The 55,813-nt window shown below is 51.8% G+C and overlaps 7 protein-coding genes across 7 annotated transcripts; all 7 read right to left on the minus strand.

The window, feature by feature from the left end:
• Nucleotides 1-242: 242 nt before the first annotated feature.
• On the minus strand, nucleotides 243-6,565 carry LOC120310171 (ankyrin repeat domain-containing protein 50-like). Its single transcript, XM_039348301.1, has 3 exons — nucleotides 5,944-6,565; nucleotides 4,804-5,048; nucleotides 243-4,422 (listed from the first exon to the last, which is right to left on the minus strand). The coding sequence occupies exons 1-3, from the start codon at nucleotides 6,333-6,335 to the stop codon at nucleotides 1,439-1,441; spliced, it is 3,621 nt and encodes a 1,206-aa protein (XP_039204235.1). The 5' UTR covers nucleotides 6,336-6,565; the 3' UTR covers nucleotides 243-1,438.
• Nucleotides 6,566-8,690: 2,125 nt separating this feature from the next.
• LOC120309957 (cystatin-A-like) lies at nucleotides 8,691-10,249 on the minus strand. Its single transcript, XM_039347727.1, has 3 exons — nucleotides 10,024-10,249; nucleotides 9,678-9,779; nucleotides 8,691-8,893 (listed from the first exon to the last, which is right to left on the minus strand). Exons 1-3 carry the CDS (start codon nucleotides 10,087-10,089, stop codon nucleotides 8,759-8,761), a joined length of 303 nt encoding a protein of 100 aa, XP_039203661.1. The 5' UTR covers nucleotides 10,090-10,249; the 3' UTR covers nucleotides 8,691-8,758.
• A 14,351-nt stretch (nucleotides 10,250-24,600) lies between these two features.
• On the minus strand, nucleotides 24,601-25,569 carry LOC120309974 (olfactory receptor 52E4-like). Its single transcript, XM_039347766.1, has one exon. It carries the CDS (start codon nucleotides 25,567-25,569, stop codon nucleotides 24,601-24,603), a length of 969 nt encoding a protein of 322 aa, XP_039203700.1.
• A 3,742-nt stretch (nucleotides 25,570-29,311) lies between these two features.
• On the minus strand, nucleotides 29,312-30,274 carry LOC120309978 (olfactory receptor 52E4-like). Its single transcript, XM_039347782.1, has one exon. It carries the CDS (start codon nucleotides 30,272-30,274, stop codon nucleotides 29,312-29,314), a length of 963 nt encoding a protein of 320 aa, XP_039203716.1.
• Nucleotides 30,275-34,778: 4,504 nt separating this feature from the next.
• On the minus strand, nucleotides 34,779-35,732 carry LOC120309981 (putative olfactory receptor 52P1). Its single transcript, XM_039347797.1, has one exon. The coding sequence runs from the start codon at nucleotides 35,730-35,732 to the stop codon at nucleotides 34,779-34,781; it is 954 nt and encodes a 317-aa protein (XP_039203731.1).
• A 5,225-nt stretch (nucleotides 35,733-40,957) lies between these two features.
• Nucleotides 40,958-42,344, minus strand: LOC120309987 (olfactory receptor 52E4-like). Its single transcript, XM_039347810.1, has one exon. It carries the CDS (start codon nucleotides 41,903-41,905, stop codon nucleotides 40,958-40,960), a length of 948 nt encoding a protein of 315 aa, XP_039203744.1. The 5' UTR covers nucleotides 41,906-42,344.
• Nucleotides 42,345-49,009: 6,665 nt separating this feature from the next.
• Nucleotides 49,010-50,079, minus strand: LOC120309964 (olfactory receptor 52R1-like). The gene has a single exon (XM_039347738.1). It carries the CDS (start codon nucleotides 49,976-49,978, stop codon nucleotides 49,010-49,012), a length of 969 nt encoding a protein of 322 aa, XP_039203672.1. The 5' UTR covers nucleotides 49,979-50,079.
• Between the last annotated feature and the right edge of the window lie 5,734 nt (nucleotides 50,080-55,813).

Genomic DNA, 55,813 nt, shown 5'->3' on the forward strand with positions numbered 1-55,813 from the left:
CCCACCCTCCCCACTTTGTGGTCCTTCCTCCTCTCCTTCCCCAAGGACCCCCAACAAACCAGGCGACAGGAACACCAGCGCTGGCTAAATCTTGATCGAGGTCTGCTCCTCCACATAATAACAATAACAACTTTATTGTCACTTTGAATGTTCACCAATCGGCATACACCAAAATGAAATTTCATTGCATACATCTCTGGTGAAATGGCCGCCTTCCCCGCCCCTCCCCCTCCCCAGCCAGGTCGAGGGTCTCATCTGGAGCTGCAGGTGGGTTGGCTGAGAGCGCCCAAGGACAGAGGCCCACCTGGCAGGTGCCCGATCCCATGCCAGCAGGGAGGGCTGCAGCACCTGGGAGGCGAAAGAGGCCTCCCTGGAGGCAAAGGGTGAATAGTGCCCAGCCCAAGGAACAGGCAGACAGGACCACCCCAGCACAGCAGAGGCTGTGGGGATATCCTGGTTCTCTGCTGCTCCTACAGAACTGGGCCTGAGCAGATGGACCTGGGCAGGATCAGGCAGCCAGCAGTTTCTTCCTCTTGGGGCACCCCAGAGTTTCCACGCAAATGGCTGACTGAGATCTGGTGGGAGCCGCTTCCCCACATCTCGAGATTGCTTGGGCAGAGAGCACCAGAGGAAGGAGCCTCACCCCCCCTCTTTTTGGATCACCCCCCCCCCAAGTAATCATGCTTAAGGGCCTCATGGTGGTCAGAGAGCCCAGGGCAGGAGCCCTTCATTGCAGCATCCCTGGCAGACGGCTGCCTCCACTGCCGGAGGGCTGCCCTCAAAGAGCCAGAGGTTGAGGTTGTGGGGTAAGACCCCTCCCTTCTGGAGCTGAGCACCCCCCCACACATGGCACAGCAGACATTCAAAAGCACCCAGATGCTCCCTTCCGGCCTCGGCCACCAGGCCAGAGTCAGCAATTGAACTCACACGAGACCACAGATTAGTCGTGTAAAAGGCCTGGGTGATGTGTGTGATCCTGCACATTGTGTGAACAAGGCCATCATCTTAACCCACAAGGATGGTTCTTTTGTGCATAGCAGGTTGTGTGCATGCAGGCACTGTACGGTGTGCTAGCTTTATGCTCGGCCTAGGTGCAGAAAGCCAGACAGACCCTGGTTGCCTTTTACTGGCACAGCTGAGGGTCACCAGCCCCCTTTCCTGGGAGAGGCTCTCAGCTGCTGAGAGGAACACAATCCCCACATAGCACAGAGCATGTGATGCCTGACACCACTGTGGCACTTCTGCCCCCCCTTCTTGGATGGACCCCCCTTTCCAAAGCTGGATGGGTCTTGGGGTGGGCACCGGAGGTCCTAAAGAGGACCCTCCTCAGCATTCCTAGCCAGGAGTGCCAAAGCACTGCGCCGAGGACCGCACCTCTCACTGACCAGCCACACCGGCCTGGCACTGGTGCCTGTGGAGACTCGCCCCCTTCCCCACATCAAAGGGGAGTTTCCTGCTTATAGTGATAGCCGCAAGTCGGGCCCTCAAACTGCAGCTTGATGGCTGCCTTACGGTGCAGGTGGGGGGCCAGCGTGTCAATGGAGATCTGGGCCCCCCTGGAGTCTTTGCTATACTTGTCCAGAGCTGGAGAGGGCGGTAGCGCCAAAGGCCCTGGCCGGGGCCGATGGGGTGGGGAGTATCGCTGCATCTGCTGTGCCCCAGAGAGTGGGTCCAGGGGAATTATTTGGAGGGCAGCATGGGAGTGAAAAGTGGACGTTGTGGCTGAAGAGCCAGGGGAGGCCTGCGACTCACCAGTGGAACCCAGCCAGGCCGCAGGAGACTCGCCTCGCATGCCTTGGGGGACGGGGCTGCTGGCCGAGCTGCTGGAAGAGCCTAGCTGGGGGGAGTCTGGTCCCGGCCAGGCCCCATAACCTTCCATCAGCTTTAGCACGGCCTGGTGGCCCCGCTTGGCTGCCAGCCACCTGGGGGTGCGGCCTGACTTGTCCTGGACATCGGGGCTGGCCCCGTGCTCCAGCAAAACCTCCACCACATCAGCCCACCCTTCCTGCGTGGCCACCCCCAGAGCAGTGGCCCCTTGGCTGCAACTATGGTTGGGCTGTGCCCCCCTCCCTAGCAACAAGTGTGCAATGCTCCCGTGGCCCTGCCAGGCAGCCAGATGCAAGGCCGAGCGGCATTCCTTGTCGAGGGCATCCACGTCTGCCCCGTAGTTCAGCAGCAGCTGGGTGGCCTCCCCCTGCCCCTGCCAGCAGGTGACGTGCAATGCTGTGCGGCCCTGGGCATCCCGCCCCTCCAGCCTGGCCCCGTGTTCCAGTAACAATTCGGCCATCTCCACACAGCCCTCCAGCATCAGAAGGTACAGCATGGGACGACCCTCGGAGTCAGACAAGTTCACCTCTGCCCCCTTGCGCAGAAGCAGCTCGGCAGTGCTGTGGTGTCCGGCCAGCATAGCCAGAGACAAGGCCGAGAGCCCATCGTAGCCCTGGTGGTCGATGGGGGAGTAGTACTCGAGCAGGAGCTGCACAGCATCCGTGTGTCCTTCCTGGGCTGCCACCATCAGTGGGACGCGGCCGTCCTGGTTCGGCTTGCCTACGTGGGCTCCAGCCTCCAAAAGAGCTGCACATATCCTGTGATGGCCCTGCCAGGCCGCCAAGTGCAATGGGGTCCAGCCCAGCCCATCTTGGTGGTTTTCATCCAAGCCCCGCTTTAGCAGAGCCTGGACAACGGCTTCGCTGCCCTGTCCAGCTGCAACACCCAGAGCAGTCCGGCCTTCACTGTCTAGGACATCTATGGCTGCCCCCCAAAGTAGCAAAGTCTCTACCACTGCCCGATGGCCCATGGAGGAAGCAGCCAAGAGTGGAGTGCAGCCTCTGGAATCGGCCTGGTCCACTTCGGCCCCTGCTTCCAGCAAGAGCTCCACGACATCCACGTGGCCTTCATAGGCAGCTACCAGCAAGGGAGTCACGTTGTCCCAGTCGGCATGTCCCGGAGAAGCACCATGATCTAAGAGAAGCTCTACGACCTTGGCACAGCCACGGCTCACTGGAATGCACAAAGCGGCCACCGAGAGGGCAGTCCGCCCATCCATGTCGGCGTGGTCAACACGAGCCCCATGGTTCAGCAGCAGAGCCACAATCACTCCGTGACCCATGTAGGCAGCAGCAATGAGTGGCGTCCGCCCCTCAGAATCAGCCCGGTTGACATCTGCTCCGTGCTCCAACAGAGTGGCCACAATGTCCTCATGGCCACCCCAGGCAGCAGCCCTCAGTGCTGTTCTCCCCTCGGTATCAGCGCAATCCACAGTGGCCCCAGCTTGCAGCAGAACACCAATGGCTTCGCTGTGACCGCCCCAGGCAGCCGCACGTAGAGCTGTCCAACCTTTGTGATCCGCACAATCGACCTTTGTGCCGTGGGCCAGCAGGCAAAGCAGGGCCTTTGTGTGTCCTTGGCGAGCAGCCAAGTTCATGGGGGTCTGTCCAAGGTGATCTGGGGTCTCTGGCTGTGCACCATGTGTCAAGAGCAGCTCCACCACTTCATGGTTGCCGCTGTGGGCGGCACTAGCAAGCCAAGTGCGCCCGTCCACGTCCCGCTGGTTAACACTGGTGCCGTTTTCTAGTAGCAATCGCACAGAATCCTCCCGTTCCAAGGCTTGGTGCAGGGATGGGGCCTGCCCTCGCTCCCCCAGGCGAGCGCCCGCCAGCACCAGCAGCTCCAGCACCGCTGGCTCCAAGGGCACCAGCAGCTCTGGCCCCAAGCAGCACTCCACAGGCACCCGGCACCACACTAGCCACATCGCCAGCTGCCAGGCCTCAAGGCACAGCTTGGCAGCCAGCAAGTGCTGGGCCAGTTCGATCACCTCCTCCGGGCTTAATTCCAGTGCCCGGCAGGAGGCACTCACGGCAAGCAGGGCATGCCCTCGGGCCGGGCAGCAGTGGTACTTCCACGTACAAAGCTTGATGTCACAAAGCCACTCGGCAAAGCTGACGTGGAAGAACATGCAGGTGCCCCCAGGGCCCTCTTGAAGGAGCCCTGCCAAGGTTGCCAGATGGACCTGAAAGCTCTCCCAGGACAGTGGACGGCACGTCCAGAGGGCAGCGTGAAGCTCACGAGGCGTCAGCAGGCGAGGGGCTGCCAGCAAGGCCTCCAGCAGAGGGCGGATCAGGGCAAACCGTTTGTGTGGGAAGAGGCGCTGGCAGAGCCACAGGTACAGTCCAGAGAGCGTCCCTGGGATGTGACGGACCTCTTGCGGAGTGACCAACTCTTCCGCCACTCTGTCTAATACCTGTTCCAAGTACAGCAGGCAGCCGTTGCTCTTCAGGTGCAGCTGGGTCAGGGCTGCGGTCGTATCCTGGCTGAAGCGCCGCCGGAGCGCCTCCTCCCGGTCCAGCCGGGCGAGGATGTAGTGTTGCACATCGCAGATGATGGGTTCCCTCTGAAGGTCATCGAGGCACAGTTGTCGGAATCCTGCAGCGGAAGAGGCCGGATGAGACAATGGCCTGCCCCGCCCTGGCTCCCTCTCAAGGGGGCTGAGGGCCAAGGGCCCCCGCAAGCAAAGAGCAGCCAGCATCCACGGGCCAGCTCTCCCACCCATTTGGCCCCTATACTCAAGGGAGAGGCTGCCCCCATGTCGCCAGTAGCTGGTTTGCAAAAGGCACCGGGGTTAGTTTGACAGGTGTCACATCTGGGCAGAGAGGTCTCTTCTGCTTGCTCTTCAGTCCCCCCCCCCCAAGGACTGAAGAGTCAAGGACCCCTCCATGGAAAGCTCTACCCATAAGGGGGCCCAGGACAGCTGCAGCATCTCTGTGGCACGAGCCGCCCCCTCCCCCACCCCAAGGGCCTGCTCACCAGGGAAGAGGCGCAGGACCCCCTGGCTCTGGGAGCGGGCACTGCAGACCAGGAGCAGCCAGGGGGGCAGCAGCCGCAGGTGGCTCCCCAGGAGTCGGGCAATGGACTTGCTGGGCCCTGGAATGGGGCCTCTTTCTTCCTCCTCCTCCTCCTGGCGATCTCTCTTTCCTGCATCCAAGGCATCCACCACGATCAGCAGAGGCTTTTGGGGGGGTGGCAGGTCCAGCAGGGGCAGCAGCACTGCTCTGGGGGGAGGGAAGAGGGAGAGCTGAGGGGGGGCAAGGGAGCCCCCTGCAGCTGGAGCCTATAGGCCTAGGCCAGGCACTGCTTGCGCCCAGCCCCAGGACCTCTTATGGGTGCAGTTTAGTTTATATTTAGTTTATAAATTGAAAACAATCTTTGATGAAAGGAAACAGCGTTTGGTCAGAGTCCAGAATGATAGGAAGCTTAAAACCAGAGGGCCGCAGGGACTGAGTCTGCCTCTTCCAGTGCCCCCCCCCCCGGCTTTGGCCACTGGCCCAGGTCCCCTTTGGCCACATGTGGACCGAGCGCATGGCAGAGGCAGGGAAAGCGCATCCAGCCTAGGAATGCGGGTGGAAACGACACAGGAAATGCGCCTGCATCCTCTCTGCTCCTCCAGGAAACCCAGCACCAGCGTTGGCCAGGCTGGCAATGCAACCCCCCCCCCCCCCCGAAGCTTTAAGAGCCAAGTTGCCCTGCAACTTGGTGGTGCTTCTGTTCCTGGGCATGAGAAGAGCCCGGGCTGACCTTCTTGGGTCAGGACAAACCCCATTCCCTGACGCTGTCCCCCCCCCCCCAGCTAGCTATCCCCACGACTTCCAGACTGCACCTGGGGCAACGGAGGAAGCGGCTGGGATCCCAGGCAGCCGAACAATCTGGATGGCCGGATGTGCTCTACAAAGCCCCCCATGAGATCAAAGCGGGGGGGAGGGGCACCCTGCCTCGGTCCCAATGTGCCTGGAAGGCCAGCCGGAGCCTGGCGGGGAAGGAGGGGCTGCGCCCGGGCCTCGCTTCCTCGGGCATCTCCTCTCTCCGGAAGGGCAGCCCGCCAAGCGCGGCTCCCGGCCAGCCCAGGGCCTCCGAGACCGTCCTGGGGCAGGGGAGCCGGGGGCCGCTTACCTGCGGAAGACCTCGTCCGGATCCTTGCACGCGGCGGCTTCCAGCGGCCGGGGGGCGCCGCCCCGACGAAGGCGCTCGCGGTAGCCGGGCAGCAGCGGGCAGCGCTCGAGCTGCCGCACCAGCCGCAGCAGGAACCCGCGCGGGGTGCAGGTGGCGGCGGCGTCGTGCGCTTGGCAGAAGTGCCACGCCAGGGCAGAGTCGCCCAGCGCCACCCGCAGGCCCGGCCCGGAGGTGGGCCACAGCGCCTCGGTGCACAGAGCCGTCTTGCCGCTGCCGGCGCCGCCCGTGACCAGCACCCCGCCGCCCCCCTCCAGGCTCAGCGCCAGCCGGCCCAGCGCCCACTCGCGCCCGTGGAAGGGCTTGCCCCGCAGGCGGCTCCCGGCGGGCTCCATGCGGGGCGAGCCTCACCGCCCGGGTTCCCCCTGCGCCGATCCGCGGCCCCCGGGCGCACGTGCCTCCGCCGACCCGGCGCGGCTCAGGGAGGCGGCCGGGTGGGGCCCGCGCAATCGGCGCGCCTGGCAGCGGATGCTGATTCACCCGCCCAGCCCCCGAGCCGGGCCGGCCTCCCGGCGGGCCAGTAACCCCCTCCTGCCCGAGGCCGCGCGATCCTCGCCCTGCAGGAGGCCCGGGGGCGGCGGCCCCCCCTCCCCGGCAGCGACCGGGAGCCCGGCTTGCTCTCGGGCGGCGGCGGCGGCGGCGGCGGACCCCGCATGGAGCCCTGCAGGGCCGGGCGAGTCAGCCGGGCGCTGCTGGCCTCTCACGAGTCCCGGGCGCCCCGCCCCGCCCCGCCCCTCGCCGGCCGCGTCTCCCCCCGGCCGGCTCCACGTGGCGGCGCCCGGGAAGCCGGCGGGCGAGCCAGAGGAGCGCGGGCATCCGCCGCGGCTGCTCGGGGAACGCGGCGGAGGAGCCCCGCGGCCGGCCAGGTGCGGGCCCCGCTCTGAGCGTCGCCGGCTGGGCGAGGGGCGGCGCGCGCGTCGGGGAGACCGGCATCCGGAGTCGGCGCGGGGGAGGGCGAGTCCCGGCGCTGAGGCGGCCTGCGGGAGAGCGGCTCACCTGCGCGGCGGCTCGGCGTCCCCGGCTCAGGCCGGCCGGAGATTGGGGCGCCACACGAGCCCCGTCCGCGGCTTCCCCCGTGGCGTCGCTCCGGACTGCCGGTCGGCGAAGGAGGAGCGCCGGTTCTTGCGAGTCCGACCGGAGGGTCCGCGAGGGAATTGGGAGCCGAGCGGGCGGCTGGCGAGGACTGACCGCGGCAGGACTTCACCTCCCTACTCCGGGAGTCTCCCGGGCTCCTGGGCATTCGCTAGGAAAGAAGCCCGCGTGCTCCTGGGTGCGGGTGTGTTTGTGGGCACGCATTGCCTCTTCGCTCCCTTGTGGGTCAGTAGAACAGTGTTTCTCAACCTTGACCATTTTAAGGCATGTGGACTTCAACTCCCAGAATTCCACAGCCAGCATTGCTGGCTGTGGAATTCTGGGAGTTGAAGTCCACATGCCTTAAAATGGTCAAGGTTGAGAAACACTGCAGTAGAGCAAGCCTAAAGAAGCGGAGCCCCTATGTTGAATCTCTCCCATGTGGAACAGAGCTGTCTATCCCCCCCCCATATCTATCTCCCCCTCTTTTATAGGAACTGGGGGAGGGTTGGGTCCCATTCTTGAGTTAGTACCTTATGAAACGGGGCTGGAGAACTACGGCCTCTTTATGACCTGCGGACTTCAACTCCCAGAATTCCTGAGCCATCAGGGGGGAACTATATGGCCCCTTCATGACTCGTGGACTTCAACTCCCAGAATTCCTGGGCAGCCATGCTAGCTCAGGAATTCTGGGAGTTGAAGTCCCCACGTCACTAAGGAGCCATAGTTCCCCACCCCTATTATAAAGGGTTATTGAACCCTCTCGTAGCATTTTTTACTTCTTAATCAGCCGCTTGTCGCTTTCATACATGTATTCATTGTTCCTGAACTTGCAAACCACAATTTCCCTCTTTCCTGTATCTAAGTTCCATTTTCTGCCTGCGTCCGCCTTGTCCTGTGACAGAATGAGGTGAACATGTCGCAAGCCAAATTCAGCTTTGGAAACCTGGATAGAGCAGGCTTAACTCTTCGGGGTGGCCCGGCCTCGGCCCTCGGGCTCCGTGGGGGCTTCCCTGTGCAGAGAAGGGGCTGTCTGCCCTCTTCCGCCCATGAGGCTGGGCTCCCCGTGCGTCTCCGGAGCTCCCGCTTCAGAGAAGGGCCGGGAGGAGGAGGGTCCTCAGTGGTCTCTGGGTCACTGACCTGCCCCTCCCCAGCCTTCCCCCCCCCCAGTGTTTTTGCAGTGGTTGGAGAGAGTTTCTAAGAACAGGCAGTCCTCGACTTACGACCACAACTGAGTCCTAAATGAATTTTGCCCCTTTTTACGACCTTTCCTGCCACGGACATTAAGTGAATCACTGCAGTTGTTAAGTTAGCAACACGGTTGTTAAGTGAATCTGGCTTCCCCCATTGGCTTTGCTTGTCAGAAGGTCTCAAAAGGGGATCACGTGATACCCCCTCCCCGGGACGCTGCGACCGTCATAAATATGAGTCAGTTGTTAAGCATCCAAATTTTGTTCCTGTGACCCTGGGGAGGCTGCAACGGCAGTGAGTGTGAGAACCGGTCACGAGTCACTTTTTTCAGCGCTGTTCTGACTTCAAATGATCACTAATGATCTGCTGTAACTTGAGGGCTAGCTGTAAATACCGGCCAGCTGAGTTTGTATCAAAATCCACGGACATTTTAGGAGAGACGTGTTTATTATGCTCGGAAGCCTACACGGCTGGGAGAAGAGACGGACGGCTGCGTCTAGAAGTAGGCGATGGGGTCATCCTTGGTCTTGTCCACCTGGAAGCCGGAGAGCTCAACCTGTCCGCCATAGACTGGCAGAGCCTCGAAGATCCTCAGGTGGATGTAGTCTTTCTCTTCGTCGCCGCATTGCATCTGTGAGGGGGGAACAGCGGGACCTGGGCGTCAGGCATCGGGGTCCAGCAGCCACATCCCCAACGGGGCGTCTACGGCTACGTCTTGTGAGGGTTCACAAACGAATTCTGGCTCCTACTGAGCAGCCAGAGGTCAGGGCATCTCCTGCTGCCAGATGCCCCCTAAGGGGAAAGACCCCTCCCATCCTTTCTAATGCTGGCTGAAGATCTCACTGAAAAGGCCTTTCCTAGCCCAGCTGGTAGAGTTGGGTCAGGGGGCTGGCACTTGCCCATTTGGCTAAAACCCAAACCCTCCTCCTCCTCCTCCTCCTCCTCCTTGCACCTCTGCAGGTGTTCCTTCCAAGCCAGAGGCTTTTGCAAATGGCGGGAGGGGCTGCTGGGAGGAGAGGATGGCCGCCTTGGAGGAAGGTCGACCCCCCCCCCCAGGGTCTGGGAGGCCCTTCAGGAGAGGCCGGAAGAGCCCAAGGCTGCGACCATCTGAGTGGTTGAGGTGGCACTGAACCCCCAAGTGACCCAGTGGGGCGGGGTGGCCGAATGGGTCCTGCCTCAGAATTTAGGGAAGAGAAGCAGAAATTAAAGCTAAGCAGGGAAGGCAGGGGCCACGTCAACCACTGGTGCGGTGAAGCATCTCTTGACCGCAGCCGTTGTGAAGGAGGGAGAGAGAATCAGATGCCAAAAAACCTCCTGGATGGTCCTTAAGAGGCTGGATTCCCCCCCCCTGCTTGGGACCGGTGTGTATGTGTGTGTGTGTGTGTGTGTGTGTATCCAGGGGTTCAGCCACTGACCTTGACAAAGTAGTTCATCCCAGCCACCACCTGCTGACGGTACAAAATGGCCTTGTATTTGGCAAACGTCTGGTTCGTCGCCTCCTCCAGCTTGGATTTCACCTGGGGGCAGAAGCGACACGGCCAGGGCAATGAGGCTGCAAGAGGGCACCTCTGGGAGATGCCAGGGGGGCCCTCGCCACCTCACGGCTCCTGCTGGCCTGGGCAGACGACGGGGGCTTGAGGGGCGCATGCTTTGGGGGCTCCCTGGACAGGCCTGGGGGAGCTCAGGAAAGGGGCATCTCTTGGCAAAGCAGGGAAGGGAGCTGGGTGGGGGTCTTTCGGAGGGGTGGGGGGGATGACCTACCTGGTCAGCAAAGCCTTGAATTTCAGGGGTGGCTGGTTTCGGAGGCGAAAGTCCCCCAGGATTCATGGTGCTCAAGTTCTGGGGAGAAGCAGCTGGCAGACGGGGTGGGTGTCCGACTGAGGAGTCTCTGGGAGCAGCTCAGATCTTGGTCTTTTATGGCCAGTCCAGGGAGCTGCCTCTTGTGATTGTTGTGCTGCCGCTGTCACGTGAGGCCATCCATGCATCTGGCCAGGGCAGATTTATCCGGGGCCCTGCCCTCCCGGTGACGGAAGGAGGAGAACCAGCCCGAGCCTGTCGGGGCCCTTTCGCAAGAGGGACAGGGTGGGGCCGGGCGCCGGCATGTGAGTCAGGGCCTGCCCGGAGCCAGAGCAGTGGCTGAGAGGAAAGCAGCCAATCTCTGGTGGGGTTGGGCTCCTGGGACCCCACCTGGCTTCTGCTCCACCTGCCGTGGGAGGGGGGGGACCCAGGCCAAACCCTCCCTCCCTCCCTCTAACCTGGCTCATTCTCAAGCTTCTCCTGCATCACTCCCCCTCCCCCCCCACCCCCCATTGCAGCTGGCAAAGGCCTTGGCTGGCCCCAGCTTTACCCAGGCATCCTGCTCCTTCTCCTGCTGGGAGGCCTTGAAGAAGTCAGGGTTGACCTCTTTGTAGGCTGGGATCTGGGAGCCCACTCCCTGCTGCAAACACCCAACTTCCTCCCCTGACCACCTCAGCTAGGCCTCTGGAGGAATCCCCCACCCAGTTCCTCCCTGGTGATGGCTGCCAAAAGGACGGACCCAAACGGTGGCCACCAAACTCCCAAGGGGCCTATGTGGCTCTCTTGTATGCCAGGTGGGCTTCCTGAGCCCCGGGGCTCCCTGAGATGGGTGGTTTCCTTGCAGACCTTTCATGACCCAACTAGGGAACACCATCAGTGCTGGAAGGGAGGGGGGCTTGCAGAGTGGAGGAGAAGGATAAAGTGGGGAGGAGGAGGAGGAGAAGGAGGAGGAGGAGGTGGTCCTTGGTGCTCTCTGAGCTTTGTTGTTTTCTTGCAGACATTTCGTGAACCATCTAGGGCAGTGTTTCTCAACCTTGGCAATTTGAAGAGGTATGGACTTCAACTCCCAGAATTCCCCAGCCAGCACAGCTGGCTGGGGAATTCTGGGAGTTTAAGTCCATACCTCTTCAAGTTGCCAAGGTTGAGAAACACTGATCTAGGGAACACCATCAGCGCTAGAAGGGAGTGGGGTTTGCTGTCATTTGATACACAGGTGGCTTGCCCTATCAGCGTTGCTGGGAATAGTCTCGGTGGTTCCTTGAATAGGCTGCTGTTTATTGTTTGCTTGTTTGTCTGAGTTGGCAGTTCCTTGATTGGGGTATTGTTTGCTTATTGATTGTTGGTCTAATATTAATCTTGGTATTAAAAAGACTTGGTGGTCTTTTGTTTCCTTTTTTGGCTTTTTTGTCTCTTTTGAATGGCGTGTAGATGTCGTATATCTCCATGTGCCTGTTGATGGTTGATTTGTTTGAGTGCCGGGCTTGGAGGAATTCTCTAGCCTTTCTGGACTTGGTTTGGCCTAGGATGCTCTGAATTTCCCAGCTGAAGCTGTGATGAAGTCTCCCCGTGAGACCAGAAGACCTCCTTGCCAGCAATCAACCCCATCCGTCTTAGGCACTGGGTGAATGTCCACACTGCCAGCAGGCCAGTGTCAGAGGAGGAGGAGGAGGAAAGAGGCTGGGTCCGTGCTGGGGCATTGAGTTTTTCCATGGAAGGCTGATGACTCAGCAGGCAGGAGGCTGTGATCAGCCAAGCAAGGAGGGGAAATGCTGGAAGGGACCTGGGTGGTAGCACGTACTGTATGTACCCTTATGCTACACGATGCCAGTTTCCTGGATGTTCCAGTGACCGTAACTGAGATAAGGAAGGAGAGCAGAAGCTGAATAAAGGGCAAGCTGAAAATGAGGAAAAGAGAGTTGAGAGGGACAAAATTAAGGAACTTCTTTCTTTTGTGTTTCTGTTTTTGGGTTTGGGGTTTTGTAAATAATACTTTCACTTCTATAAGTCACTAGATCACATTGCTTTATTGACAAAAGTGCATATGTCTGCAGAATAGGTTCCCTCCTGTATTGCGCTGGCCGTGGGTCTGGATCTGCTCCTTTCCTGTCCTGCAAGTGCCTGGCCTGGCCCTCAGAGAACAGGCTGTCTCTGTGTGTGTGTGTGTGTGTGTGTGTGTGTCTGAGGTCCTCTAGCCCTGAGCTGCCAGGAAGGCTGATTCATGTGGCTTCTGCAATGACAGGCGTCTGGGACTTCATGGCTCCAGCCAAACCTTATTGCATTCTTTGACAAAGTGACTAAATTAGTGGATCAGCAAATTAGGCACAGCAAACTTACACTTCAGTGAAGCATTTGACAAAGTAGACCACAACCTACTTCTTGGTAACATAAAAAAATATGGGATAGACAGCATCACCACCGGATGGATTCCTAACTGGCTGACCCACCACACTCAGTGTGTAGTCCTCAATGGAGCAACATTTACATGGATGGAAATAAGTAGCGGGGTATTCCATGGGTCTGTTTTGGGCCAATACTCTTCAATATCTTCATACATGATTTAGATGAGGGAATAGGAAGGAAACTCATCAAATTTGCAGATGACAGCAAATTGGGGAGAATGACTAACACCCCAGAAGATAGGCTCAAGATACAGAAGGATCTTGACAGACTTAGACACTGCACCCTGTCCAACAAAATGCAATTTATCGGTGAGAAAAGTAAGATTTTACACTTAAGCAAGAAAAGCCAAATGCACAGTATAGAATAGGTGGTACCTGGCCCAATAGCAGTAACTGAGAGGGAACTAGGCATCCTCATTTAAATATAAGCCAGCAGTATTAAGATCATGTGAAATATTGATACTGATTTATACTGCACTGGTAAGGCTACACTTGTAATACGGCATCCAGTTTTGGTCACCACAAATAAAAAAAAATATTGAGCCTCTAGAAAGAGTGCAGAGAAGAGCAACAAAATGATCAGGGATCTGGAGGCTAAAACATATAATGTACGAGTGAGGGAATTGGGTATGTCTCGTCTAACGTAGAGAAGGACTAGGGGTGACATGATAGCAGTCTTCCAATATTTGAGGGGCTGCCACAAAGAAGAATTGGGGGTCAAGCTATTCTCCAAAGCCCCTGAAGAAGGCAGGACAAGAAGCAACAGATGGAAGCTTAACAAAGAGTGATCCAACCTAGAACTAATGGGGAATATCCTGACAGTGAGAACAATTAACCAATGGAACAACTTGCCACCAGAAGTTGTGGGTGCTCCATCACTGGAGGTCTTCAAGAGGAGATTGAACAACCGTTTGTCTGGAATGGCATAGGGTCTTATATACTGCTCCATAGTGCTTTACCGCACTCTCTGAGTGGTTTACAAATGGAGCCTGTTGCCCCCAACAATCTGGGTCCTCATTTTATCAAGTTTGGAAGGATGGAAGGCTGAGTTAACCTTGAGCTGCTTGGGATCGAATTCTTGGCTGTGGGCAGAGTTGCCTGCAATACTGCATTCTAACCACTGTGCCCCCATAGTTCCACAACGTCTGGAGACAAACAATTTGGCTTGCCTGCAGAAGTTGTTTTCAAGAAGAGACCGGACGGCCATTTGTCTGGAATGGCAGAGGCTCTCCTGCTTGAGCAGAGGGTTGGACTAGAAGACCTCCAAGGTCCCTTCCAGCTCTGTCATTCTGTTCTGGCGGGTGACCTGCAACTTCTCTGCAGTGAGGAGTTTCTTTTCATTTAGTCTTTTATTTCTGGGAGGGGGATGCGCCATCTTACCCCCTCCATCCCTGCGTTGGGGACTGCTGGCGACAGCGTCCTTCTGCCTTTCTCTAGCAGTGCTGCTCCCAAGAGGGTGGGGGTCTCCCTCTGCCGAGGGCTGCTCCTGCTTCGCTGGGCCTCCCTTCTCCTCCTTCGGCCTGACTGGCAACCTTGGGCAGCAGGAGGATGGGGCAAACTCAGAAAAGAGCCATCCTGCGCACCTGCCACAGCGGGCAAGTCTGCCATTCCTAGCGCCCACCTACACCAGCCTAGGCCAGCCTCAGCCTGCCCCACCGAGGCAGGAATTGGGGCAAAGGGGGAGGATGGCCCAGGATGGCCCTGCCCGGGAGCCAAGGAAGCAAAGGAAGAAGCAGGAGGAGGCGCGTGGAGACACCCAGCATGCTGCAACCAAGAAACGGTTCCCCACCTTTTCTCTACCGGCCTTGAGATGAAGGGAGAGTTAGACCTTCTAACTCAGGAGCGGGTGTGTGGGAACACAATGCAACTGGTATCCCTGAGGCTTGGGGTGCTCAGGCCATCCCAGACACACGTCCGAACTTGGTTTGAACATCTGCAGTGATGGAGCCTCATGGTCCCAGGAGGTCCCACTGCTTGGTATCTTTCACAGTTACGACATCCCTCCTTACTCCAGATTTGGATTCTTCTTCATAAAATGTTCAACCATGCTTCCTGTTAATAGTAGCAACTGTGAGAGGGACCTCGGAGTCCTAGTGGACAATCCCTTAAATAGGAGGCAACCGTGTGCTGCAGCTGCCAAAAAGGCCAACACAGTGCTAGGCTGCATGAACAGAGGGAGAGAATTAAGATCAGGTGAAGGGTTAATACCACTTTACAATGCCTTGGTAAGGCCACACTTGGAATATGGCATCTAGTTTTGATCACCACAATGTAAAAAAGAGGTTGAGACTCTAGAAAGAGCGCAGAGAAGAGCAACAAAGATGAGCGGGGGTGGGTGGAGGCTAACACATATAAAGAACAGTTTCTGGAATTGGGTATGTCTAGTTCCTTGGCTCCAGGGCTGGACCATCCTGGGCTACCCTCCCCCTTTGCCCCACTTCCTGCACGGGTGGGGCAGGCTGAGGCTGGGTTAGGCTGGTGTAGGTGGGTGCTACGAGTGGCAGACTTGGCTATGCTGGCTGGGGAATGTTGGGAGCTGAAGTCCACAAGTCTTAAAGTTGCCAGAGATGGATATCCTCATGTTTGGTTAAACATGCCCACTTCTTTTTTAACTGTTCCTCATGGGATTGAGTCTCCAAGCCCCGCACTCTCTGTGTCACTCCTTCCTATACTGCGTGCTCAGCATCCTTTCTCTATGGTGGTGACCAGAATTGCACAGGGTACTCCAGATTTGGTCTGAGCCAGTGCAGCATAGCATGGCACTACCGTTCCCTGTGAGTTTGATGCTACAGTTGATGCAGCTCAATCTGTGTTCTACCAAGATGCCCAGATCCTTCTGGCCAGCACTATTTTTTAAAAATAGCAACTGAATTCCTTTGAGAATTCTTTGGACACAGGAATTGGCTCCAGGATCAGCCGGACCAGCTGCGCACAGGGGCAGCTGTGTACAAGAGCCTTCTCTGACGTGGCTCCCACCCTGACCCGGCATTTCATAAGAGCCTTCGGACCCGGCTCTGCCAGATGCCCTAGGGCAGTGTTTCCCAAACTTGACAATTTTAAGGCATGTGGACTTCAACTCCCAGAATTCCACAGCCAGCAATTCTGGGAGTTGAAGTCCACATGCCTTAAAATTGTCAAGTTTGGGAAACACTGCCCTAGGGACTCAATGGGCGAGATTTACCCTAGAGAAGGTTGACTAATTAAGACCTCATCCCACCCGCCCCTCCTGTGTGTCCGGCCCCCTCCTTTGCCATCTTGTGTTAATGCTTTTATCTGTCTATGCTTTTATCTGCTGTATTCAATGATGGCTGATTTTAATGTTTTTTTTTAATGTTTTTATGCTGTGAGCCGCCCAGAATAGTTCGATAAGAGATGGGCGGCAAATAAATGTCATGAATGAATGAACGAATGAGCATGGCTTTGAGGACAGTCTCCTCCACAAACTGAAAGAAAACATAACACCCTCGGTTACAGCAACAGTGGACTTGCGGTGCTCCCACTGAGGCAGACTCTCTGCTTTGGCAAAGCCACGTCCACCTCCGTTGATGATCCGCCCAACTGCTCTTTTTTTTTGAGCCCAGCTACTTACCTTTCCCTAGATCACCTCCTAGTTCTACTGACCTTGGCATGGGGTCTGCCAAGGACTGTGGGGAGGGGGGATGAAGGGGGAGGAAATGGTTCAGGAAAGGAAAGTAAGTGCTGTAATTCCTTCAGATGTTGCCTCAAGGTCACCGAGCTGGAAGAAGGAGAGCGGCATACCAAACCACGCTTGGATTGACCGTTAGGAAAACATCCCGCACGAACCTGACTGGTTGCACTGAGGGGAGCAATGAGAGACAGTTAAAGGGATGGAAAAGTGCAACTTCCTGTCACCTCTCAGTAGGGAAGCACAAGCCAGCCTAAGGTCGCAGCTGACAGGATCATTATAAAAAGCAGCGATGATTTAATTTCCTAAGACCCGTACAAAACATAACTTCTCCATCTGTTTTTGGAATCAAGTCAATGGGTGATGTCCACTCACTCTAAGTTGGCTGTATCCTTATTCTGTTAACCATTCTCTGCAGCTCTTTGTTGATTGCAGATGACTCAGCACAAGGCCAGGAACACGGAGGCGGGGGAATTCTAGAAGGCACCCATAAAAAGGGATTTCTAAGATACAAAGATCAAACTAATAAAGGGTGTTTTTTCCCCAGTATATTCCAGAGCAGTGGTTCTCAACCTTTTTAATGCCGTGACCCCCAACCGGTCGTAAGTCGAGGATTACTCCACCGATCGTAAGTCGAGGACTACTCAACGGGTGCAGCACCGTTTGCAGAATGGGACTCTTGGCAGGCTCAGCAGGGCAGAGATAGCCTGGACAATTCCTATTGGCTTTTGAAAGCCAATAGAATTAGACTCTATTCAAGAGAGTCTATTCTATTGGCTTTCAAAAGCCAATAGAATAAAAGGGAGTAGCACAGCTAAGGAAAAGGGGAAAAGAAAATGGCGGACTGCGTTGTTTGGCGACCCCCGTGAAATGGTCCTTCGACCCCAAATGGGGTCCCGACCCACAGGTTGAGAACCCCTGTTCCAGAGGCTGCAGGTCATGCTGCTGGAATGGAGACCACCCGGTTAACGTGGTGCGGAGTGGAGGCCCGGCCAGCCTGCCAAGCCCAAATAACCCAGCCTGGGATGGGGAGAAAGGGCGGGAAGGCCAGGAGGACTGATGGACGGAGGCGGTTGGGCCTGCTGGACAGGGAAACGTTGCGAGGTCCGGTCTCCATTTGGGAGGCAAGGCCCAGGGCAGTGTTTCTCAACCTTGACCATTTTAAGGCATGTGGACTTCAACTCCCAGAATTCCACAGCCAGCATTGCTGGCTGTGGAATTCTGGGAGTTGAAGTCCACATGCCTTAAAATGGTCAAGGTTGAGAAACACTGGCCCAGGGACTCCAGGCGAGGAGAAACTGGAATAAAGTGGAAAGGGAAGGGATGGGAGAGGGAGAAACTGAAGTAGAATCAAGAAGAAATATTTCTCGTATTATTTCCTTCTGTACATTTGAGGCTTTTGTAAATAACGCTTCACTTGTGCATGTCATTAGATCGCATTGCTTTACTGGCAAAAGTATCTTAGAGTCCAAATAAAGACCCTCATTTCTATGGGGTGTGTTTGTGTGTGTGTGTGTGTGTGTGTGTGTGTGTGTGAGTGTGTGCAGATCAGCCCTCCTCCGAGGGATGGGGAGGACCTTCTGTCTCTGGAGCTTCTCAGCCATCCGGGTCCTGGTGGTCCCAAAGGTGCTTTGTCAAAAGGCAACTGTCGTTTTTTCCCCTTGGAAAAAGTTTTGCTTCTCACCCAAGAAGCTTCTTTAGTTCGTGAAGAAGCTTCCTCAGAACTGAAGAAGCTTTTTGGATGAGAAGTGAAACATCTTCAAGAAAAAAAAAAGGTCCAGTTGGCTTTTGAAAAAGCGCCGTTGGGAGAGACCTCCTGCTTTTCCCCTTGGAGCGTCTTCTGGGCTTGGCAGAGACGGAGGCGACTTGGCTCAGCATCCTGGGCTTTCCTGCAAAGCAAGAAGAGTCTCCTGATCACATGGCTGCAAAATCTGGGCTGGCCAGAAGAGCGAGCCAGAAGCACAAGCCAGGAAGCCCCAGGGCGGAGCTGGCCCTCCGGATCTTCTGCTGGCCATGCAGTTCGATCCAGCCTCCTTTCTTTGGCCAAGGGCCCCGATCCTGCCATGACTGATGCATGGCGAGGCTGAAGAAAGACACCCCCCCATGCTGTCTTATGGGGTGGTCAGAAGGACAACTGCTGGAATGGTGTAGGTCTAGTTCAGGGGTAGGCAACCTTGGCTCTTTTATGACTGGTGGACTTCAACTCCCAGAATTCCTCAGCCAGCCATGCATGACTCGTGGAGTTGAAGTCCACGAGTCATAAAAGAGCCAAGGTTGCCTACCCCTAGTCTAGTTTAATGAAGAGAAGGACGAGGGGGGACATGATAGCTGTGTTCCAATATCTCAGGGGCTGCCACAAAGAAGTGGGAGTCAAGCTGTTCTCCAGAGCCCCTGGAGGTAGGACAAGAAGCCAAGGATGGAAGCCGATCAAGGAGAGAAGCAACCTGGAACTAAGGAGAAACTTCCTGACAGTTAGAACAATTAACCAGTGGAACCACCTGCCTCCAGAAGCGGTGAATGCTCCAACACTGGAGGTTTTTAAGAAGAGACTGGACAGCCATTTGTCCAAAATGGTGTAGGGTTTCCTGCCTGAGCAGGGGGTTGGACTAGATAACCTCCAATGTCCCTTCCAACTTTACTACTACTACTACTACTACTACTACTACTACTATAACTACTACTACTACTACTACCACTATTATTATTATAATTGGGGGTTCCAACTCCAACTCGGCTTGTGCAAGAACAAAACCAAATGAGGTCCAGACCCCCTGTGAGGAAAGGAGAAAGATTTACTCCCCAGAGCGAGGCGCTTCCTGTGAGGGGCAGCTACGGAGAAAGTGAGGCCCAGAAGGGCTGTTTCACAGGGGAGCTGGTCCTTGGTGCGGGTCGTGAGGGGTGTAGATGTGTGCACATCCTGGTTGTTGGATGACACTTTAGGTGTGTGGAGTATGGGTGTACATGTTGACCCAGAGAAGAGGTTGAGTAAGTCAAGGGATGTGGATTGTATCTCTTTGTTTGAACTGTGCTATAATTATGTTTACATTGTGTTAACTGAGCTTTGTTTCCTTGTGTGTGTTCACAACTTGAAATAAGTGTTTAATCCTTAGGTTTACAGGAGGCTTAGAGGATTTCAGAGGCTGTTAATCAATAGCTTTGGGGGGGGGGGACACGGCTTAGTTAACATGTGATTTCCTGTGCAATATTTCTAACAGTTATATACATCTATAAATCCTTCCCACAGAGGAGGGCAACATCCTGGGCCTGTCCAGGCTGGGGCATCCGGGAGCGCAGCCCGTCCCCTGCCAACATCGGGCCTTTTGGAGCCCAAGAGAGTTCCTGGGTGCCACCCGAGGCTGGCCCAGGAGCCCCTGGGAGCAGGTGCTGGGGGAGGGCAGGGAGGGGAAGAAGCCAAGAAACCCTCACCCTTTCAGACAGTTTTATCTTGGTAGAGAAAGATAAGGCCTCTGGTCAAGGATTGGGACGAGGTGTTTGGCTTCTCTGATTGGCCACTGGTTTTCTCATACCTCCTGCAGATTAGTGTGTGTGTGTGTGTGTGTGTGTGTGTGTGTGTGTGTGTGTGTGTGTGTCTGTCTGTCTGTCTGTCTGTCTGTCTGTCTGTCTCTGTGTGTGTGTGTTTCTCTCTCTCTCTCTCTCTCTCTGTGTTTGTGAGAGAGAGAATCATCTCCTGATCCGTGTCAACAGCGAGCTCTCCATCCGTAGTGAAACAGCGCCATCTGCTGCTCTGTCTGCAGACGTTTATTTTTTATTATGATAACAATAAAGTTGGAAGGGACCTTGGAGGGCATCTAGTCCAACCCCCTGCTCAGGCAGGGAACCCTGTACCATTTCAGACAAATGGCTGTCCAGTCTCTTAAAAACTTCCAGTGTTGGAGCATTCACCGCTTCTGGAGGCAGGTGGTTCCACGGGTTAATTGTTCTCACTGTCCGGAAATTTCTCCTTCGTTCCAGGTTGCTTCTCTCCTTGATTAGTTTCCACCCGTTGCTTCTTGTTCTGCCTTCTGGTGCTTTGGAGAATAGCTTGACTCCCTCTTCTTTGTGGGCAGCCCCTGAGATACTGGAAGGCTGCTATCATGTCCCCCCTCCTACTTCTCTTCATTAAAGTAGACAGACCGAATTCCAGCAACTGTTCCTTGTATGTTTTAGCCTCCAGTCCCCTAATCATCTTTGTTGCTCTTCTCTGCACTCTTTCCAGAGTCTCAACATCTTTTTTACATCATGGTGACCAAAACTGGATGCAGGATTCCAAGTGTGGTCTTACCATGGCCTTGTAAAGTGGTATTAATACTTCACATGATCCCCTCTTTTTTTTCCTATCCCTCCCCCTTTTTTTAATCCAATTGCGGCTGTCAGACACCAGGATGTGGGCCATTTTTTCCACACTGAATGTTGAGATTCTCATATTTAAAATGGGAAAAAAAGTTTGTGTTTCTTATTTAAAATAATGTTCAATTTTTGTTTGAGTCACACGACAGTGATATGACCAGTGAATAAATTTAATATAAGTAGTCCTCTACTGGCAGCAGTTCATTTAGTGCCCATTCAAATTTACAATGGCACTGAAAAAGGTGACTTACGACCATTTTTCACACTGATGACCGTTGCAGTCTCCCCACGGTCTCGTGATCAAAATTTGGACGCTTTGGCGACTGACTCATATTTATGATGGTCGCAGCATCCTGGGATCACATGATCCTCTTTTGCAAACCTCTGACGAGCAGAGTCAGTGGGGAAGCCAAAGTCACCCTTAACAACCGTGTTACTAACTTAACTGCAATGATTCACTTCACAGCTGTGGCAAGAAAGGTCGTAAAATGGGGCAAAACTCTCTTACAAATGTCTCATTTAACATCAGAAATTTTGGGTTCAGTTGTGGTCATAAGTCAAGGACCACTTGTAATAGCACCGGCAATGGGTCATGGACTATACCGCCCCACAGTGCTTTCCAGTACACTCTGGGAGGTTTACAATGTCGAAGTGTTATTTGCATCTTGCCCCCAACGATTTAGGTCCTCGTTTTACTGACCTTGGAAGGATGGAAGGCTGAGTCAACACTGAATCTGCCTGGATCAAACTGCTGGCAGTGGGAATGCAGAGTGAGCCTGCAATGCTGCACTCCAACCACTGTGCAATTTATTAAATAAATAAATATACATTTGTGCATCACCTACGGGTAAAGAAACTACTGTAAAAAGGGGGAGGGAACAAATTGTGATCTTGTTGACATGGTTCCGACAAATGAAACTCTTCAAAGAACTTCGAGGCATTGTTTACCTTAAAGGATCTTTTATTCGAGTAGCATAATATCGGCACTGTATAAGTGAAGCCAAAAACTGAATTCCCCTCCCCTAGGCACATAGTATCAAAGGACAATTCCCTCCTCCAATTAATAGTCATAAATCACATTCCCCAATTAGTTTGAAGCACAGACTTCTTCTCCAGCTCTCCAGCTGCCAATTCCTTATCAGTTCTGGTTACAATAACCTTGATTTTCATGCTAGGTTTAGTGTTGTTATGTCTAGCTGGACTCTCATTCACATCCCCCCCTCCCAGCATCATCTAACTCTAAAAGCAAAAGGAAAGAGATGGCTACATTTCCCTCTGTTGTCAATGCAAAAGCATCCGATGTTAGCAGCATTGACACTTGTGACATGCTTTGGGTTAAATGCGGTATAAAACCCACCCAAGGACACTGGGGTGTGTGTGTGTGCGCTACACAGACTTTGAGAGGCAGCTCTCTGTGTTCTTCCTTCTGCAGAACAAGGCTTGTTTTGCAATCTCCAGCTGGTGTGTTGCTTTGGGTAAAGGGCACGGACCCTGTGCTGAGCTGGGACGAGAGTCCTGTAAATCCTTCATCCTGAAGAAGATTGATTTGGATCGATTATATTGTCTCTCTCATCCTCGCTCTCTCTCCCCTCCCCCCTTTTCTTTGTGTATCTACAGCAATACAGATGGAGGAGAATATTTGCAGCTCCGGGTTGAACAATGGAGTCCCTGAAGCTCTCGGAGCTGGGTGGTTTTCTTGCAGACATTTTTTGACCCAAGTAGGGAACATCATCAGTGCCAGAAGGTTTTGCTCTCTTTTACATACTAGTGCAGGGGTAGGCAACCTGGGCTCTTTTATGACTCGCGGACTTCAACTCCCAGAATTCCTGAGCCAGCCATGCTGAGGGGAAAGGGAGATGTTTCCAAGCTGAGCCATGCTGGCTCAGGAATTCTGGGAGTTGAAGTCCACGAGTCATGAAGGGGGCCATAGTTTCCCCATGCTGGCTCAGGAATTCTGGGAGTTGAAATCCATGAGTCATGAAGGGGCCATATAGTTCCCCCCCGATGGCTCAGGAATTCTGGGAGTTGAAGTCCACAAGTCATGAGGGGGCCAAAGTTTCCCCCATGCTGGCTCAGGAATTCTGGGAGTTGAAGTCCATGAGTCATGAAGGGGCCAAAGTTTCCCTCATACTGGCTCAGGAATTCTGGGAGTTGAAGTCCACGAGTCATAAAAGAGCCAAGGTTGCATATCCCTGCACTAGTGGCTTCCCCGGTCAATGTTGGTAGGAGTGTTCTTGGTGGTTCCTTGAACAGACTGTTGTTTGTTGTTAGCTTGTTTGTCTGAACTGGTAGTTTTGGCTAAATGCTAGAGAATTCTTAGAAACCCTATCCCTCAAAGAAATCAGCCATCAACAGGCAGATTGAGATAAAAACCTACAAACCATTAAAAAACAACAACCAGAACAGCAAAAAGAAAACAAAAAGATCAAAATGCCTCATCAGCAATCAACACCCAGACGAATAGAGGGCAACACAAAGATTAACCTTACACCAACAATCAAGAAGTAAACAATACTCGAATCAAGGAATTAGCAGTTCAGACAAATAATCAAACAGTAAACATCAGCCTAATTAAGGAAGCCTCAAGGACACCCCAGCAATGCTACAGGGCAAGTCACTAGTATATAAAAGAGGGCAAACCCCCCCCCCCTTCTGGCCTTGATGATGTTACCTAACTGGGTCATGAAGCATCTGCAAGAAAAAAACCAAGCTCAGAGAGCACCAAGGATTTACATCAGTATCCCACTGTTGATAAACTAAATGTTTGCTGAGACATACCACGGGGTTGAGCAAGACAGCAACAATTAGTCATGGCCACAAAACCAACACAAGCAGACCTTGGTCAGATTCCTGGTTAGGGTCTCTTTTTGCAAGAGATGCAACAGATGTAGTTGCCTGGTAACTGGAGGATAAGGCCTGTGATACAGTTCTTGCGCAATCCTTGAATGGAACCCTTAGCAACAAAGAGACGTCAGAAATGGGAGAGGGCTCCTTGCAGCTGGAAAAAACCCTTTGGCCCACATAACAAAGTCCGTGCCTGGAACTTGCAAGAAGACCTGCTCTTGCTTTAGGTGAGCTCCGTTCTCACTTTAGCGGGACCCCTTCCCTGTTCCCAGCTCCAAAACCGTAGACTTTCTCTTATGGCAGGAACTGTGGAGCCCAGCCCAAGAACGACGTAAAACAGTCCAGCCAAAGTTCAATTCTTTATTTGCTTATGCCCAATTGACAGACTCTTGCCAGACTGAATCCTTGCTAATCTCAAGCCACTGGATATATCCTAGAAGATTCTAGGTAGTGGTTATTCTGACCCTCTTCCTCTGTCTCCCGTCCAGCTCTGGGATGGGCTGCCTCTCATGGCCTCCCCCCTCCCCATCCTTGGAATCTGCCCCCTCCTTCCTTGGAAACGGCTGCTTCACTGCAGCCCATCACACCAGCTCCTCCTTCTCAGGCACCATTCAGCCGTTCAGTTGCTTCTGCTACAAATTTTCATGCAAATATTTACCGTTTTGAATTGGCTTGAGTTCTTCTACCCAACAAGCTACTAATTTGCCCTTGTGAACTCTTTGGGCACCAGAGTTTCCTTAAGCAGCCAGAGTCAAACTCTTACATTCCTGTGTTCAATCCACTTAGTTAATGTCTCTTTTCATTCTATATCAAAGCTACAGCAGAGTAGTGGGTGGTGGGTGTCATTTCCTCTGGAGCAGTGGTTCTCAACTTTTTAATGCCGCGACCCCAACCGGTCGTAAGTCGAGGACTAAACCGGTTGTAAGTCGAGGGCTAAACTGGTCGTAAGTCGAGGACTACCCAACCAGTTGTAAGTCAAAGACTTTCCCTGCCTGGGATCGCCGTGCATACGTGGTGCCGCCCACTGTGCCGGCCGAGGCGTAGCTGGCAAGTGGCAGAGATGGAGCAGGCCGACCACTGACTGGGCCACCAGCTGGCCCAGCCCAAGGGAGGTAAGGCACCCACCGGAAAAGGGGAAAAAATGGCGGACAGCCTTGCTTGGCGACCCCCGTGAAATGGTCGATCGACCCCAAATGGGGTCGTGACCCATAGGTTGAGAACCGCTGCTCTGGAGGAGGCGCTGGGAAGCTTCTGCCTCACCTCCCTTCAGCTGGCTGAAGGCAACTCTTTTACAGGATGCAGAGGTCATTTCATGGAGAGTCCCCCAACCTGACGCCCCTGGGAACTGAGCAGTCGGAGCACCCGTGTCCGGATCTCCCTGGTCCTCACGCCATAGATGATCGGGTTGAGGATCGGGGGCAGAATGACGTAGAGGTTGGCAATGAGGATGTGGGCAAAATGGGAAATGTTGTGTCCAAAGCGGTGGGTGAGGAAGGAGAAGAGGGCTGGCGTGTAGAAGACAAAAATTACGGCAACGTGGGAACTGCAGGTGCCCAAAGATTTGAGCCGGGCCTCCCTGGAACGCAGATGGAAAACTGCCCTTAGGATCAGCACGTAGGACCCAAAGATCAGGACTAAGTCCAGCATCAGGAAGGCAATCGCGAACAAGCCGTAGATGCTGTTCGCCCGGATGTCTGTGCAGGACAGCTTGGCGATGCCCATGTGCTCGCAATAGGTGTGGGGCATGTTGATGTGGGCACTGCAGAAGGGCAGGCGCTTCGACATCACGGCCATCGGAAATATCAGACAGGCCCGCTTCAGAGTTATGCCCAGGCAAATCCAGATCACTGTGGCTTGTGTGAGCATAGTGGAGTATCTGAGAGGGTCACAGATGGCCACATACCTGTCGAAAGCCATGGCCAGGAGCACCATGGATTCCATCCCCGTGAAGGTGTGGATGAAGAACATCTGGGCCAGGCAGGCGTCAAAGGTGATCTCCCCCTGGCCAAACCAGAAGATGGCCAGCATCTTGGGCAGGGTGGAGATGGAGAGGCCCAGGTCAACGAAGGAGAGCAGGCAGAGGAAGTAGAACATGGGCTGGTGCAGGCTGGCCTCGGTCTTCACCACAAAGAGGATGGTGAAGTTCCCCAGAAGAGCAATGAGGAACCCAGCACAGAAAGGGATGGAGAGCCATCCGTGCACCTCCTCCAGCCCTGGGACCCCCAGCAGGACAAACACGGGAGAGTAGAAATGGGTGCTGTTGGGGGGCCACATCCTTTCACAGGTGGGTTGCTCTCAGTTGGGTTCCCTCCTACAGTCCATTCAATCTCTGCCTACCGCAACTGCACAGTCGCTGATCAGTCAGGAAAGAGCCCCGCCAGCTGTGAGATCTACTTCCCAGGAAAACCTTGGGTGGTCAAGGAACCCAGATCTTCGGGGAGACCTGCTGCAGAGATGCAGGCAGAATCGCCGGGTGGGGGTCTGCAGGAAGAGAAGCAAGAGAGGCTGAGGAGGCCGAGCACCTTCCTCTGAGGATGGGGGGCATTTATGCCATCTCCTCCTATCCTGGCTGGAGTCTCAAGGGCGCAGAGACTAATTACGGCATGTCTGTTCTTGGCCCCAAACGGGCCCTGATCATCTGGAGAGGTTTCTATCTGGAGACATCAGCCTAGGCCAACAATGTGAGGGGGGGTCTTACAACATGCCCTGATCCAAGCAGTGGAGCATAGGTGAGGAGCATCTGCAGTCCCTGCAGCTGATGGGGCAGCCAAGGTTAAGACTGACCATCTCCTGGGTCTTTGCTCATTGCATCCTACAATGAGCATGCAGACATCCAGAGCCCCAGTCAATCAACCGATCACAGCCCACCCGTCACCCTCCATCTTGGAAGGAGAATCGCCCCCTCCCCAGAAGCTCTCCCAAGCAGTCGGGGCTTAACCCTCTGACCGAGGTCCCACCAGGAGGGCTGGCCCTGCCACTGGGGGAAGGCTGCCGCTGCTTCCTGGGTGTTTCCTTCTCTTCAGCTTTGTGGCGCTTTGCAAAGGGCAAGACGACCTTCTGGGGGGGGGGGGAGGAGGAGCATCCCCTGAAAGCCCCTGGGCCGTCTTGCACAGGGCGTCCTTGTCCTGGAGCCCTCATGGGCGGAATGGCTAAAGGGCAGTCTCGCTTGTCCTCAACGTACAGCCTTGCCACCCCTTGTCTTGCCTTGCGCACAGAGAAACTGAGGGCTGCTGGCAGAGGGCAGGCGGGCGCTGGGAGGGCTGCTTCACAAAGAGAGGAGTGGCGAGGAAGTCAGGGGCCTGCTGGTGGCCTAGGATGGGCAGGAATTGGGGCTTGGAGAGTTGGCAAGGTTGAGCAGCTCGGAAACTAGGTTGCCCTGCCAGTCACAGCCTTACCCACCCAGGAGAACATGTGTAGCCCAGGGCGAAATGGGGAGTCCTTGGAGCTCCCTGGTAGTTTTCTTGCAGACCTTTCATGACCCAAACCAGGTAACACCATCAGTGCTGCAAGGAAGTTGGATTTGCAGGGAGGAGGAGGAGGAGGAGGAGGAGGAGGAGGAGGAGGAAGAGGAAGAGGAAGAGGAAGAGGAAGAAAAGTTCTGTGAGGTCTTGGGTGCTGTCTGAGCTTACTTGTTTCCTTGCAGACGGTTCCTGACCCAAAGTAGGTAACATCATCAGAGGTAGCCATCATTGCTAACATTGACGATGTTACCTAGTTTGAGTAATGAGTGGGGAGGAGGAAGAGGGGGAGTCCGGAGGGGTGGCTCAAACCTGCAGAGGGTCCAGGGGCACACAGGTGCTGGGCTAGGGTTCTGCCAGGAGGGATGCCTGGGGTGCCAGCCCAGTCATTTCCCCCCCTTTTCTCCTTTTTTAAGCTCTTCCAACCTCCTGCTAGCTGCCAGCAGGAAGCACATGTGGACTGATGTGAAGCTAGCTTCCTGTTTCATTTTTCTGATTGTTATTATGCTGGTCATTTTAAAAAATATTTTGGGTTTGTGGCTTATGGGGAGTGTATTTTTTAATGGTTGCTTGTAGTTCTTATAAACCCCTTGAATCAGTTTAACACACAATATACTCCGGTGTCATGACTTCTTTTTCAAACTGTACCTGATAGGTGTGCACCAATATAATGAATCTTCAGGGACAGTCAAATCTACCGAGCAGTGGAAGCTTACATACACACGTGATGTATGATTTAGTACAGTGATGGCGAACCTTTTAGAGACCGAGTGCCCCCAAACTGCCCTGCTCCTGCCCTGCCCCTGCCCTCCTGCACCCTCCCCCCACCCGCCCTCAGGACCATCCACGGCCTGCCGCAGATCGCCCAGGCAGCCCTGCAGCACCATGGTGGCTACACCCTCCGCCCGTGCCCCGCAGCATCATGTGCTGCCCAGCTGCCATGTGCTTGGCTGTGATGCTCCGTGTGGGCCGCATCTGGGGGTGACTCTCCTCCGGGGGGGGCTGCTGGTGAGGACTGGGCTGCGGGGCAAGGCGGGGCTGGGGCGACAGTGTGCTTGTCCACAGAGAGGGCTCCGAGTGCTGCCTCTGGCACGAGTGCCATAGGTTCGCCACCACTGATTTAGTATGTAGCAAGAAATATGTCGGAAAGAGTGTAACCTCATAGCACCTCGGCCAGTGTGGAACGAGGAGGGATGTGGCGGCTGGGACAGGTTTGTATAAAGAAAGGAATAGTTTGAGTTGGAACTTTGATAAGCTTCTCTCCCTGCTTGTTGCAATAAATGAAACAAAAGGCCTTAACTGTCTCATGGTTGGTTATTGGCCAGGCGAACTTGCCTCTGGTCACGAGGGAAAGTAGCCAGGAGCAGATAACAGTACCCAATTAGATTGACCCAGGCTTAAAAGAGTCACAAAGACATCAAATTCTGGTTCTTTTAATGGTACTTGTTCCTCTTTAATAACATCATCTAATTATTCTATAGTACAGTGGCGGGATTGAAATATGTGAACAACCGGTTCTTTGTGTGGATGCCGCTTCTGGAAGTCCATTCTGGGTCTGGGCAACAAAACATTAGCCACTGGTTCTGCTGAAGTGGTGCGAACCGGCTGAATCCCACCACTGATTCTGTAATAGCAGATATTTAAATTTATTTTCAGAGTTCAAAAGTCGTAAGATCCATCAATTTAGGTTTTTTTTCTTCTGTTGCCCTCTAGTGGCCACCCTTCAAAGTCTCCTTGACAGTTATTCTTTTGCAATAGTGGCCATGACGAGGCGAAGGTTTCGTTGAAAGAAAAACCATCAAGTCCAGTTCCAAGCCAGGAGTAAATAAAATGGAGGGTAAGATGCTGGAAATAAAAATGGAGGCTGCTTAAGAAAGAGGGTTCCTGTTTATTGATGAGCAGAACCAGCAACAGCATGCTGTTCTGGGACAGCCGACCAGATGGAGTTGAAGGAGAAATGGAGATAAAATCTTAGGCATAAAAAGCCCCAGTCTCTCTTTTCTCAGGCAGAAACCTGAGGAGGCCCCTCTTTAGAAATGGAGATTTGGCGAGCCTTTCAGAAAGACTGGGGCCACCCTGTTCATAAGCAAAATCCCCTCAGCCCCCACAGCTGGCGGGGCTGAAGGCAGGTGTCAAGGTTGTACTCAACTGCTGTTCTGCAAAGTCTGGTATGTGTGTGCGTGTGTGTGTTGGAAAGATTCCCCGTTGTGATTGTCGTGCTGATATGCAAACTGTTACAGATATTGTATAAGATTGCTCACAATGTGTGTTCGTTGGATCCCCAGAAGATCTGCACAAAGCAACGCCACAAGTGATTGCCTGGAGAGCTGAACTGGACTTCCAGTTATGAGGCCAGTGCCCCAAAGAAGTATTGTGTGTCATTATGTGGATTGTCCATGTGCATGTTTACTTTTCTTCTGTCACATGCTCATCATTCTCTCTCTCTCTCTCTCTCTCTCTCTCTCTCTCTCTCTCTCTCTCTCTCTCTCTCTCTCTCTCGTGTATATGTGCATAAACGTGTGTGTGTGTGTGTGTGTGTGTATTTGATATCTGCACCATCAGGCAGTGTGAGTCATGAGTCCCCTTCCTGAACTGAACAAGCGCAGAATTCTTTTCCGGATCTCCCTGGTCCTCACGCCATAGATGACCGGGTTGAGCATCGGGGGCAGAATGACGTACAGGTTGGCAATGAGGATGTGGGCAAAATGGGGAATGTTGTGTCCAAAGCGGTGGGTGAGGAAGGAGAAGAGGGCTGGCGTGTAGAAGACAAAAATTACGGCAACGTGGGAACTGCAGGTGCCCAAAGATTTGAGCCGGGCCTCCCTGGAACGCAGATGGAAAACTGCCCTTAGGATCAGCACGTAGGACCCAAAGATCAGGACTAAGTCCAGCATAAGGAAGGCAATCGCGAACAAGCCGTAGATGCTGTTCGCCCGGATGTCTGTGCAGGACAGCTTGGCGATGCCCATGTGCTCGCAGTAGGTGTGGGCGATGATGAGGTGAGACTTGCAGAAGGGCAGGTGCAGAGTCATCAGCACAATGGGAATCACCAGAAAAGTTGGTCGCAACGCCACAAAGGCACACATGCAGGCCACCCGCTCTTTGGTCAGGATGACGGTGTATCTCAGAGGGTCACAGATGGCCACAAACCTGTCGAAAGCCATGGCCAGGAGCACCACGGATTCCATCCCCGTGAAAGTGTGGATGAAGAACATCTGGGCCAGGCAGGCGTCAAACGTGATCTCCCCCTGGCCAAACCAGAAGATGGTCAGCATCTTGGGCAGGGTGGAGGTGGAGAGGCCCAGGTCAATGAAGGAGAGCAGGCAAAGGAAGTAGAACATGGGCTGGTGCAGGCTGGCCTCGGTCTTCACCACAAAGAGGATGGTGAAGTTCCCCAGGACAGCGATCGCATACCCAACACACAGAGGGATGGAGAGCCAGGGGTGCAGAGCTTCCAGTCCTGGCACGCCAAGCAAGGTGCAGGTGGGAGAATAGAAATGGGAGGCATTAGAGGTGGGCATCCTCCCGGGTCTCAGTGGCGGGAAAAGCACCTGGCATGATAAGGAAGAGAGGCCAGCATGTTCCAGCCCTGGACTTTAGACCCCGATGGGGCCGAGCGGCCACTGTGGAAATCAGGAGCAACTGGCCCAGTGTGAAAAGGACCCTGAAAGCCACAGGAAATAACAATTAGGGAAAGGCAGAAGACAGAGAACCTCTGCACCTCTGGAGGCCCACCAGTGAAGTTCCTGCATCTCCTCAAAGAGTGGGGAGACCCATTTTGGGAGGGTAGAAAAACAGGCTCTAAGAATAGCAATAGCCCTTAGACTCATATACCACTTCACAGTGCTTTACAACCCTCTCTAAGCAGTTTACAGAGTCAGCATGTTGCCTCCAACAATCTGGATCCTCATTTTATTGACTTCGGAAGGATGGAACGCCGAGTCAACCTTGACCCAATCAGGATCAACCTCCAGGCTGTGGGCAGAGTCAGCCTGCAATACTGCATTCTAACCACTGTACCACTGACCCTCAAACACACCCTCCTTAGTCCACGTTGCAGATTTTTCACTGAATCCAAATAACAGAATAACAAAAAAACGGATTTGGAAGGGACCTTGGAGATCTTCTAGTCAATGTCAGATCTGCCTGGCTCCGCTCGGGGGCTTCACGGGCTTCCTGCCCTAAAAAGAAGAAGGGGCAGGCAGGAGGATGAAAGGGAGAAGGAGGGGGAGAAGGATTAAAGGGCAAGAAAGCTTTGTGTGTATGTGATAGGAAATCGGGAGGGGGGGAATGACAGGTAGAAGGACCAGCGCAGCCGGATCCTGTTTGTACCAGCATCCTATGACCAGGCACCCCGAGAAATATGTGCATTACTCCCCCCCCAAAAAAACCTCAGAGTTCTCAACACATCTTAGTGAGTTCCGGTTGGCTGGAAATGGGCTGGTCAGGGGGGAGGATGGATTGCGGGCAAACCTACACCTTATTTTTGTATCCCAAGAGCATGGTAATTTCAGAGCTGGCTTCACTTTACTGCAACCGTCACTCTTAGTAAAAGAGCCCTTTGCTTTAACCAAATGAAGTTGAAGGCTTTTCTTTCCTAAGGGATCAGATCAGGCCAGGTCTGACATAGTCCAACCCCCTGCTCAAGCAGGAGACCCCAGACCGTTCCAGAAAATTGGCTGTGCAGTCTCTTCTTAAAAGCCTCCAGTGTTGGAGTACCCACAATTTCTGGAGGCAACTCCCATTCCATTGGTTAACTGTTCTCACTGTCAGGAAGTTTCTCCTTAGTTCCAGGTTGCTTCTCTCCTTGACTGGTTTCCATCCATTGCTTCTTGTCCTGCCTTCAGGTGCTTTGGAGAATAGCTTGACTCTCTCTTCTTTGGGGCAGCCCCTGAGATATTGAAATACTGCTATCATATCCCCCCTCGTCCTTCTCTTTGTTAAACTAGACATCCCCAATTCCAGCAACCGGTCACTCTATGTTTCAGACTCCAGCCCCCTAATCGTCTTCGTAATGTTGAGGATTTCTGAGCATCATTTCCTGCTCACCCCATTCTCATGTGCAGCCACATCCCCGATGCACAAGGAATCTGGGTCTGTCTTCCTCCCCCTTCCAGTTTAGTTTACACCTTCCCTGTCATGTTTGGACCAGGTGCCAGGTGGGTGTAAAGCAGAACAATCTGAGGACAGCAATTCCATCACTCAGTCACTGCCTCTGCCTCAGCCTGGCCCTTAAGATTCAGGAGTGCCTAAGGTGGGGGGGGGGGGAAGGAGTCACGGTCTCCTGGCTTCAGGATTGGTGCCAAAGTGGCTCTAGCGGTGCAGATATTGCTCAGTTCTTATCACTTACATATCTTTCCTTTGCTCTGGGAACTCAAGATCAAACCAAGGGATCAGCAGCAACTTTAACTGAATTTTAAATTTATATTTAACATCCCAATTTATTGTTTTAATGCTTTATATTGCATCTTCATTGAATGATCGTAAGCCACCTAGAGTCTCCTCTGGTGAGAGGACAACATATACATTTAAAAACGAATAAATAAACTTGTCCTATCATGCAGCAGTTGACTCTGCCCTTGCCAAGACCCCTCCTGGCCTCTGCCGCCCTTGCCCTGTCTGCTCACCTGGGAAGGGTCCCTGCCAGGCGGGCTCAGCCATGGGACCCGGAGGGGGCGGTCTGCCAGCAGCTGCATCCCTGGCCAGGGCGTTGCCTCCCATCTGCACCACCTGGCTGCACAGGGAGCAGCTTTTATGGCCTGGCGCCCCCCGGAATTCTCCGTGGGGATCTCAAGGCTGATGAATTGCACAGAGAGCTGTGCAAGCACTCAGGTTCCCAAGGCCTGGAGTCTCCCCCCCAGGACAGGAGAATCGTGGTTGCCACCCAGAGACCAAAGTCAAAAGGCAGACTGGGTGGGAGTTAATGGCTGGATGTTGGAAGGCAAGAAAAGACGTTGCCATATTCAACCTCCATACATACATTCACACATGCATGAAAACAAATCCATCACCCTATTCAGTTGCAGGATCTGGAAATATCCAGCCCATTGAAGAAGGAGTAAGGCCGACTTGATAACAGGCTTCTAATATTTGAGGTGCTTCCACAGAGAGGATGGCATCAAACTGTTCTCCAAAGCCCCTGAGGGCAGGACAAGGAGTAGCAGCTGGAAGGCCATCAGAGGGAGGTTCAACCTGGAACTCAGGAGGAATTTCTTCACAATGAGGACAATTAATCATAGGAATGGCTTCTCCCCAGAAATGGTGGGTGCTCCAGCACTGGAAATTTTCTAGGACAAGTTTGGGCAGCCATTTGACCAGAACTGTATAAGGTCTTCTGCTTGAGCAGGGGTTGGACTAGAAGATCTCCAAGGTCTTGTCCGATTCTCTTATTCTATTACTGTTATTGTTACTATAACTATTCTCTTTTTGGCTTGGTTCAGCTGGAGCAGCTGCTTCATCCTGAGGTCTGGGCCACACGGCTATCGAACCTCACGGGATGGGCAAGTATCCTCAGAGGTGGTCCTGCGGATCACCTGGCCTTGTGTCATATAGGAGTTTAATGGTAATAATCAACCTTTTGAATTTCACCTGGAAAGAAATTGAGAGCCAATGCAGCTCACATAGTATAAATGCAGCATGGGCAAATGAGAGATGCCCAATACCACCTATGCTGCTGTATTCTGGACCAATTTATGGGTGGTCTTCAAGGGTGGTCTTCCTGTAGAGTGCATTGCAGAGTCCAGCCTGGAAGTGACCAAGGCATGAGTGACCATGAGCAAAGGGTCCCAGTCCAGGAAAGGCCGCAATGGGGGCACAAGATGTATCTGCGCAAAGGGTGTGTCAACGAGGTGACAATGGATGTCGTCGCTCTGACAACTGAGAATCAGCAGCCATTTTACTTTTGCTTCTAACGTGCCTTTTCTATTCTTTTAGAGTTCAGATGTAGAAGGGGAGAAATGGGGTAAATGCTTGAGGGTTTAGCTAGCCATAACAATGTAGAAGTGTGGGAACTCAAGGACGTGGTCTGATAAGGTTTTGGCGGGCTGAGGAGCTGGTGAGAAAAGCCCATGTCTTGCATTAATTGGGGAAGGTGATTTATGACAGTGTTTGTGGGGTGGGAATTGCAACTTGTTACTTTGTATCTGGGGGGAAGGAATCTGAGTTTTGGGTTTAACTATGTAAGTGTCAATACTTTGTTTCTTAATAAAATGTTCTCTAAGGAAGAATTCTTGTCTTGAAGTTCTTTTACCAGTTTCATCTATCGGAACCATGACAGGGTGTGGATGGGTCGCTTCTTTTGGGGACCTCTAAGCTGGCCCTGGAAAGGGAAGGGTGGAGACTGGACAGAAATCGACCCGATCACTTTGGTTCAGTTGTGGTCTGTGTCAAGGAATTCCGCAGCAGACGGTTTTGACGAAGTGGGAGAGACTGACACGAACTTGTAGTCTTTTATATAAATAAATATATTTAACATCTCTGTGTTTACAGCAGACAAGATAGTCTGGAGCACAGGAGCATCTTGAGGTAAATCACTAAGAGCACACAGAGCGCACACACAGAAGAAAAAAGGCGGGGAAAAAGGGAACCTCCCTCTCCACACCCACAGCAACCAATCACAGAGCAGATTGCCTCACGCGAGAGCTGGCACTCTCCAACCAATCAACTACAACTGTGTATTCTGGTCCATTGTACACTTTCACTGTACTAAATTTAAATACCCTAACAAAGAATATTACCACACAGTCTGCCTTCCCCTTGGGAAACGGGGGGGGGGGGAGAGAGAGAGAGAGAGAGAGAGAGAGAGAGGGAGGGAGGGAGGGAGAGAGAGAGAGAGGGAGGGAGAGGGAGAGGGAGAGGGAGAGAGAGAGCGAGCGAGCTCTAAGGGTCAGACAGAGGTTTCCTTCCCCCAAACCAGCCCTCAGCTGCAAAGTCTCCTTTCTCTCCTTCAGCTGGTGATGGCACCACATGCAGGTCTCCTCTGGGGGGAGACCCCTTCAGCCCACAGCTGCAACAGGTCAGGAGGCGTCAGGAAGAAAAGAGCCTGAGCACCCTGTCCCGGATCCTCTTGGTCCGTATGCCATAGATGATGGGGTTCAGCATAGGTGGAACCACGAGGTAGACATTGGCAATGAGGATGTGGGCAGAATGGGGGACGTTGTGGCCAAAGCGGAGGGTGAGGAAGGAGAAGAAGGCGGTAGTGTAGAAGACGAGTATGACACAGATGTGTGAGCTGCAGGTGCCCAGGACCTTGAAGCTAGCTTCTCTGGAGGGCAAGTGGCAGACGGTGCGCAGGATCAGGCCGTAGGAGAGGCTGATGAAGCAGACATCGAAGCCTCCAATCAGGAAAGCCAAGGTGAGGCTGTAGCCCCCGCTGGCCGCCGTATCCGCACAGGCCAGTTTCAACAGAGCCATGAACTCGCAGTAGCTGTGGACGATGACCTTGGACTTGCAGAAGGGCAGCCGCCCCACCAGGAACGGGTGTGGGAGGAACAGCACCAGCCCCCGAGCCACCACGGCCAGCCCCACCTTGGCCAGGAGGGCGTTGGTGAGGACAGTCGCGTGGTGCAAGGGGTTACAAATGGCCATGTAGCGGTCGTAGGCCATGGCCAGGAAGAAGCCAGACTCCATGGCCGTGAAGGAGTGGATGAAGAACATCTGGGCCAGGCAGGCGTGGAAGCCGATGTCCTTCCTGCCAAACCAGAGGATGGCGAGGAGCTTGGGCAGGGCGGAGGAGGAGAGCACCAGGTCCGTGAGGGAGAGCATGCCCAGGAAGAGGTACATGGGCTCATGCAGGCTGGGCTCCGTCTTGATCACGAGCAGGAGGCCCATGTTGCCCAGCAGAGCCACCAGGTACATGGAGCAGAAAGGGATAGAGAGCCACCTGTGCAGGGACTCCAGCCCTGGGATGCCCAGGAGGGTGAAGGCATCGTGGAGCGTGGCCGTGGCATTCACGGGAGCACCAGAGTTGATGTGCTGCATGGTGCGCCTTCATCCGCAGAGCCTCCTCAGTCAAAGAGACCCTTGGACAGAAAGGAAGGAGATTACATCGGGGGGAGGGGGGGACACGGAGGAGGAAGAGAATGTTGGCCATGACTTCAGATATAGCAGCCTCTCCCTGACATTGCAGACAATCTGTGGGGTTCAAGATAGATAGATAGATAGATAGATAGATAGATGGATGGATGGATGGATGGATGGATAGATAGATAGATAGATAGATAGATAGATAGATACTGTACACAGATATGTAGAGATATGATAATCAAAGATAGATAGATATATATAGATAAATAGATAGATACTGTACACATATATAAAGATATGATAGATAAATAGATGATAGATAGATAGATAGATAGATTGATAGATGTTAGATGATAGATGATAGACAGACAGAAAGATAGATAGATAGATAGATACTGTACACAGATATATAGAGATATGATAATCAAAGATAGATAGATAGATATAGATAAATAGATAGATACTGTACACATATATAAAGATGATAGATAGATGATAGATAGATAGATGATAGATGATAGATAGACAGACAGACAGACAGACAGACAGACAGACAGATAGATAGATAGATAGATAGATAGATAGAAAGAAAGAAATAGAGAAATAATAGTGGAGTCAACCCATCTTATCTGGTGGGTTGGCTCTAATATCGGTTGGGCAAGAGACATCCAGAATTTCTGCACCTATGAGGCTTTCTTGGGAATTATTTGTTTACAAAACCACCGCCGAAAGCTGTGCCAATCCGTCTTTTTGCAAAAGACAGTTCTTGGAAGTGCCCTTCTAATCAAGGACAACTGAATTTGAGCTGTACTTGTCATTTTGATCCTTGGTATGGTAGACAATCTGCCCTCTCAAGTAAGAAACCAAAGTGTGTTGCGACAGAGGCCACAGAATATACATCTCTTGGCATGCATCTCCACCGTGAACCTGAAGAGCCCCAAAGCCTGCAAGGCTACAGGTTGCAGCCCCCCTGAAATGATACCCAGGGTTTTCAGAGGAAACGCAGAGGATAGCCTGACCTTCACTGCAGGAAGACAGCTCAGAGAACATGGGTGACCTTCCTGTGGATGATCTGGTGCCTCTAAATCCTGTACCTCTAAGGAGGATCCCAGCCTGCAGACGGAAGGCTGGGAAGGAGGAGGAAGCTCACATGAAACACTGGGGCCCAGGAGGATGTCCGTGCCTCACCCTGGTGGGTTTTGGAATGGCAGAAAGAGGCTGATATTTGGTCAGAAAACAGCTTTCCCTTCTGCAGATGTGAGGCCCTGTCAAGGAGGCTCTCCCATGCACCTTATGTGGAGCCATGGGTGGCAGGAGACCTTCTCAGCAGCAGGTCCCCCACATTAGGGAATGGCCCCAGGCAGAGCCAGGCTGCTCCAACATTGCTTCAGGCTCAGCATCTACCAGAGCCTGAGAACGGTGGGGAGGGGTCTTCATTTGCTTCTCTCTTTATTGTATTTCCTTCCCCTTGTGGTTTTTCAGGTCTCTTGCCTGGAGAACCAGGGATGCAAGGCAGAGAAATATTTACATTTTCAAACTACCACACCAAGAAACAGACTTAACAGACTTAACAGAATAACAGAGTTGAAAGAGACCTTGTAGATCGTCTAGTCCAGTGTTTCTCAACCTTGACAATTTTAAGGCATGTGGACTTCAACTCCCAGAATTCCACAGCCAGCATTGCTGGCTGTGGAATTCTGGGAGTTGAAGTCCACATGCCTTAAAATTGTCAAGGTTGAGAAACACTGGCTCTAGTCCAACCCCCTGCTCAAGCAGGAGAGCCTATACATCTCAGACAAAGGGCTGCCCCGTCTCTTTTTAAAAACCTCCAGTGATGGAGCACCCACAACTGGAAGCAAGCTGTCCCACTGATTAATTGTTCTCACTGTCAGGAAGTTTCTCCTTAGTTCCAGGTTGCTTCTCTCCTTGATTAGTTCCCATCCGTTGCTTCTTGTCCTGCCTTCTTCAGGCGCTTTGGATAATAGGTTGATCTCTCCCCCTTCTTTGGGGCAGCCCCTGAGATATTGGAAGACTGCTCTCATGTCACCCTTTTAATTAAACTGGACATACCCAATTCCAGCAACTGATCTGTATATGTTTTAGCCTCCAGTCCCCTGATCATCTTTGCTCCTCTCCTCTTCTCTTTTTAGAGTCTCCCTTTCATTGAAAAGTGACTTGCATGCGAGGACCACAGACTCTCGGCCTCCTGTTTCTCTCTCCCCCCCACCACTTGGCAAAATCTGGGCCATTCAGCCCAGAGACTGACCTGGGTGGGGAAAGCAGTCACCCCTTCAGACATGCAGCTCGCTGGTGCTTTTCCTGCAAAGAGGGTCCAGCAGTCAACACCCAGGCAATTTATGACCGGCCCTTCCCTGCCATTTTGGTGGCCTTGGGGAGCGTCTGCCTCTCTTGTGGATCCCAGAGTCCTTTGTACACGCAGCTCCTTCTCCCTCCCTTGCCTGAGGGATTTCCAGTCATGGAAACGATCTTCACAATTCTAACCGATAAATGCCATGCTGCGGTTGTGAAGGTGGATTCCTGCTAACAGGAAGGATGCCGAGGAACTGGGAAGAGTGTCCAAGATGGTGAAGGACTTGGAAGCTCCACCATATAAAGTGAGGGGATGGCAGAAAAGAAAGGATTTGGTCCGTCTTCTCAAGCCTGGAGTCTAGAAATAGCACTAGGAGCAAAATGATCCCAAAATCATGCATGTCCATCCCTGGAGAGTTGCTTCAATAGAAGGTCGAGGACTTGGAGGTTGGCCCTTTATAGTCTCAGGGGTGGCATGGCTTCATTAAGGACCTTGCTGCTCTCTCATTGATGTATCTTGTGACACTGAGGGGCTGCCACAAAGAAGAGAGGGGTCAACTTATTCTCCAAAGCACCAGAGGGCAAGACAAGAAACAATGGAAACTAATCCAGGAGAGAAACAACCTGGAATTAAGGAGAAACTTCCTAACAGTGAGGACAATTAGCCAGTGGAGCATCTGGCCTCCAGACATTGTAGACGCTCCATCACTGGAGGTTTTTAAGAAGATATTGGGCAGTCATTTGTCTGGGATGGTATAGGTCAGGGGTAGGCAACCTTGGCTCTTTTATGACTCGTGGACTTCAACTCCCAGAATTCCTGAGCCAGCCACTCTGAGGGAAAAGGGAGAGGTTTCCAAGCTGAGCCAGGCTGGCTCAGGAATGCTGGGAGTTGAAGTCCACGAGTCATGAAGGGGCCATAGTTCCCCCCTGCTGGCTGAGGAATTCTGGGAGTTGAAGTCCACGAGTCATGAAGGGGCCAAGGTTGTCTACTCCTAGTATAGGTTCTCCTGCTTGAGCAGGGGGTTGGCCTAGAAGACCTCCAAGGTCCCTTCCAGCCTATCCTGATTTCCTTTTAAGGAGAAGGGCTGATGGCCTTTGCTCAGCCCTTCATAGCTGCCACCATGACTGTGGGCTGGGTGTCCTACCAAAATCTGGCTCTCATCTAGTCCCACCTGCTCAGGTTCCCATGAGCCTCCTGCTGGCTGCTAGTTCTGCAGGCCGATAGTCTGCCTGGTCTGTCTCTTCAGCCCTGATGCAGAGGATCTGAGGAGACCCTGGCAGGTCAGTGAAACACTGTTTTGTGAGAAGGTCTGCTTTTGGCCACACTGGGTGGTGAGTTCAATTGGCTCGCCTGTCACATTCTTGCAGGACTACAAAGCATTCTTGGAACTGTTCAGATGAGGCATTTAGGAAGGCAGATTCCAACGGCAAGGGGGATGAGAACGCCTCAGCAAGTGCCATTAAATGGCTAGGCTCTGTTACCTTCCTAGCGGAAATATCCATTTGTCTTATGGGAATAAACACTAAAAGGCTGATTAGAACTTTGATGTTAGAAAGATATAAATGGACTACAGGCAGTCCTCAACTTACAATCACAATTGAGCCTGCAGTTTGATGAATAAGTGGGTCTCCACGTGGATGTCCCTGATTTTATCATACTTTTGCATCCATCATTAAGTATATATGACTGTTGTAAAGCGAATCCATTTTGGCAGGATTGTATCATTGTTCTTGGGCTGGTCCAGACAATACTGTAACCTTGGATGTATTGAAGGATATTTGTGAATGACGGACCCAGAAGTTAATTTTAAGAGTATCTGCCATTATAGATAGACGATGTTTGGAAAATGTTATGGAAGAGGAGCAGGTCTTACTGGATAGCATTTGAAAGAGGATTTAAAAATAGAAATTATGGGAAGGAGATGTTACACTGGACGTACAAATGATGTCTCAACAAAACAAAAGGGTGACCTGGATAAAATTTCTTGTATTTGATTTATGAAAGAGATTTGTTGTAGCTTTGAAGAACTTCTGAGTCAGGACAAAGAAAAAATGAAAATAACCCAAACTCTAGGATATTATTTGAGGAAATTAAAAATCAAGATTATTAAATGTAAAGACAAGGAATATAAAGTTGGTTTATTTGATCAAAATTATTATGTTGTTATCGCTTGTAATCTTTAATGGACTTCTGCAGATCGGGACTTGAATGATGAGAGTTTAAGGATTTCTTTATAGATAAGAGATGCGATATAGAAAGAGATCATTGTATTTTAAGAGAAGGTGATAAGTTACTAAAATTGTCTGAATTTGGAACAGTGACATCTTCAGCTTCAGAGATGGCAAAATGATTAGAAGTTACCGTTATATTAAAAAACAAAAACCCTATAATTAATCAATTAATTTAATAATTAATAAGTATTTACTATGAATTAATCAATTTGACATGCAAATTTAGAGTGAAGGGAATTGGCTATTGGAAATCCCCGTTTTGTCCTTTTTTTGGCCCCCTTCTGACCATATGAAATGTTCTTTTAATAGGTCCATCATCACCATCATCATCCTCACTCTTTTTCCACTCAGGGTAAGCAGGGTTGAAGTTAAGGCAGAAGGTACCAGCTCCAAGCTTCTGAGATGTGATGGACATCAGGAGCTAAAGAGACCGTCTCTTGATGGACGGCTAAATCCCTAATTCACTTACAGCCTTGGCTTGCCTACAACCCAAGTTGCTTTCTGACAATTGTGTTACCCTGAATGAGAGACTCTCACTCTGAAGAAAAGGCAGGGAAAGCGCTCGTTCCTTTCACATGAGAATTTTGGGGCCCTCCAGAGGTCACATTCCATAAAAAGTGACTTCTGCTGCTCTTCCCTCACGTCTTGCAAAGCTGAAAGACCCTGAGGATTTTTTCTCTGATGGGCTTTGTTCTCCAGGCATACACAATGGGATTCAACGCTGGGGGGACTAAGAGGTAGAGGCTGGCTAGCAGGACACGGATATACGGAGCCACTCCGTGGCCAAAGCGGTGGGTTAGGAAAGAGAAGACAGCTGGGGTGTAGAACAACAGGATCACACAAATGTGGGAACTGCAAGTCCCGAGGGTCTTCCAACAGGCGTCCTTTGATGGGAGATGGAAGACTGTCCCAAGAATGAGGAAATAGGAGAAAGAAATAAACACTATGTCAAACCCAATGATTAGGGCAACCACCACTAAGCCATAGGCACTGTTGATTTTGGTGTCCCCACAGGCCAACTTGACCACAGCCATGTGCTCACAATATGAATGGACAATGACCCATGTTTGGCAAAAGTGGAGATGCATTACCATTAGAACTAAGGGGACAAGGAGCACCACTGCCCGAGTGATGATGGCCAAGCCCAGTTTGGCAATGGTGAAGCCAGTGAGGATAGCCATGTACCGCAGGGGGTTACACACAGCCACATAGCGGTCAAAGGCCATAGCCACTAGAAGACCGGACTCCAGGGCGGTGAAGGCATGGATAAAGAACATCTGAGTCAAGCAAGCATTGAAGGCAATGTCATGGGCACCTAGCCAGAAGATGGCGAGCATCTTGGGGATGGTGGAGCTGGACAGGCCCATGTCCACTACGGACAGCATGGATAAGAGCATATACATGGGCTGATGGAGACTGTCCTCCATTTGGATGATAAAGAATACGATCCCATTCCCTACAAGGGCCAGTAGGTAGGTCAGACAGAAGGGAAAGGCCAGCAACAAGTAAGCAGTCTCCAGTCCTGGGATCCCCACCAAGAAGAAGGACGGAGGGATGCCCAGGTCTGTGTGGTTGGGCCAGGTCATGATGGACAGAAGGTTTCCTTGAATCTTGACGGGACTGAAATGACAAATAGAAGGTGGTCAGCTGGACCAACCACCCAGGCAATTGAGGAGCCACTTCATCTTCTGTCTATGCTCAATCCTGATTGGAGGACCAATGGAAATAGTTCGTTCAACCCCAACTCTCCTGTGTGTCCTACATCAACATGATCTTTACAGGATAAAGAGCTTCATCTGCACAGAAGAATGGATTGAGAGGGACTGAGGGGAGCAGGGAAAGGCATCGAAGAGGTGACAGTGGTGAGTCAATTCTGAGATTATCTCAGAAACAGCCACAACCAGATGGGAGAAACCTGCAGACAAGACTCAGGTGGAAACGTCCAGTCCACTTTAGCCCCAGATGAGCATTAAAGAGACCTTCCTAAAACCAGTGTCCTCCTGGCTTCCTTGACTTTGCCCAGCAGTGTGGTGCTTGACCATCTCCCTTGTCCAGAAGCACTCTGCCAGGGTGACCAATGGCCACACTCCTCAATGAGAAGCCCACGAGAAGGAGGACATCAATGTAGCTGCTCCTTAGGCTGACATTACAGAAAAACAAGCCAGCTCCGGCACCGAAGATCGTCTCCCTTGGGATTACCTGCTGGACAGTGGCCCTTCCATCCCCACAGGCCTCCCATGCAGGGTCGAAAGGTTGGAAGCTCTTTCCAGATCTCCAGTGCTGGCTGTTCTGCTGAGTGTTCCTGGTTGCTGCTTTTGCTTCAGCTGCTCTGCTTATGGCATGAGGGGCACCAGTTGGTCTTCTGCAAAGAAGTGAGCAAGCACAGGTTGTGTTGCCTGCTCTGAATCTCCTTCCCCTGGATCGTCTGACACTCTACTCCAGATCCATCAGATGACCGTGAGGGATCTTGTCCATCACCCCCACCACCCCCTCCATCTAAGGCATCATTTTACATGTCCGTCATGCCTCTTTGCTCATTCTTGTGTTAAATTTCAAATGTCTCTTCCGCTGTAAGAGACGTGGCTTACAAAGATCACACACAAAAGGCACCTGGATATGCTAGAAGGTCACAAGCTGGCAACGAGTCCCCAGGGGGATGCAGCTACTAAAAAGGCACATTTTGGGGAGTGGAGGAGGCGGGGTAGGGATGTCAACAGAAGTACAAAATCCAGCTCTCCTTGACTGGATAATTTGAAGAGGGGGCTGGAGAGTTATTTGTCAGAAATGTTCTAGGGGAACCTTTTCTGTTGGACTAAATATCTCTACGAACCTTCCTATTATTCCAGGTATAAGATTCAATTTTATACCTGTGCTCAGAAAATTTAAGTTTTGATTGGGACCCACCCAGAATTGGTTATAAGCTCTGGTCTTCTTCACATGTCAGCTCTCCCTCCCCGTTTACCAAAATTAGAAACACAGTTGTGGATTGCCTCAAATGCCTCCCCAATTCCCCTCTGATGGCAGGATGCCAGCAAGGCACAAGCCAATGGAGATCCTGGCAGATGGGAAGTCATATCAATGTTTTCAATCAATCAGTCAATCAATCAATCCACTTAAGTAAGTCAATTTCAACCCTGACTGCTCTTGAGAAGGCCAGATCCTGAAGTGGAAACTCAAGGACTTTGGCCACCTAATGAGAAGAAAGGACTCCCTGGAGAAGGGCCTAATGCTGGGAAAGATGGAGGGCAATAGAAGAAGGGGACGACAGAGAATGAGATGGCTGGATGGAGTCACTGAAGCAGGAGGCGTGACCTTAAATGGACTCCAGAAGATGGTAGAGGACAGGAAGGCCTGGAGGAACCTTGTCCATGGGGTCGCCATGGGTCGGACACAACTTTGCAACTAACAACAAGTAAGTCAATTGGAACCAGGTGGCTGCCAAGCAGGTGGGCTCGGTCTGGGTGGCTGGTGGGCTCTGAGAGGGGCCGACCTGCCTTCGGTCCCAGGCAGGAGATCCGAGGTGCAGCTCCTCAGCACAGCTGTGCAACACAGCACAGCCAGGAGAGAAGCCCAGAACCTCCCAGCCCCCCCACAAGGCAGGCAGCCAAGGGAGCCTGCCTGCCCGTCTCCCCACCTGGGCTCTGCTCCCAATGACTACCTATCCCAACCCTGTGGAAGAGCTGCCCGTTCCTGCCTTCAGGTCCTCCCACAAGCCTCACCTGGCCAGCCGTTCTCCTCTGCCGCAGCCCGTGAGCTCAGCTCTCTGCAGGCTCCCAGACCCGAGTGCCTCCTTTAAGGAGGAGAGCCAGGAGCTCCCTGCAGGTTTCCTGCTGCAGCTGCAGCCGAGACTCTCCTGTCCCTCAAAAGCCAGGAGGAGGTGGCCGGGCTCCCTGGACATTTCATGCCCGGCAGGAGTAGGTTTAGCCTCTAGGGCCCAAGCCCTGCAGCAAGTCCTCACCCCTCCCCAGAAGGGGCTCCTCAGCCCCTGTGGTCGGGGTGCCCTGGGAGGCAGAGGAACCTTCTGCCCCTCACAGATCAGCTCTTCCCTCAGCAGAGAAGCTCAGCAATTGTCTTCATTGGGAAGGTCCCACCTTGTCTGTTATTCTTACCCCGGCTGAGGGTTAGGGTTGGGGGCAGTCAGGATGTGGCTTGGGGTCCTGAAGGGCAGGCAGACGATCCAGGGGAAGGAGATTCAGAGCAGGCAACACCACCTGTGTTTGCTCACTTCTTCGCAGAAGACCATTTTGGACAAGGGAGATGGTCAAGCACCACACAGCTGGGCAAAGTCAAGGAAGCCAGGAGGACACTGGTTTTAGGAAGGTCTCTTTAATGCTCATCTGGGGCTAAAGTGGACTGGACGTTTCCACCTGAGTCTTGTCTGCAGGTTTCTCCCATCTGGTTGTGGCTGTTTCTGAGATAATCTCAGAATTGACTCACCACTGTCACCTCTTCGATGCCTTTCCCTGCTCCCCTCAGTCCCTCTCAATCCATTCTTCTGTGCAGATGAAGCTCTTTATCCTGTAAAGATCATGTTGATGTAGGACACACAGGAGAGTTGGGGTCGCACGAACCATTTCCACTAGTCCTTCAGCAGTTGTCAACCAGGACTGAGCATAGATGGAAGATGAAGTGGCTCCTCAGTTGAGCCAGCTGACCACCTTCTATTTGTCATTTCAGCCCCATCAAAATTCAAGGACATCGATCTGCCTTCCATCATGGTGCAAGGAGGGTTTCTAGCTAATGTTCACAACCTGCATCGGATGGGGAGAGCACCTCTTTTTCCTTCTGTCCTGGCTACTTTTTACAGAGGCACCACTGAAAGCATTTTAACAAATTGCATCACTGTCTGGTTTGGTGGCAGCAGTGCCTCAGATAGAAAGTCCACACAGAGAGTGGTGAGGACAGCTGAGAAGGTTATAGGAAGCTCGCTCCCTGATATTCAGGACGCTGCTTAGAAGTGCTCATATGTGCTTAGAGCTGAAACCATTGCTAGAGACCCCCCACACATCCACTTTACGTTCTGTTTCTGATGCTCCCCTCTGGGAGGAGGTTTCAAAGTATTTATAGCAGGACTACCCAATTCTGTAATAGCTTTGTTCCCTATGCCTTCCATCTGGTAAACTCGCAAGATTCATTTTTCTTGCCATGCACACGTTTAAACAATCCGAACTAGACTGTGTTGTTTCTCTGTATCATATAATATATGAGGGTATATGCACAATTCTGTATTTATTTATTTATTTTTGTCATATTTATGTAGTGTATATCGAAGGTGGTGACCGTTTGAGAGCTGAATGCAACGAAATTTCATTTTAATGTATGCCTATTAGTGTGCATTCAAAGTGACAATAAAGTTATTATTCTATTCTATTTTTCTATTGCCTGAATGAACAGGGCACAAGTGTTGCTATTGCTGTTCTTGCTGAGGTTGTTGATATGATCCTAAAGCACCGAAGGCAAAACAAAGCAGCGAGGGTGGTGGGCCAGGAGAGGAAGGGAGGGAGAGCTTTAGTGAACAAGCTTTGGCTTCTCCCCCCCCCCACTTCTTTTCTTACCTTCTGCCTCAATTTCAACCCTGAGTGGAAACAGAGTGAGGATGATGATGGTGGTGATGATGGACATATTAAGAGAAAGTTTCCTATGGTCAAAGGGGGGGGGGAGAAAAAAAGTGCAAAACGTGGATCTCCAATAGCTGATTCCATTCAGTCTCTAAAATTTGCATGTCAAAAGGATTCATTAAATATTTCTTTATTAATTTAATTAATTAATTAATTAAACCAGTTGTGGGGTTTTCCATTTTATCAGATGTAACGGTACCCTGCACTCATTTTGTCATCGCTGAAGGTGTCACTGTTCCAAATTCAGGCAATTTTAGTAACTTATCACCTTCCCTTCAAATGCGATAAATTATCACATCTTTCTATATCGCATCTCTTATGTATGAAGAAATCCTTAAACTCTCATCATTCAGTCCTGATCTGCAAAAGTCCATTAAAGATTACAAGCGATAACAGCATAATAATTTTGATCAAATAAACCAACTTTATATTCCTTGTCTTTACATTTAATAATCTTGATTTTTAATTCCCTCAAATAATGTCCTAGAGTTTGGGTTATTTTCATTTTTTCTTTGTCCTGACTCAGAAATTCTTCAAAGCTACAACAAATCTCTTTCGTAAATCAAATATGAGAAATTTTATCCAGGTCACCCTTTTGTTTTGTTGAGACATCATTTGTACGTACAGTGTAGCACCTCCTTCCCATAATTTCTATTTTTAAATCCTCTTTCAAATAGTATCCAGTAAAACTATCCAGTAACATTTTCCAAACACCTTCTATTGATAATGAAGATAATCTTAAAATTAACTTCTGGGTCCATTGTTCACAAATATCCCTCAATACATCCAATGTTAAAGTATTGTCAGGACCAGCCCAAGAACAATGAAACAATTTAATCAAAATCTAGTTCTTTGTTTGTTTGCAGTACACACAATAGACAGAATCCTGAGAGACTAAACCAGGAGTAGGCAACCTTGGCTCTTTTATGACTCGTGGACTTCAACTCCCAGAATTCCTGAGCCAGCCATGCTGAGGGAAAAGGGAGAGGTTTCCAAGCTGAGCCATGCTGGCTCAGGAATTCTGGGAGTTGAAGTCCATGAGTCATAAAGCGGCCTAGGCCAAGGATAGGCCACCTTGGCTCTTTTATGACTCGTGGACTTCAACTCCCAGAATTCCTGAGCCAGCATGGGGAAACTTTGGTCCCTTCATGACTCGTAGACTTCAACTCCCAGAATCCCTCAGCCAGCATGGCTCAGCTTGGAAACCTCTTCCTGTCCCCTCAGCATGGCTGGCTCTAGGAATTCTGGGAGTTGAAGTCCACGAGTCATAAAAGAGCCAAGGTTGCCTACCCTTGAACTAAACTTTTACGACTCTCCCTCTGCTCCAGCTTCGGACTGTGCTGCCCCTTGTCTCTCCCCTCCCCCACCCCCCAAAACTGCTTCATCCTTCCTGGGGAATCCATGCTCCACTGCAGCCCCTCCTGCCCGCTCCCCCTCCATGCGCATCATCCTTCACAAGTCTTTTGCTTCATTCTACATTACCAAGGCAAATTTAAGTGATCTCCTCCTCTATGTCTTAGAAGATTTTCACTCATCCAGATCACGGTTGCCCCAAAGGCGCTTTTTCAAGAGGCAACTGGACTTTCTTTGTGTTTCCTTGAAGATGTTTCGCTTCTCATCCAAGAAGCTTCTTCAGTTCTGATTGAATGGTGGGGAATGGAAGAATTTCCATTTCTGATCGTTAGCACTCTCTGTGAAAGTCATTGAGGCCACTTGGAGGCTTATCTGTGCCCTCAGAGTCACCCAGGTCAGAGTGCAGATGGGTGAGGAGCCTTCTTGGAACTGCTGGAAGGACGGTGTTGGAAACAGGAGTGGGTGGTGTTGTATCCCTCCCTCTCCGTTGAGGGAGGGCTGTTCAGTGTTGACGTAGATGGCCTCTTTGACCCCTCTTTCAGAGAGCAGGCTAACAACCAGATAATCGCAAGCAATAAAAATCCTTCCATCCTCCACCATCATTCAGTCAGAACTGAAGATGCTTCCTGCGTGAGAAGCGAAACGCCTTCAAGGAAAAACAAAATCCAGTTCCTTTTTGAAAAAGCACCTTTGGGAAACCATGGAAGTTTGGTTAATCAGGAGGGCTCCGTGAGATATTTGCATAAACAATTTTGTGTTTGCCAAGTGTCAGGGCAGTGATCAGGTGCCCAGCTGATTCCTTTGGATCTGGAAGGGTTAAGGTTAGGGTTCATGGCAGAGATACCCTGGGAAGGGGAGCAGTTCCCACAGTACTTAGCACTGCGCATCATGCAGAAGCTCCCAACCACACCAACCCGGGGCTTCTATCAAAATCTAGCCCCAGGACCTCATGGCCCTGCTGTGATCAGGAGACTGAAAGGCCTGACTCGGCTCCAGGATGGGAACCAAAAGCCTGAGACTTTCACAGCTTTGAAGTCAGGCTATTTGCGAGACTGCCTACTACCTCATAGTTCCCTACGTCCGGTTAGATCCCACAGGCTGGGCCTCCTTCAGGCCCCGTCGGCCAAGCAGTGCCATTTGGCGGGGCCGCGGAGGAGGGCCTTCTCTGTGATGGCACCCACGCTTTGGAATCAGCTCCCCCCCCCGGAGATTAGGACCGCTCCCACCCTGTTGGTCTTCCGTAAGCTACTTAAGACCTGGCTTTTCCGGCAGGCCTGGGGTTTATAAAACCTTACCCCTGGATGATTGTTTTTGTATTGTTGTATTGTTATGTTTTATGTGTTTTTTATTGTTAGCCGCCCAGAGTCCTTCGGGAGTGGGGCGGCTTATAAAATTTAAAAATAAATAAATAAGTCAAGTGAAGATTTTGTCCCCCCTTTTCCTTTATTCAGCAAGCAAGAGTAAAAGAATCGAGCAGCCTAGTTCAAGGTAAGCTCTAAATATCTAGATTTTTTTTTAATATGAAAGAGAAATCAAAATATGTCCTTGGAAAAAACAATGGTCTTCCACATTGTCCCTTCACTTTGATCCAAGCATGTCTCAAAGCTTACGAGTCCTTTTTGTAAACCCTCCGTAGAACTGCTATAGATAAAATATTCCCTTGGTATAGACAAGGAGGGTCATCTGGGGGGGGGGTGATAAGGAGAGCCCACAGAGGGCTTACGAGGCCCTCTTCCAATGGAGCCCCCTCAGCACTCGCTCACGGATCTGCTTCGTTCTCACCCCATAGATAATGGGGTTCAGGGTGGGTGGTATCAGCAGGTAGACGTTGGCCACGAGGATGTGGACCTGAGGCGGGATGCTGCCGTGGCTGAAGCGATGGGTGAGGAAGGTGAAAACAGCCGTGCTGTAGAAGACCAGGATGACGCAGATGTGGGACCCGCAGGTGCCCAAGGCCTTGAGGCCGGCCTGTTTGGAGGGCAGCTGGCAGACTGTGCGCAGGATGAGGCCGTAGGACAGCCCAATGAAGAGGACATCAAAGGCGCCAATCAGCGATGCCACCGTCAGGCTGTAGGCCTTTGTGACGGCAGTGTCTGCACAAGCCAGCTTGACCACCGCCATGAACTCGCAGTAGCTGTGGGCGATGACTTTGGGCCCGCAGAAGGGTAGCCTCCCCACCAGGAAGGGGTGTGGGGAGAAGAACACCAGCCCCCTGGCCAGGACTGCGCTGCCGATGGAGGCGATGCGGGTGCCCGAGAGGATGGCAGAGTGCCTCAGGGGTTGGCAAATGGCCACGTAGCGATCGTACGCCATAGCGAGGAAGAAGCCGGATTCCATGGCCGTGAAGGCATGAATGACAAACATCTGGACCAGGCAGCTGCTAAAGCCAATGCTTCTGGCATTGAGCCAGAAGATGGCCAGCATCTTGGGCAGCGCTGAGGTGGACAGCACCAGGTCCGTGAGGGACAGCATGCAGAGAAAGAGGTACATGGGGTGGTGGAGCCTTGGGTCCGTCTTGATGAGCAGGAGAAGGGTGCAATTGCCCAGCAGGGCCACCAGGTACAAGGAACCGAAGGGCAGAGCCAGCCAGGCGTGCAGAGCTTCCAGCCCAGGGATGCCCAGGAGGAGAAAGGAGGAGGAGGAAGCTGCAGGGAGGAAGGTGGAACGGTTGGAGGGAGGGGGCTCCATGCCCAGCCTGGCCCTCTTGGAGGAACTGATGGGATGGTGGTCAGGATTACGAGGAGCTGCAAATAAGAGTGACAGAATTGGACGGGACCTTGGAGGCCTTCTAGCCCAACCCCCTGCTCAGGCCATTCTGGACAGATGGCTGTCCAGTCTCTTCTTAAATGGTTCCAGTGATGTAGCGCCCACAGCTTCTGGAGGCCAGCTGTTCCCCTGGTTAATTGCTAACAATTGTTAATTGAATGGAAGATTCAGGATGAAGGAAGCCAGGAGATATAGCTGTATTGTCAGGATCAGGGTTTGTTAACCTGGACTTTCCTTCAGGAAACCATCCCCCCTTTTTGCTTCAGTATCCTCACAACCCTTTCAGGAAGGTAAGGCTGGCCCGCCATGTGCCCCCCACCCCACCCCCAGTTCCACCCGGATGCTCTGATACTCAGGCCAAAACAGACGAGCCCCAGGACAATGTCCAATCTTGCATCTCGGAGGAAAATGAAGGGGGGTGGAAACTACAGTGAGGGAGGCTGCTTGTCCAGTGTACGTCTGAAAGGGATCTGGAGGTCCTCATCAACCCCAACCCTGCAAGGTGCAATGAGCAAAGGCTACTTGGAGATGCACAAATGCAGTCGCCAGGATTGGAGGATGGGACGCTGTGGTCCCTCTCTGCACTGCCTAGCCAGCCCTCACATGGGGCCAGACTCCCAATTCTAAGCACAGGTTCAAACAGGGCAGGGAGAAGTTGTGGGTTCGAGAAGGTAGGGGGTCTGGAAACCAAACCCTATCAGGAATGACCTGAGGGGAGGCAGCATAGCAGTCCCCCAACATCTGAAGGGGTGTCTCCATTGCCCCAGAGGGCAGAACCAGGTCCAGCGGGCTGCAACTGCAAGGAAGAAGATTTGGATTCAACATTAAGAGGAACCTCCAGACTGCATGAGCTTCCAGCCTGTGGGAGAGGTTGCCACCCAAAGCAGTGAGCCCTTCTTTGCTAGACCTCTTCCAACAGAGACCGCTCTGGGGCGACTGGCCCTGAGAAGGTCTGGGAGGTCCCTTCCAGCCGCCCTTTTCAGTGGTTCCGATTCCTTTTTCTTAATTGGACCAGGGACAGGACACGACATGGCAAGGAAGCAGATTATGACTGCATGTGAGGACAAGCAAAGAAGAGGTTGAGACCCTGGGAAGAGTGCAGAGAAGAGCAAGATGATCAGGGGACTGGAGGCTAAAACGTACGAAGAACGGTTGCAGGAATTGGGTGTGTCTGCTTTAATGAAGAGAAGGACGAGGGGGGACAGGATAGCAGTCTTCCAGTATCTCAGGGGCTGCCCCAAAGAAGAGGGAGTCAAGCTCTTCTCCAAAGCCCCTGAAGGCAGGACAAGAAGCAATGGATGGAAACTCACCAAGAAAAGAAGCAACCTGGAACTAAGGAGAAACTTCCTGACAGTGAAAACAATTAACCAGTGGAACAGCTTGCCTCCAGAAGTTTTGAATGCCCCATCACTGGAGGTTTTTAAGAAGAGATTGGACAGCCATTTGTCTGAAATGGTATAGGGTCTCCTGCTTGAGCAGGGGGTTGGACTAGAAGACCTCCAAGATCCCTTCCAACTCTATGATTCTGTTATAAGCTTAGTCCCTCCCTGAGCTCTCCTTCAGAGAGGGAAGCCACCCCACCCTCAGGATGGCTTTGTCTGGCTCCCTGCCCTGGGTGGAGAGGAGGACCTGAGGCCCTCAAGGACCCCTCTGTCTCCAGGATTCCATGATGCTCAGCCGTGGGAAGACACGTCCCAGGACAGAGGCCACCCGGGAACAGAAATGGGCCCTTTTATTTCGCCCACCTCGAATCCTCTACCAGTCCCCCCGAGGGTGGCAGTGGAGCTGAATGGCCCAGATTCTCCTCTCAGACTGCCCTTCATCCTGGTTCTATGGGGTGATCCTGCTCACCTCATGGTGCAGCCCTTGGCCAAAGGCAACAGCCCAGCTATGGTCGGCCACAACGATGGAAGCCTGGCACTCTCCCAGGAAGCCCGGCCACTCTTGCAGGCCCTGAAATGTGGGCCCAGCAGTGCACAGCAATCCGCAGAGCGCACATGGTCATCCCTGAGCTGTGTGGGGCTCCGCTGCTGCTGACGGGCATTTTATAGGCGGAGGCTTCCGAAGCAGCCCAATCGGGCCCAGCCTGCGTCCCCAAGGGAGAGCAGGCAACGCGCCCCTTTGGGAGCGCTCCTGGCAGAGAGGCCACTCGTGGTCACATTCAAACACGGAGCCTGGAATGGCCCGGCCTGGCCCGATGGGACCACTTTGCAGAAGGCTTTCTCCAAACCAGGAGTGATGATGCTGCCACACAGAAGGAGAATAAACTTTATGATTCATTTTCTGCCTCTGTAGCTCTGGTTCTCCCACACCTTCAGAAGTTGCCCTCCTGGACACAAAAGCCCCAGCATGTGTGGGGTGGGTGGAATAATTGTTAGAATTGATTTCCTTGTGCCAAGAGAAGGCAAAGGAGCATGGGCTTCTGCAAAAGAAAAAAAGGGTGCAAAAGGAGTTTATCACTCTTGCAGAGAACACAAAGCTTTATCCAAGAGCAAATAAACTAGAAGAGAGAAAGAATTTTTGAAATGCACCTGAGATGCTGAAATTAATAAAAGGACATTGAACTTGAGACGAGTGCAAATTTCTCTCTCTCTCTCTCTCTCTCTCTCTCTCTCCTTCCTTCCTTCCTTCCTTCTTTCCTCCTCCTCTTCCTTCCTTCCTCCTTCCCTCCCTCCCTCCCTCCCTCCCTCCCTTCCTTCCTTCTTCCTTCTCTCTTTCCCAAACTTGTATGCAGCCTATCTAACTGAAGCAACTCTGGGCAGCTTGAAAACATTCAATTAAATGGGAAAATTTAAAATTAAAGTAAAGTAAAATTGACCAGGGACGGAGCCAAGTGCACACAGGGAGGAGTGGGCTGTCCCCTACTTCATTAGATCACCCTCCAAAATGCCCCTTCATCCAGGGTCCTGCTGGTAAAATCAAACCAGGAAGGATGGGAAAATGCCTACAAAGAGCAATTAATTCCCTGGTAGGAATAATCAAGAAAAGGCCCACAGGTGGAACTGCCATGCTGAGACGGCACCATGAATACATCCCTGAGATGGCATCACGCTTCAGAAGAACACATTGGAGGTGAAAAAGGTGCCAGAAAGGGCAGCCAAACTAATGAGGGGAACAGAGCACCCCTCTTCCTCTGAGCAAGGACTACAATGCCCAGGGCGTAACCACATGAATTGCTTTTCTCCAGACTGCAAGTTGGCAGCTGAGTCTGCCAGGAAAGTTTTTGCTGCTCAGTGGGCAAGTTCCAACCCAACTCAGCTATGTGGCTTGGGTAGTCCGGTCCCCATAACATTTTAGACTGTGACTGATGAATTTATTCCCATAATTCTCTTTCCTCCCCCCCCCCACTCTTCTTCAAGGGTGGAAGGGCAGACCTGGGCGAGGCAGGCGCCTGAGTTGGGAGCACTAACCACCTTTCAAGGGGCATCAGTGACAGCCACTGTCATTGTCTATGGAGATCCTCCACCATCCAGATCACGGTTATCCCAAAGGTGTGTGGGAAGTCAGTCCGCCAGAGAAGGAAATATTAAAAGGGCAGAAAAATATATTTCCTCAAAGGATCTTAAAGAGGCAGAAAAACATGCCCAGTTTTTTTTCTTAATAGCCCCAAGTCTTCCTCCCCCAAGCAGAAACCAGCTCTGTACAAATGCAGATGTAAATAATGCAGGAAGGTTGGAGGCCCCAGCTAGAAGCTTAGCAAGACGAAGACACCTAAAATCTACATACCCCACCCAAACTCTTAAGACGGGACATAATATGATTAACCCACAGATGCCAAAGGGGCACACTCAGGTCAAAGTTCATGCGACAGGAACAACTCCAAACAAAAGGCTCCAGGGGGTATAAAAACCCACTCCCTACATGTGCTCCCTCTCTTTTCTTCCAGAGCCATTTTTCTGTCTGGTTCTCCTCTTCAATAAACTGCAACCTTCTTTCTAAAGCAGTCGCCATGTTGTTTATTCCCGGCTTGGACTGAACCAGGATGAAGACTTTTCCTTCAACAGGTGCTTTTCCAAAAGGCAAATGGACTTTCTTGTTTTCTCCTTTGAAAACGTTTCACTTCTCATCCAAGAAGCTTCTTCACTTCTTGGGAACTAAAACCAAGGCACTCCAGTTGCCTTTTGTTAAAAGCACCTTTGGGACACTGATGTGGAAGTGCTTTGCACTGGTGACCTGTTATTCAGGCTACTTCTGGACTTGGATCTTCTGCAAAGAATAAAACACCCCCCCCCCCATGAACCTATGGGACAGCACAGCTCAGAGGTTGTCTGGTGGGGCAGAGATAGGATTTGTGGGAAGCAGGGGGGAGAGTTTCTCTCTTCCTTCTAGGCCCCAAGAAGCCAGCCTCTCTTTTGGCACTGCTTTGTGGCCAGGAGTCCCGTGTTCAGAAATAGTCTGAGGGACAAAGCAAAAGGGTTAGGAGAAGCAATGGGACCCCCCCTTCTGAGTCTCCCCTTGTCCCTCAGCTTTGCCTGGGTGTGGTCACTTGAGTAGGAGGAGCAGCAACTCCTGCAAAGTTTTCCTAGCTGGTAAGTGTTGCAAGGCAAAAAGTGTGCTGGCAGTGAGTGGCCACTGCTGATAGACACAGCAAAGTCATCAGAAGGGTGGAAGCCTCTTTCAGAAGACTGCTGAACCTGCATTGAAAACAGAGGCCCAGCACTCTTTCTGAAGGATGCAAACCTGTGTGTGTAGGAAGCTCAGACAACACCTGAGCAGAAGTGAAGTGCCAGCCAGGCATTACGTGGGCATATTGCATTCCTTTGTAGTCGCCCACTGCCCAATCTGCCAGAGTTGCCAGAACTTGGCAAGCAAAATGTCTTTGGCTGAATCTTGATCAGATACACCAACTTTATATTCCTTCCTTGTACTTGTAACAGACTGAATCTTTAGTTCATTACCATATTGTCGTAAAATTTGATTCCTCTTCCATTATTCCATTGCCCAGATTTCTTTAAGGGTTTTACAAGATTCTTTTGTAAATCTAATAAGAAAACATTTTCTGGGTAATTCTCTTGGTTTATCGTTTGTATTTCTCTTTTAATTTTTAAAATCTCACCCAGTTTCTTTTGTATATCCAATAAAGTGTCCTTTTCCAAATCATTCTCTTGGCCTGTTATTTGTAGTTCCCCTTTCTGTATTTTGTCTTATTAGACAAGATTTTCTCCAACATCTGTCAATCCTGCAGTAGCAACTTTTGAACATAGTCTACTCTATCCAAATACTTAGACATTATTAATGATACTGTTGATATTGTAGCTACTAATTTGGAATACTGCATCCAGTTCTGGTCGCCATAATACAAAAAACATGTTGAGAGTTTGAAAAAAGTGCAGAGAAGAACAACAAAGATGATTAGGGATTGAAGCCCAAAACATATGAAGAACAGTTGCAGGAATTGGGTATGTCCAGTCTAGAGCAAAGAAGCACCAGGGGTGACATGATAGCATATTCTAATACTTGCCCCAAAGAAAAGGAAGGGGTGTCAACCTATTCTCCAAAGCACCAGAGGCAAGATAAGAAGCAATGGATTGAAACTAATTGTAGAACCACGGATAAATCTCCTGACAATCAGAACAATTGATCAATGTAACAGCTTCCATTCAGAAGGTGTGGACGCTCCATTGCTGGAGGTTTTCAAGAAAAATTTAGACAGCCATTCGTCTGGAATGGAGGAGAGTCTCCTGCTGGAGCAGGGGTTGGACTAGATGACCTCCAGGGTCTGATTCCATTCTTCAAAGATCTCCTTCATTATTTCCC

Source organism: Crotalus tigris, unplaced genomic scaffold (assembly GCF_016545835.1).
Source record: "Crotalus tigris isolate CLP2741 ecotype Arizona unplaced genomic scaffold, ASM1654583v1 scf7180000017560.2302168, whole genome shotgun sequence".
Classification (NCBI taxonomy): domain Eukaryota; kingdom Metazoa; phylum Chordata; class Lepidosauria; order Squamata; family Viperidae; genus Crotalus; species Crotalus tigris.

Coding starts and splice junctions, on each gene's coding strand:
- LOC120309974 (XM_039347766.1), bottom strand. CDS start 25,569: ATGTGGCCCCCCAACAGCACCCATTTCTACTCTCCCGTGTTTGTCCTG.
- LOC120309978 (XM_039347782.1), bottom strand. CDS start 30,274: ATGCCCACCTCTAATGCCTCCCATTTCTATTCTCCCACCTGCACCTTG.
- LOC120310171 (XM_039348301.1), bottom strand. CDS start 6,335: ATGGAGCCCGCCGGGAGCCGCCTGCGGGGCAAGCCCTTCCACGGGCGC. Junction 5,049..5,943: donor CCGGACGAGGTCTTCCGCAG/GTAAGCGGCCCC, acceptor CCCTCCCCCCAG/AGCAGTGCTGCTGCCCCTGC. Junction 4,423..4,803: donor GGTCCTGCGCCTCTTCCCTG/GTGAGCAGGCCC, acceptor CTTCCGCTGCAG/GATTCCGACAACTGTGCCTC.
- LOC120309981 (XM_039347797.1), bottom strand. CDS start 35,732: ATGCAGCACATCAACTCTGGTGCTCCCGTGAATGCCACGGCCACGCTC.
- LOC120309964 (XM_039347738.1), bottom strand. CDS start 49,978: ATGGAGCCCCCTCCCTCCAACCGTTCCACCTTCCTCCCTGCAGCTTCC.
- LOC120309987 (XM_039347810.1), bottom strand. CDS start 41,905: ATGACCTGGCCCAACCACACAGACCTGGGCATCCCTCCGTCCTTCTTC.
- LOC120309957 (XM_039347727.1), bottom strand. CDS start 10,089: ATGAATCCTGGGGGACTTTCGCCTCCGAAACCAGCCACCCCTGAAATT. Junction 9,780..10,023: donor TTCAAGGCTTTGCTGACCAG/GTAGGTCATCCC, acceptor TTCTGCCCCCAG/GTGAAATCCAAGCTGGAGGA. Junction 8,894..9,677: donor GGATGAACTACTTTGTCAAG/GTCAGTGGCTGA, acceptor CCCCCCTCACAG/ATGCAATGCGGCGACGAAGA.